The 72,089-nt window shown below is 36.2% G+C and overlaps 1 long non-coding RNA gene across 1 annotated transcript; it reads right to left on the reverse strand.

The window, feature by feature from the left end:
* Positions 1–17,498: 17,498 nt before the first annotated feature.
* LOC133061508 (uncharacterized) lies at positions 17,499–39,618 on the reverse strand. Its single transcript, XR_009694005.1, has 3 exons — positions 39,470–39,618; positions 34,460–34,597; positions 17,499–18,947 (listed from the first exon to the last, which is right to left on the reverse strand). It is a non-coding gene; the product is annotated as an uncharacterized LOC133061508 (long non-coding RNA).
* Between the last annotated feature and the right edge of the window lie 32,471 nt (positions 39,619–72,089).

Below are 72,089 nucleotides of genomic sequence, written 5' to 3' on the forward strand. Positions count from 1 at the left end.
GATTAATCAAACTGAAATGGCACCAGCTTAAACTTAAACCTTAAATAGGTTGTTGATTAAACAAATGTGCTATTTCGCAGACAGCACTGTACATGTGCATGACAGGAACCCATATCTCTAAGATAATTCTGGAAACCAGAATCTTCCTAACTCAAAGGAGAGACATGTAGCTACAGGAGCCCTTTATTTATTCATTTATTTTTCTTTTAAGTTAATTTAGTTACTTTAACTGGAAGCTAATTCCTTTACAATATTGTGGTTTTTGTCATACATCAGCATGCATCACCCATGGGTGCACAATTGTCGCCCCCATCCTGAATCCCCCTCCCACCTCCCTCCTCACTCCATCCCTCTGGGTTGTCCCAGAGCCCTGCCTCATGCATTGAACTTGCACTGGTCATCTATTTTACATATGGTAATATACATGTTTCCCCTTTCCTCCTCCTTGAGAATTCCAGACCCCTCTCTCCTCCTGGGGGACCCCATACTTCTTATAAACCTGCCTAGAAATTGACTTCCACCCCCATGGCTCAAGGGGTAGAAGAATCCACCCTCCATGCAGAAGACACAGGAGAGGCGGGTTTGATTCCCAGGTCTGAAGGATGCCCTGTGTCCAAGGCATCCATACTTGACCCAGGATGAGCCCGAGGAATGACTGGAACTCCTGAGCCTTCCACCCTGGCCCACGGACCCCAAGGCCAGCCCTGGAGCTCCACAGCTGTACCCTGGCCTGTCGCCAGCTTTCCAGTGGATCCTTATATTTGGATCCCATCCCCAGAGCCTCTGCCCCACATGGCGGCCAGCATGCTCCAGGGCCTAAGGGCTTCAGTGCCAGCACAGACGCAGCCCAGCCTGAGGCCGCCTGCCCCCTGCCCCCTGCCCCTGACACCCTGGCCAGTCCAGAGGCCTGGGGCCACCTGCTACGACAGCCACATGCCTTGGACATCAGGCTGGGCCACCCCTGGCCTGGATCCAGGACTCCCCACCCTCCACCCCTCCAGGCTCAGGACTCAGCTGCAGCTGGGATCTGGAACCCTGGAGTCCAGGGTCCAGGGCAGGGGCAGCTGAGAGTAGGAATCAGGGGAGAATTCCTTTAGGATTTTCATAGCCCGCCAATCTGCCTGCATTGCAGGATACTCAGGTTCCGGGAAGATCCCCTGGAGAAGGGAATGGCAACCCACTCCAATCTTCTTCCCTGGAGAATCCCATGCACAGAGGAGCCTGATGGGCTACAGCCCATGAGGTTGCAAATTTTCAGACACGACTGAGTGACTAGCACCCTAGTATTCTTGCCCAGAGGATGCTGTGGACAGAGGAGCCTGGTGGGCTATAATCCAAAGGGTTGCAAAGAGGCAGACAAGACTGGGCGACTAAGAGGACCACTCTATATACACTATACTTCTATGTAGTGTGCACATAAAAGTAGAAATATAATATTATACCTAGGAAACTTTATAAGTCAAAGTAAAGTGAAGTCACTCAGTCGTGTCCAACTCTTTGTGACCCCATGGACTGTAGCCTATCAGGTTCCTCCATCCAGGGGATTCTCCAGGCAAGAATACTTAAGTGGATTGCCATTTCCTTCTCCAGGGGATCTTCCTGACCCAGGGATTGAACCTGGGTCTCCAGCAATGCAGACAGACTCTTTACCATCTGAGCTACCAGGGAATCCCTATTATAAGTCAATGTTACCTCAATGAATAATATATTGTTTTTAAAGAGAGCACTATATAATTCTAACAGGCACAGAAATGGATCTAGAGCATGTTTTGGTTCTTAATTTTTATGAATGGACTGCTTTATATTCTAGAGTAGTTGTTCCTGGTATATGTCTCCCCCACACTAGAAAGTGACTCTCAGATGACAGCAGCAAGGTCTTGCTAGTTCCACTGCCAAGCCCAGCTGTTTGTAAGTGGAGAGACCGCAAGAACATGCCCAGAAATCTTTAAACGCAAGGGCTCGTGGGAGAGAGAATGCTGATTTTTCTTTTAATGGGAAACTACAAGACAAACGGATGAGAGAGAAATAGCTGGGGTGGACAGTAATACCTGGAGCAAATAAGATTCTAGTATGATGGGGAAAAGAATAGTAAATACAAAATTAGTAGAATAGTGGGAAGATATAACTGTCAGGAGAAGTTTTACAACTAAGCTATTTCCAGTGAATAAGCCAAGTTTAAAAAGATAAAGCAATCCATTGGGTGAAAGGCCTGAAAAATAATAGTAAAATAAATCTAAAATTAATAAAATGCAGGAAATAGATGCATTTATGAACTGCTGCATCAAAAAACAAGAGTGTCTACAAATGAATATGGACAAATGTATTTGTAAAATGACTAAACAGAGGTTCACCATGACTCCCCGAGGTTCAGACTTTTAAATACCAGTCTCTCAGGGCACGGGATCCTCTCTCACCTCTCACGGAGGAAGAATGTTCTGAACTATCAGCTTCAGACTCTTGGGGAAAATATAACCTGATCCAAGAACATTCCTGAGGTCACCTCTGTAAAACCAGAACAGCAATTAGCTTCTGACATATCTCCAGGAGAATGCCAACAAGTCCACCAGAGAGCTATAGGGCTTATCCCACAAAATATATAGTTTGTGTATCAAATAAATAAATAAATAAAACATGTTTCACAAGAATAAGGAATAGGAAAACATATATCCAAAAATACAAACTGTGTAAATTTATTTTATAAATTTTATTACAAAAGAAACAGTTTTTATTCAAGCTCTGTTTAAAAATTATAGAAGTCATACTTAATAAAATCATAAATCAAAGCAAAGATATCTAGAACAAAAAAAAACAATGCATAAATGCATCTTTACCCATCCTGTATCTACATCCCTACTTCAAATTTAGGAATTTATTCCAAAGAATATGTGGAAAAAAATTTAAAAAGTGATAGTGCCATGCATATATAAACAACAAGACATAGGATACATTTTTGCTAAATACACACACACACAGATACATGCTTCTCAGGTGGCACAGTGATAAAGAACCCACCTGCCAATGCAGGAGATGCAAAGGATCCCTGAGTTAGGAAGATCCCCTGGAGCAGGAAATGCAACCCACTCCATTTATTCTTGCCTGGAAAATTCCATGGACCAAGGAACTTGTTTTGCTACAGTCTATGGGTTCCCAAAGAGTTGGACATGACTGAGTGAGCACAGACACACACACACACACACACACACACACCTCTCTGTGTGTGTATAAATATACAAGTATATATGCATATAAGTATAACTGCATGAAGATGGTTGTACAAAGCAAGAAACTCCAGGACATTGTCCTGCACAGCTGGAAGAAAGCCTTTTTTTTTTTCTCTTTTATGCACATACTCAGTGTCCAGTACCTAGGGCTTTGTCATAAATGATGAAGAATTTGTACAATGACACACCGCAGATATAAATGATACATTACAAAGTAATCTATAAATCAAACAAATTGCCAAATACAGAATTCTAGTTCCAATAGAGTTTGAGAATCAAGTCACCTCCTCTAATTCTTGCAGAAATAACTTCTCATTCACTGTTTTTTAACCTTTACCTATCATGGCTAGTTCCAGCTACCATCCAAAGGTGACACTCAACTATGCTAAGAATTTATTAATTGATTCCAGATTTGTTAATTCAGTCAGATTTTGGATTATTGGTTACTTTTATTCATATCATTTTACTTTTCACTTTATTTCTGAAAAGCATGATAAAATTAAATGGTAGCCTTTGTGATTCAATTTATACAATAATATTTTTCTCATATTAATAAAGAATATGCATTTTGCCAAAAATGAATTACACTTTTTGGTACTTTACACTTAATATAAATACTTTCATTTGCATGACCAGACAGATTTTTTAGTAAAAATTTCTGTAATTTAAATGTTTCTACAAATACTTTATCCACTAATTAAAACTCCTCTAAATTTTGTGAGTTCTATGAAGAACATTTCTTAAATATGTAAATTGAAATGAAACAATGTTTTTTAATATAATTTGCAATGTATCATTAACCTATTTACCTAATACAAACTTACATTAAGTGCCTACTAAGTTTAAGATACTGTATTACACGTTATGAGATATACATTGTGATCTTTATCCTCAAAGAGCTTAGATTCTTATAGAATTCAGGAAAGGTATAAACACATATCTGAGACATCCTGGTAGCTCAGAAGGTAAAGAATCTGCCTACAATGCAGGAGACCTGGGTTCCAATCCCTGGGTTAGGAGGATCCCCTGGAGAAGGGTAATAGCTACCCTCTCCGGTATTCTTGCCTAAAGAATTCCATGGACAGAAGAACCTGGTAGTCTACAGTCCATGGCGTCGCAAAGAGTCAGACACAACTAAGTAACTATCACTTTCACTTTTTTACTTTCATAAACATATCTATATTTTTATGCACACAAGCAGAATGTGCTAACTATTTTGATAGCTTTACAGATTGCTATTAGAACATTGGTGGTGGCGTTTGCCTATTACTTCCATCTGGCAGGATTAGAGACCCTTTAAAGAAAAATAAGCACTAAAAGTTGAAAGATGTGTATGCTTTGGGTGAGTGGAAATAAGGCAAAGGAACTCTACTCTTGGGCAGAGGAAGGCACCAAGTCGAGAAAGTTTAAATTTGGTTCAGGAGCAGACATTACTTATATTTGATTAAATTGTAGAGGATAGAATTTCTTCTGAGACATGATTAAAAAGAAGCTCTCTTGCACTTCGTCTTGCAAAATTGATTCAGAAAACAATTTTTTTTATCTCATTGTTTGGTTACCTGCATTTAGTGGGGACATTTTCAGGAATAGTTTCAGTGACATCTTTACAATTGCATTGTCTTAGTCATGTACTTAGGGATAACATTCCAGCTAAGGAATACTAAATAAAACAGGATTCTTTGCAGAGTGAATATTTCTTATTAGATTAGTAACACCTAGCAAGTCATTTTAAAATTTCTTTTTATTTGCCCCCTTTATTTAGACTAGTTCTGATAAATTTTTTCTTTGTGCTGACTTCTGAAGTTGAGGTCACCCACCCACTCTTTTATTGACTAATTCTTTTTCTGAAAACAAATCTGCAGAACTTGACTACTAATTTAGTCAGTGTAGCTTAATCATCACCTGAGGTGCTCCACATTTTTAATATGGCAGAACACCAGGCTGCTTCCAGGCTTTCAGAGTTGTAGAGACCAACATTTTCAACTTAGCAACTCCTCTGCAGTTCTTGTGATCCAACAGAATTTTATTCTATTTTTCCCTGAGAAGTATTGGAAAAGTTTCAGATCTCATTACCTCATCAACTGTGCTTCTAGCCCTATAAAATAATGAAAAGCAAAACAGCCTTCATAAGCCTTCATCATAATTGATTCTCCAGGGTATCTTTGCACTGCCCCGTTAAGATGGAGGCATTGCCATGATATTTTGCAGCAAGAATGTTCTAAATAATAGATTCATATGGCAGTAAACATGTAACTTTTGCTGTTAAATTGGCCAATGCATGGAATCTCGAAGCTGTTGAAACAAAACAAAATAAAATGTTCAAGCTATTCTTTCTGACAGAGTGTCATCTAAGATGCCAACAAACCAGGTAACGAATATGCATTCACAGCATTGTGCGGTATAATCTATCAATACATTTATTACTTTCAAGTTCCTTGAATCACTTTTAATTTTGCAGTACCACAAAAGTATTCAGAATTTAGGGCAAACTCCAAAATGTTGTGTTACTTATTCTTTACATTGAAGGTTAAAAACATATCTGTGATAAATCTTATTGAATGCTTTTATTTATAGACTCCTTTTTAAAATCTTGCTTGACCTATTAAACATTATTACAGTCTGCATTCAGATTTCTTCCTAAGGTCTTATTTATACTTTTAAAAGAAAAAAAAAAAAGAAAGCAAAATAGAAACCAGATGGTTTTGTTGGTCCTGCCTTCAAAACCAAGTCACATCAAACTATTGAGACAAACAGAATTAAAGAAAATGTGCATGGTATCCACCTTCCCAACCCACATGTTCTCCATACCCGAGTTTTGCCAGAGGTTTTGAACAATGTAGCAGGCCCTGAGTAAGTGCTTTCAGGAAGAAAGCCAGTCAGATTCTCTCCCTCTCCCCCAATGGCCCAGGGACACACAAGCAGGCCCTTTTGTGAATTCTTCACATACGCTTTCCGGTTCGCTTAGTGGCACCGAGTCACTGGAGATTTTATGCCCATTGGTTCTCACCAGGCAGATTCTAATCTGGCAAGGGGCCTGGGGTCCTCCTGGTGAGAATGCTGCTCCTGGCAGAAGCTCCCTCCCTGATGGAGGGAGGTGTTTCCGCCCATGGCTCTGCTCTCTTTAGACCAGGCTTGAGATCACATCTGTTCCTAGGGCTCCAAGCCCAAGGGACCTCTGAGTGAAGCATTGCCACAGAGAACCCTGCGTATTCTGGTTAAATACAATCTTCTCCCCCTTGTCACAGTGAATGTCCCTCATTGCCTAATGACCCTGACAGTTTTGTTTTTTTATTCCAAGCATGAAATTTTACCTGAGCTGTATCAAGTGACATTATGTGTAGGATACAGTCATATAAATTGAACTGCGACATTTCATGCCATATAGAAAAATTCATAGACATACTTTTCCTAATGTGACTGCAAAATCATCAACAAGATGATGTGCTTCAGCAGGAAAGACATCATCAACAAATTAAGTATTAAAAAATGGGTGTTCTGCCTATGAAAATTGTTTCTTGTATGAATTATTTTAATCATGAAAATGATTTTGAGTAAACTATGAAACTTGAAATATATGGAATCATTCATGAGTATTGCCAATTCCTCCAGTTCTAATGCACCAAATTGTTCTCTATTTATATCTGTATATATTGAATACTCAACAGAAAAGTCTGGTGTCCTTTGAACAAAAATATTTAGAAAGTAAAATTTTTGTTATAAGTTATTACTCTGTAATTTTTAGGAATACTCTAAAGGAAAATAAAATAATAATAATAATAAAAAAAAAGCACAGAACAGGAGCAGTTCATTTCATTGCAAACTAAAGGATAGATAGCTCTCTCTAACAGCTCAGTACCACATAGTATTCCTAATCAAATCATTGCAAATATTTCCAATTCCCCATTCATAGCTGTGTGAGAGATAAGTAAATAGTCCTTCCATTTCGCTCCATTAAAGATACTTTGAATTTCCACAATGCCAGGTACTGAACTCAGCCTTTCCTTTGAGACCTCTTCATGAATTACTAACCACTTGAAATGTACTCTTTTCAAAGACAGAGACAATAGCATGTCATCTCTTTGTATGCTTCATTTAAATAGTTTTGTATGTGTGTGAAAGAAAGATAGAAATATTTCTGGGAGCAATGGCAGACAAAGAATGGGCTGTGTAGTATGTGTGTGCTGCCTATGGCTATTTTACAAGGAAATCTACTAGCTCTCAATAATGTGAAAATCTTCTTGAGAGGCACCGTGGCGCAGCAAGCCACTGAACCAGAGAAATTCAATTTGCCTACTGTAAAGTATGTTTTGTCTGTCTCAGAAAGCTCTAATTCAATCCAAAATTACTTTTCTAGAAGCAGTCACTCTGGCCAAGGAAGGGTGTCCGGGGTCCGGAATAGGACAGAATACACCGGGCTAAAACTGTCAAAAAGCTTCCAACGCTGCTTCTTGCTGTTGGGACGGGAACCACAGGCCCACCTGGAAGGCCACTGCTCACTGCAAGTTTTAGATCTATGGATATTTGTGACCAAATAACTTTTAGGCTACTTTTATCTTTGATCTACATTGACTCTAATAGTGCCAAGGGGGAAATAGAAACAGAAATGGCAGATTAATAACATGTGGATGAGAAAGAAAATACATGTATGTTTCCTTGAATTCTATATGAATCGTAATTATTTGTGGGTAATTTTGAACACACCTAATGAGTTTTAAAGCAGTACTCTAACAATATCTTTGTGGTTTTGTCACTGGGCAAATAAACTAATAGTTCATATAAACTAACTCAAAACTTAATTTTTCCGTAAATTACACAGCTAAATTTGTTATCAAAACTTGCAGATTTTGTCAAATATTATGCCTTACCTCTGCTTTGTCTAGAAATCATGATGCTAGCTCTCTTACGGTAATATTAATTTAATCAGTTTATAGAATAGGAATTATGGGATTTTCATAATTTTTAAACAATTAATATTAAGTAAATACTGGCTTCAACACTTGAAAAAGTAAGTTTAATGTGATTGTTGGATGCTATATTCAAATATATAAGTGATAAAGAGTCTCGAAATTCTCTAAAATCTATAACAGAATATAAAGATAAGGGCTTGGCAAATATATTTAGTAATTTGGTAAAGTTTTTTTTAAACTAAGATTGCCATCACATTTCATTATCTGTAGCCAAATGCAAGAAATAGTTAAATTGTTATTTTTAAGCATTAACTAATAAAATGCAAGAAGATTATCCTTTTAATGGTGGTTCATAAACTTCAATGTGCAAAATTATTCCCTGAATGCCTTGTTTAAAAAAATGTAGATATGAGACCCACCCTCAGAGATTCTAGTTCACTGGGTTGGAAGCAGATTTTGGCACCACTAGTATAACAAAGGAATCCAGCAATTATAACACAGGTCATTATTTGAATACATTTGGTGGAAAAAAAATGTTCTGACATATAAACATCTAAAAACTCTCTGGGAACTACTTTTAATACCAAAAATGTATCCGTCTATGTGATGATATTTTAGTTCTACTTATACCACTTAAAACAATGTGCAATATTTTATAATTTACTTTCAGGGAGGTGAGAAAAATCAGCAACAAAACAACAAAGACTATGCCTTAAAAAACATCTCTCCATCCTTAAAACAGAGGATTTATTTTTTCAATGTAGTTAATCCTTTTGCATTTTCAATAGGGAAATTTTGGATTTGTAGTGGTACAGGCAACTTTTATAATAGCGAGACCTGGTTGCACAATCTCTCTCTACAACTAAAATTTCAAAGTAAATAGCTATTATAATTCATAATTTGGAAATAATATATTTCAGTACTCAGAGGAAAATTCTTGTTGATACTTTTCAGATTTGCACAGCATGAAAATTTCAAGTATTCCAGATTCTTTTAAAATGAAAGCAGACAAGCTTTGCTATGCTCAGCCAGCAACTGTGAAATAAACCTACATATCTAAGAAGAAAATTAAGTTTCAAATTCCTACTTATTCTAAAAGTGAAGAGGGAATATATGTTAAAAAATTATTAGCACAATTGTGTACACTTTCTTGTAAAAAATCTGACAAGTACAGCAGATTAAAAAAAAAAATTTGTTCAAATTAATTGCTACCTTAAGTATTTTCTACAATGGAAAATGTATAGAAGTTAATAAATCTATTAATATTTACATTCGCTGACATCTCACAGAGCAGTATAAAATGAATAATTTTAAGGACACTAAGACTTTTAAGATTTTAAAAGTACACTTCCATATTAAGGGGTTATAAACCAAGAAACAATATGATAAAACACACTCACTATACATTGTTTTTTGCAAGGGAAAAAATCAACTAAATAGAGATACATTTACCAGGAAGCTCATGAAAATTTAATTTTCTGGCTTCTTCCTTTCATAAGCTCCTTCTAAGGCTCACCTTTTCCCAGTCTAAATAAATATTCAGTTTCCTAGGCAATTACATACTCACAGTATCTGTCTTTTTTCCTAAAAGAAGGTGGCCAAATTGTATGACTTTTAGGACCCAAAACTTGGATCTGTGCTTGCATAGAAAGATATATTTTTATAGCTGAAAGTAAAGTACAAAATATAAACCTCTCTTATCTGCATTTTGAGAGCTTTACTATACAGAATATATTAAAACTTTTATTTTTCAAAATGGAAAACAGTAAAATGTATATGCATAGAAGTGAACTAGAAGAAATGGATGCAAGTTCTTTAAGAAAGAGAAGACACTTTGTTACTATGTTAAACCCACACCGTCTTTTCAGCAGGCACAGCTGAAGCTATAATGTCTGATACTAGTGAGATTTAAACAGGTTTAAACAGATTTAAACAGGCTAGGTATCACCTGGGCTGAGGTCACGTTCGCCAACCTGCCATGAGATGCTCATCTCTGTAGGAATCCTGCCCGTGTATTTCCTCAAGTTCCGCTAGAGCCATTCTGAGACAACATGTCATATGCATTTTTCAACCTATTTCTAAAGGCTGGATTAGCAACTATGAAAAGATATTATTTGCCTTTATGGTCTCCATGAAACCAATAAGGTTTGGAAATGGATAGGGTTTCAGTTATATCGTTAGTAAGTCATACTTCTGAAGCTCATTCTGGCAAATTTCTTTTATAGACTCATCTGATTATTTACCTTATTTTCAATCTTAAAAACCAGCCAAATTGAAGTTTAGTTAAAAAGAAAAAAAAGCACACCATATAAAAAAAGAGAGATGCAAGGAAACTACCCCTTGGACATCATCTTTAATAAAAAGAGTTAACTTTTAGAGGTGAACTCTGAAGCACTGGGATTCATTTTGTAATTGAAAAAAATTACATATTTTGAGCTTTTCTTTTCTTATGTATGGAAAGAAGGACTACTTTCTAACACTCAATCTGGCTTTTAAAATATTACAAGGGCTTTGTGAAATATCAGTGAAAATATATTTCATCTCTAGTCAACCTAGAAAAGCAGTTATTTAGTATTCGGGATTCCCTGGTGGCTCAGATGATAAAGAATCTGCCTGTTCATATCAATGTATGACAAAACCCACTGGAAAAAAATAATAATAATAATAAAAAAAATAAAAAAATAATTAAAAAAAAAAAAAAAAGAATCTGCCTGTAATGCAGGAGACAGGTTCAATTCCAGGGTTGCAGAGATTCCCTGGAGGAGGACATGGCAACCTTCTCCAGTATTCTTGCCTGGAGAATACTAATACTCAAACCAGCTTTTAAAATATTTCAGTGGTTTTGTGAAATATCAGTGAAAATTTATTTCATTTCTAGTCAACATAGAAAAGGAGCTATTTAGTATTTAGAAGGAAATGGTCTTTATAGCACAGTTTTAGATTGTCTACATTTTCCTAGTGAATTAATTTTCCAATTTTTAAAAAATCACTTTGTCTGTCTCTTTTGTATATATTTTGCCCCTCTGAGGGGAAAATAAAAAGATGAAGAATAATAAGAAAGAGAAGTGTAAGGAGAAGGAGAAGGAAAATAAATAAAGAGTGTGGTAAAGCCTGCTGGATTATCAAAAAAGCAAGAGAGTTCCAGAAAAAAAAAAAATCTACTTGCTTTATTGACTATGCTAAAGCCTTTGACTGTGTGGATCACAACCAATTGTGGAAAATTCTTCAAGGGATGGGAATATCAGACCACCTGACCTGCCTCCTGAGAAATCTGTATGCAGGTCAAGAAGCAACAGTTAGAACTGGACATGGAACAACAGACTGGTTCCAAATCAGGAAAGGAGTACACCAAGGCTGTATATTGTCACCCTGCTTATGTAACTTATATGCAGAGTACATCATGAGAAATGCTGGGCTGGAGGAAGCACAAGCTGGAATCAAGATTGCCAGGAGAAATATCAATAACCTCAGATATGCAGATGACACCACCCTTATGGAAGAAAGTGAAGAAGAACTATAGAGCCTATTGATGAAAGTGAAAAAGTTGGCTTAAAACTCAACATTCAGAAAGCTAAGATCATGGCATCTGATCCCATCACTTCAGGTCAAATATATGGGGAAACAATGGAAACAGTAATAGACTTTATTTTTTAGGCTCCAAAATCACTGCAGAGGTGACTGCAGCCATGAAATTAAAAGACACTTTCTCCTTCGAAGAAATGACAACCCACTCCAGTATTCTTGCCTGGGAAATCCCTGACAGAGGAGTCTGGCAGGCCACAGTTCATGGGGTCACATGAGTTGGACATGACTTAGCTACTAAACCACCACCACCTTGGAAGAAAAGCTATGACCAACCTAGACAGCATATTAAAAAGCAGAGATATTACCAACAAAGGTCCGTCTAGTCAAAGCTATGGTTTCTCCAGTAGTCATGTAGGGATGTGAGGGTTGGACCATAAAGAAGGCTGAGCGCCAAAGAATTGATGTTTTTTGAACTGTGGTGTTGGAGAAGACTCTTGAGAGTCCCTTGGACTGCAAGGAGATCCAACCAGTCCATCCTAAAGGAAGTCAGTCCTGAATATTCATTGGAAGGACTGATGCTGAAGCTGAAACTCCAATATTTTGACCACCAGATGCGAAGAACCGGCTCATTGGAAAAGACCCTGATGCTGGGAATATTTGAAGGTGGGAGGAGAAGGGGACGGCAGAGGATGAGATGATTGGATGGCATCACCGACTCAATGGACATGAGTTTGAGTAGGCACTGGGAACTGGTGATGGACAGGGAAGCCTGGCGTGCTGCAGTCCATGGGGTCTCAAAGAGTCAGACACAACTGAGCAACTGAACTGAACTGAATGGATAGAGTAAGTGGAGGGGGAAAAGGAGGAGAAATTCTTGCCATTTTTAGTATGTTTCAAATAATTTCTTGCTTGAAATAATTATAACATTATTATCTGATGCAACCCATGTATAAGTCCAGCATTAGAAATAAGACTATTGACAATATATAAAAATTATTCAATTGCAGTGAAGTTTTAGTTTCTGGAGAAATAGTTTCTATAATTGATTTTAATAATAAATGGCCTCATTTGTATTTTTCTGTCCCTTTCCTACCTCAAACTCCAGTTTAGATGAGAAAATTAGCAATCAGTAAAACTTTCAAAAGCAGAACAACAAACACCTCAGGTTGTTTTAAAGTGTTTATTTTTATATATTTCTTCTTTCTTAATGAATACACGACTATAATTAGTGATTGTCAAACTGAATCACAGTTTTATGTCTTTTCTGTTAGATGATAAGTTTTTGAAAGTAAGAGACCATATTTTATCCAGCACCCAGGCTAAAAATTTGTTTTTAATGATTATTGTATAAATGAATTTATAGTTTAATAGTATTGTTGAGTTACAATATTATATTAGTTTCAAGTGTACAGCATAGTGATTCAATATTTTTATAAATCTAATTAAAGTTCTTATAAAATAATAGCTATATCTCCCTATGCTGTTCAATATATCTTTTTACTTATTTATTTTGTCCATAATAGTTTGCATCTCTTAATCCTATACTGTTATCTTATCCCTCTCCACTTTCTTCTTCTCATTGGTATCCACTAGTTTGCTTTTTTATTTATAAGCCTATTTCAGTTGTATCATAGACATTTTTTGTTATTACTCTTTTAGGTTCAAACGTAAGTAAGACAGTATTTGTCTTTCTCTGTCTGACCTGTGTTACTAAGTATAGCATTCTTTATTTCTAACCATATTGTTGCAAATGATGAATTTCATTCTTTTTCATTACTGAGTAATATTTCATTATATATATTATAGAATTATTAGTACAAAATTTACATATATTATAATCACAATTGTATTTATTGTATATTTATACATAATAAAATTATATAATAATTAACATATGGTATAATTGTATATAGAGTATTATGTATAGTATATGTATATGCTACATTTTCTTTATCCATTCATGTATTAGTAGAAATGTGGGTTGGTTCATCTTAGCTATTGTAAGTAATGCTGCTATGAATGTCAGAGTGCATCTATCTTTTAAAAATTAGTGGGTTTTTTAAAGATATGTACTCAGGAATGGGAGTACTACATCCTCATTTGTCAATAGACATCCTAAATATAAGCGGATTGGATTCAATAATCAAAAGATACAGAATGGCTGGATGGATTAAAAAACAAGACCCCGTTTTTACTGCCTTGAGGAGAATCATATCATCACTAAAAACAAACATAAGCTCAAAGGGAAGGGAGGAAAGATGGTACTCCAAGCAAATGGCAGCCAGAAGAAAGTGGGTGTAATCAGATTCATATCGGACAAGACAGATCTTAAGCCAAAAAAAGTAATAAGAGACCAAGATGAGCATTATATAATGACAAAGGGGACAATTCATCAAAGAAGACACAATACCTATTTATTGGTTATATATTCACCTAAATAGGAGCACTAAAATATATAAAGCAAATATTAAAAAACCTAAAAGGAGATTTAGCATCCTACTTACAACAAGAGACATATGGTCTGGACAGAAAATGAACAAAGAAACACTAGCTTTATTTGACACCTTAGACAAGATAAACTTAACAGATGTATACAGAATGTTCTATCCAAATGCATCTGTGTATACAGTTTTCTCAAGTCTGCATTAAACATTCTCAACAATAGACAATATTTTGGGAACACAAAATAAATGTCAATAAATTTAAGAAAATTGAAATCATGACACATATCTGATTACAGTGGTATGAAACTAGAAATAAACTATAAGGAAAAAAGCAGGAAAAAAATCACCAACAGGTGGAGACTAAGCAAAATGCTACTGAACAACTCTTGGGTCAGTGAAGAAATCAAAAGAGAAATTTAAAAAACACCTGATGACAAACAAAAATAAAAGTGTAACATACCAAAATCTATGGGATACAGCCAAAGGAGTATAAGAAGGATGTTTACAGAAATACAGTCTTGCCTCAAACCCAAGAAAAATCTCAAATATCAATTTAATATTACATCTAAATGAAATAGGCGAAGAAGAATAAATATTCTCAAAGTTGGTAAAAGGAAGGATATAATAAAAATCAGAGCAGAAATCATTATAATGGAGATTAAAATGATAATAGAAAACAATCATTAAACCTAAGAGCTATTTTTTTAAAGACAAAATTGGCAAACCTTAGCTAGAATAACTAAGAAAAAAAGACAAGACATATAAGACATATAAATAAAATCAGAAACAAAACAGGAGAAATTACATCAGATATCACAGAAATACAAAGGTTCATAGGTGAGTATTATAAATAGTTATGTACCAACAAACGTCCAACCTTGTGTCTCAGACAGTATAGAATCTGCCTGCAATTCAGAAGCCAGGTTCTATCCTTGGATTAGGAAGATCTCCTGGAGAAGGAAATGACAATCCACTCCAGTATTCTTGCCTTGAAAATTCCATGGACAGAGGTACCTGGCAGGCTACAGTCCATGAGATCGCAAAGAGTCTGACACGACTGAGCAACTAATACACATACACACACACAGCAACTACCACACACACACACACGCACACACACACACACACAGCAATTTGAACGACCTAAAAGAAACTGATAAATTCTTTACATCATACAACATCCCAAGACTGAATTTTGAAGAAATAGACAATCTGGATAGACCAATCCCTAGTAAGGAGATTGAAATGGTAATTAAAAATCCACCCTCCCCCCCCCAAAAAAAAAGTTCAGTATCAGACAGTTTCACTGCTGAATTAAATTAAACATTCAAAGATGATTTAATATCTATCTTTCTTATACCCTCCCCAAAAAACTGAAGAAGGTGGAAATGCACTATAACTCATTTTATAAGGTCAACATTATCATAACAAAGCCAAATAAAGACACGTAAGAAATGAAAATTACTGGCTAATATCTCTGATGAATCTAGATGCAAGAAATCCTCAACAAAATATTCGCAATTCAAATGCAACAGTAAAATAAAAGGATCATATACCATAATCAAATGGGATTTATTCCAGGGATGAAAGAATAGTTCAACACATGCACAACTTATGTGAGTAAAGTCACTCAGTTGTGTCCAACTCTTTGTGACCCCATGGACTGTAGCCTACAAGGCTCCTCCGTCCATGGGGTTTTCCAGTAAGAATACTGGAGTGGGTTGCCACTGATACAACACATTAACAAGATAAAGGATCAAAAAATCATATGATCACCTAAGTAGATGCAAAAGAAAAGCATTTGAAAAGATTCAACACATATTTATTATAAAAAGCTCTCAATAATATGGGCATAGAAGAAATATATCTCAACATAATAAAGGTCTTATAGGGCAGATTGGAAGGACTGATGCTGAAACTGAAACTCCAGTACTTTGGCCACCTCATGCGAAGAGTTGACTCATTGGAAAAGACCCTGATGCTGGGAGGGATTGGGGGCAGGAGGAGAAGGGGACGACAGAGGATGAGATGGCTGGATGACATCACTGACTCAGTGGACATGAGTTTGAGTAAACTCCGGGAGCTGGTGATGGACAGGGAGGCCTGGCGTGCTATGATTCATGGGGTCACAGAGTCAGATGCGACTGAGTGACTGAACTGAACTGAGGACAGACCTGCAGCAAACATCATACTCAAGGATGAAAAACTGAAAGTTGCCCCTTTAAGATCAGGAAAAGACAAGATGCCCACTCTCACCACTTCTGCACAACATAATATTGAAACTTCTAGCCAGAGCAAACAGACAAGAAAAAGATAAAAATCATCCAAATTGGAAAGGAAGAAGTAAAAGTGTCACAATTTGTGGATAGCATTTTTATTTATGAAAAGCCCAAAAGACTCTTACAAAACTATTAGAAATAGTAAAATAATACAATAAAGAGAAAATATACAAAACAACTACATAGAAAAGTATTGTTTCTCTACACTAACAACAAACTTGCAGAAATAAAATTTATGGAAATGAACCAATTTAAAACCACAATAAAAAGAGTAAAATAGTTAGGAATAAATTTAACCAAGGAAGTAAAAGACCTATACATTGAACATTATAAAATATCAATGAAAGAAATTGAAGAAAGTCACAAATAAATGGTAAGAAAGTTCATGCCCATGTATTGGAAGAGTTAGCATTATTTAAAAGTTCATAATATGTAACACAATCTACATATTCAATGAAATACTATCAAAATTCCAATGACATTTTTCACAGAAATAAAATTAAAAAATCCTAAAATTTGTATGGAGCCACAATAACTCTGAACATCCAAAGCAATCCTAACTAAAAAAAACAAACTATGGGAAGTGAGTATCACATTTTCTGGTTTCAATTATACTACAAATCAATAGTAATCATAATAGCATGGCACTGGCAAAAAAACAGACAGGTTGATGGAACAGAATTTAAAGCTCAGAAATAAACCCATGCAAATGTGTACAATTAATTGTAAACAAAAGACCAAAGAACACACAATGAATAAAAGGAAAGTCTCTTTAATAAATGGTGTTGGGAAAACTGGATAGCTATATACAAATGAATGAATCTAGACCTCATATACACAAATTACCCAGAATGGATTAAAGATTTGATTGTAAAGCCTAAAACAATAAAATGGTTAGAAGAAAAAGAGGCAAGGGAAACAAAAGTAAAAATACATAAATGGGGTTACATCAAAATAAAATGCTTCTTCACAACAAAAAGAAAGCCATCAGCTAAATGAAAATACAACATAGTAAATGAGAAAAGATATTTGCAAATCATATATCCCACGATTATTTATATAATATATATATATATATACTTTTTTTTTGAAAGAAGACTTGTAAATGGTCAACTGGTACATGAAAAATGATTAACATCACTAATTATTAGGGACATGCAAATCAAAACCACAATGAGATATAGCCTCACTCCTGTTAGAATGGCTATGATCAGAAAGACAAACTATAATAAGTGTTGAAATGGACACAGGAGAAAAGGGAACCCTAAAACATACATTGTTGATGGGAATGTGAATTGGCACAAGTACCACGGAAAACAGTATGGAGACGTCTCAAAAATTAATAAGAGAATTACTATATGAGCCAGTGATTCCAGTTCTGGGTATTTATCTGAAGAACAGGGAAATTCTAATTAGAAAATATATGTGCACCCTTCTGTTCATCAGGGCAGGTATTATTTATAGTAGCCAAGATACGGAAACAACATGAGTGCTCGTTTATGGATGAATGGATAAAGATGCAGTACACACATACAGTGGCTGCTGCTAAGCCATTTCAGTCGTGTCCGACTCTGTGCGACCCCACAGACGGCAGCCCACCAGGCTCCCCCGTCCCTGGGATTCTCCAGGCAAGAACACTGGAGTGGGTTGCCATTTCCTTCTCCAATGCATGAGAGTGAAAAGTGAAAGTGAAGTCACTCAGTCGTGTCCGACTCTTAGTGACCCCGTGGACCGCAGCCCACCAGGCTCCTCCGTCCATGTGATTCTCCAGGCAAGAGCACTGGAGTGGGATGCCATTGCCTTCTCCTACTCAAACATAAAAAGATGAATTCTTGGCACTTGTGGCTACATGGATGATTGTGGGGACATTATTTTAAGTGAAATGAGTCAGAGAAAGACAAACACGATATGATGTCATTCTTATGTGAAATACTTTTAAAAAACAAAGTAAACAGAACAAAACAAACACATAAATATAGACAAAAATTTGGTAGTTACCAGAGGGGAAAGGGTGGGGCCTGGGCAAAATGGGTAACGGGAGCCTACTGTATAATGACAAATGGAAATTAGACCTCTGTAGCTCCATACTGTAGTGCATTCAGAGGATAAATTATAATATACACAGGAAACAAAAGTTTTAACCAATATTACCTCAATAATAATAAAAAAAAATTACCCCAACTCTATAGAGAACAGTAAAAATCTAAAGAAAATGCATATAATTTGTACATGATATGTTTTCTTTATAATGTTGTTCAGTTCAGTCGCTCAGTCGTGTCCGACTCTTTGCGATCCCATGGACTGCAGCACGCCAGGCCTCCCTGTCCATCACCAACTCCCGGAGTTAACTCGAACTCATGTCCATTGAGTCCGTGATGCCATCCAACCATTTTATCCTCTGTCGTACCCTTCTTCTCCCGCCTTCAATCTTTCCTAGAATCAGGGTCTTTTCCAATGAGTCAGTTCTTCGCATCAGGTGGCCAAAGTATTGGAGTTTCAGCTTCAGCATCAGTCCTTCCAATGAATATTCAGGACTGACTTCCTTTAGGATAAACTGGTTGTACTCAATTCCTAAATGAAAAAGTATAGAAAATCTTTTTTTTAGAAAGACTTTTCCCCCAAAGAATAAGAAATAAAAGGCACAGTTTACAATGTGTATACAACTTTAAGATTTTATAAAATGATAACTTTCAGGTGTTACCACACAAGATCCTTTCTCCTGTGTTCATTTATATTATTTAATTTATTGTATGCATGCATACTCTTTTGCTAAGTCATGTCTGACTCTTTGCAACCCCATGGGCTATAGCCGTCTGAGCTCCTCCGTCCATGGAATTTTCCAGGCAAGAATGCTGGACTGGATTCCCATTTCCTTCTCCAGGGGATCCTAGTGATCCAGGGATTGCACCCATGTCTTCAGCATTGGCATGCAGATTCTTTGTCACTGAGCCCCCTGGGACATCCCTTTTTTATTAACATAGCACTTTTACATACATGGCAGAATGTAAGAGATATTGAGAAAATAGTAAACCTAAAGGCTCAAATAAAGGAAAATACAGAATGGGAAAGATTAGACATGTCTTCAAGAAAATTAGAGATACTGAGGGACTATTTCATGCAAAGATGGGCACAATAAAGGACAGAAATATCAAGGACCTAACAGAGGCAGGAGGACTGGAAAATGTCTGTTTTCATTCCAATCCCAAAGAAGGGCAGTGCCAAAAGGATGTTCAAAATACCAGATAGTTTCACTCATTTCACGTGGTGGCAAGGAAATGCTCAAAATCATTCAAGCTAGGTTTCAATAGTACATGATCCGAAAGCTTCCAGATGCACAAGCTGAGTTTAGAAAAGACAGAGGAAGCAGAGATCAAATTGCCAACATCCATTGAATCACAGAGAAAGCAAGGAAGTTCCAGAAAAACATCTACTTCTGCTTTATTGATGACGCTGATGCTTTTGACTGTGTGGGTCACAACCAAATTTGGAAGATTCTTAAAGAGATGGTACTCCCAGATGATCTACCTGCCTCCTGAGAAAACAACATGCATGTCAGAAAGGTACAGTTAGAACAGGACATCGAATAACTGACTGGTTCAGAGTTAGGAAAGGAGTACATCAAGGCCGTCTACTGTCACTCTGCTTATTTAACTTTTACGCAGAATATATCAGGCAAAATGCCAGGCTGGATGAATCACAAGCTGGAATCAAGATTGTCAGGAGAAATATTAACAACTAAAGATATGCTGATGATACCACTCTAATAACACAAACTGAAGAGGAACTAAAGAACCTCTTGATGAAGTTGAAAGAGGAGAGTGAAAAAGCTGGTTTAAAACTCAGCATTCAAGAAACTAAGTTCATGGCATCCTGTCCCATCCCTTCATGGCAAATAGATGGGGAAAAAGTAGAAACAGTAACAGATTTTCTCTTCTTGGACTCCAAAATCACTAGAGGGTGACTGCAGCCATAAAGTTAAAAGACACTTGCTCCTTGGAAGAAAAGCTATGACAAACCTAGACAGCGTGTTAGGAAGCAGAGCCATTGCCTGCTGTAACGTCTCCTTTTTCATTTCTGACTTTGTTGATTTGATTCTTCTCTTTTTTTTTTTTTTGATGAGTCTGGTTAAAGGTTTGTCAATTTTGTTTATCTTCTCAAAGAACCAGCTTTTGTTTTTTATTAATCTTTACTATTTTTTAATTTCTTTTTCATTTATTTTTGCTCTGATCTTTATGATTTCTTTCCTTCTGCTAATTTTGGGGGTTTTTGTTCTTCTTTTTCTGGTTGTTTTAAGTGTAAAGTTAGGTTGTCCATTTGATGGTTTTTCTTGTTGAGGTAGGATTGTATTGCTATAAGCTTCCCTCTTAGAACTGCCTTTACTGCATCCCATTGGTTTTGGGTGGACTTCCTGGTGATTCAGACAGTAAATCTGCCTGCAATGCAGAATACATGGATTAAATTCCTGGGTTGGGAAGAACCCCTGGAGAAGTTAATGGTAACCCACTCCCTTATTCTTGCCTGGAGAATTCCATAGACAGAGGAACCTGGTGGCCTATAGTCACAAAGAATCAGACACAACTGAGTGACTAACACTACTTATGCTAGTATAGGTTTTGGGTGCGAAAGTAAATTGATACAGTCACTATGGAAGGCGGTATGGAGATTCCTTAAAAAACTAGGAATAAAACCACAGATGACTCAGCAATCCCACTCCTAGGCATATACCCCGAGGAAACCAAAACTGAAAAAGACACATGTACCCCAATGTTCATTGCAGCACTATTTGCAATAGTGAGAACACGGAGGCAACCTAGATGTCCATCGACAGATGAATGGATAAAGAAGTAGTGATACACATACACAATGGAATACTTCTCAGCCATACAAAGGAATTAATTTGAGTCAGTTCTAATGAGATGGATGAACTTAGAGCCTGTTATACAGAATGAATTCAGAAAAAGAAAGAGAAATATCATAGTCTAACACATATATCTGGAATCTAGAAAGATGGTATTGATGAATTTATCTTCAAGGCAGCAACGTTGAAACAGACATAGAGAACAGACTTACGGATGTGGGGGAGAGGGGAGGAGAGGGTGAGATGTATGGAGAAAGTAACATGGAAATTTACACCACCATTTGTAAAATAGATAGCCAGCGGGAATTTGCTATCTGGCTCAGGAAAGTCAAACAGGGGCTTTGTATCAACCTGGGGGCGGGGGCGGATGGGGAGGGAGATGGGAGGAAGTTTCATGAGTGAGGAGATCCATGTATACCTATGGGTGATTCATGTTGATGTTTCACAGAAAACAACAAAATCCTGTAAAGCAATTATCCTTCAATTAAAAACTAAATGAATTTTTAAAAAGACACAAAAGAAAAAAGAAAGGTAATGTAAACCGAAAAAAAAAAAAAAACAACAGGATAAGAAACTGAGGCATCACTTTGCCTACAAAGGTCTCCTTCTTTCAAGAGAACATATTCAATGATTCTGGCAAAGAAATGCTTTTCAGTCTATGATATAGAGTGCTATCTATGGATTCAATACTGACTTAGAATTTCAGAGTCTACGGTTTTGGGAGAGACTAAGGGAAATATTTTCCCCAGTTAGATTCATGCTATTTTCTTTTATCTCTCATCACTCCTTTGCCTTTTTGCATTCTGTGCATGGAAAGAAAATCTCTGCCTATAGTTTCTTTTGGAACAAAATTATGACCTCAGAATCCAAATGTGTATATTCCTGATAACTTTTATTACGCCTTCAATAGAATCTGTGCTAGGTTCCTAAGAAGAAATCTGGCCACGCATTTGCATTAACTGAAATTAGATTCCAAAAGGCAGATTTTCTTTTTGAATCATTCATTATAAGAAAGTAAACTAGTAATAGTAATATTATTATAGCTTTCAATTTCAGTAAATTTCACTCTAGTACTCTCTTTGACTGCCTATCTTCCTTGCATTAATAATAATAATAATAACATCATCTCACCTTCAAATCAAAAGTGAAAATGCAGTATTAATGATCTGAAGCCTGCATTTAAAGCTTTCACTCACAGTATGCTACTTTTCTTTCAGTGGATAGCAGAGGCCTACTGAAATACAAAACTCCATAGCTGCCCTTTATTTTCTCAGAAAGCAAATCACTGCTGAACTTTGTCCATTTGAGTTTATTATCCAACTTCCGGCACAGTGCTAGGCACTAAGATAAGAAACATTGTGAATTCATAATGGAAGCATGAAATAAACACCCAGGATGCTTATCTTCCATACAAGGTTAACTTTTAAAAGTTGTCAATACTCTATACTACAAAGCCACAGTCATCAAGAGAGTGTGGTACTGGCACAAAGACAGAAATATAGATCAATGGAACAGAATAGAAAGCCCAGAGATAAATCCACGAACCTATGGACACCTTATCTTTGACAAAGGAGGCAAGGATATACAATGGAAAAAAGATAACCTCTTTAACAAGTGGTGCTGGGAAAACTGGTCAACCACTTGTAAAAGAATGAAACTAGAACACTTTCTAACACATACACAAAAATAAACTCAAAATGGATTAAAGATCTAAATGTAAGACCAGAAACTATAAAACTCCTAGAGGAGAACATAGGCAAAACACTCTCCGACATAAATCACAGCAGGATCCTCTGTGACCCACCTCCCAGAATATTGGAAATAAAAGCAAAAATAAACAAATGGGACCTAATGAAACTTAAAAACTTTTGCACAACAAAGGAAACTATAAGCAAGGTGAAAAGACAGCCCTCAGATTGGGAGAAAATAATAGCAAACAAAGCAACAGACAAAGGAATAATCTCAAAAATATACAAGCAACTCCTGCAGCTCAATTCCAGAAAAATAAATGACCCAATCAAAAAATGGGCCAAAGAACTAAACAGACATTTCTCCAAAGAAGACATACAGATGGCTAACAAACACATGAAAAGATGCTCAACATCACTCATTATTAGAGAAATGCAAATCAAAACCACAGTGAGGTACCATTACACGCCAGTCAGGATGGCTGCCATCCAAAAGTCTACAAGCAATAAATGCTGGAGAGGGTGTGGAGAAAAGGGAACCCTCTTACACTGTTGGTGGGAATACAAACTAGTACAGCCGCTATGGAGAACAGTGTGGAGATTCCTTAAAAAACTGGAAATAGAACTGCCATATGACCCAGCAATCCCACTTCTGGGCATACACACTGAGGAAACCAGATCTGAAAGAGACACGTGCACCCCAATGTTCATCACAGCACTGTTTATAATAGCCAGGACGTGGAAGCAACCTAGATGCCCATCAGCAGATGAATGGAGAAGGAAGCTGTGGTACATATATACCATGGAATATTACTCAGCCATTAAAAAGAATTCATTTGAATCAGTTCTAATGAGATGGATGAAACTGGAGCCCATTATACAGAGTGAAGTAAGCCAGAAAGATAAAGAACATTACAGCATACTAACACATATATATGGAATTTAGAAAGATGGTAATGAGAACCCTATATGCAAAACAGAAAAAGAGACACAGATGTACAGAACAGACTTTTGGACTCTGTGGGAGAAGGCGAAGGTGGGATGTTTTGAGAGAACAGCATCGAAACATGTATATGATCTATGGTGAAACAGATCACCAGCCCAGGTGGGATGTATGAGACAAGTGCTCAGGCCTGGTGCACTGGGAAGACCCAGAGGGATCGGGTGGGGAGGGAGGTGGGAGGGGGGATCGGGATGGGGAATACATGTAACTCCATGGCTGATTCATGTCAATGTATGACAAAACCCACTACAATATAGTAAAGTAAATAGCCTCCAACTAATAAAAATAAATGGAAAAAAAAAAGTTGTCAATATTTCCTTTTTAAAACATTATACAATGTAAAGTTCTCAAAGAATACTCATTTAAAAATATTCCTTTCACTATTGTTGTGACTGTTAGCTTAAACCTATTGCCTTTTCAAAGAATATATTCTAAGTTTGGAACTCTCTTAACAAGTTGTGTGATTTGTCTGTTAGTAAAATGCCATTACGAACAAATGGATGGCATCACGGATGCAATGGACATGAACTTGGGCAAACCTTGGGAGATGGTGAGGGACAGGGAGCCCTGTGTGTCGCAGTCCATTGGGTTGCAGAGAGTTGGACATGATTGGGCAAGGTGCCATACGTTACTCCTGTTTGGCTTCTTTAATTACGATTGTGAAAAGGAGCCATGAAGGGGGATGGAAAAACCCATTAATACCCTGTCTGTATCTACTATGACTAATCTTATCTCTCTACAGGTAAGACTCTAGAGGAAAGTTTTCTGGTTATCAGTCAGGTTGCTAGAGCATGCATGCAATTTTTATCATCAAATTGAAAGACAATGATGTTTCATGGCAAGTATAATGCACTCTTACTTTACAAGTATTCACTCAGTGGGAAAGGAGGGATTTGAAGGATATTAAATAGGGACACTTTGTGTTTTGAGATATTGAGGTACTCAGTCTTCACTAAAGATGGAGTTCCATTTATTAGTATCACTGACTTCAACTTTGGTGGTTTGTTCCATAAATCTTTATACTGACCTGGATGAGAACAGAGTCATCCTCTCTGAGAGGATCACGTCACTGCTTCACACATTCTCAGGAGGATTTCTGCTACCCTTGTCTTGTGTAAGGACAAAGTGGTTTAATGACAGGGAGTGCTTTGTACTTCTTAGGGCATGGTTTGCTGATTAATTTAAAAAAAAAAGATTAGGCCCCCAAGAACCTCTAGTAATTTGAATAAAGACTTAAGGCAAGAGAGACATTAAGAAAAAGATCAGATGAAATAAAGACATCCTAAAAACTATAATTAATAAGCTTTATTTTTAGAGCAGTTTTAGATTTACAGCAAAACTGAACAGAAAGTAGAGAGTTTCCATACATCTCCTGTTGGTACACATACACAACCTCACTTACCATTACTGTTCTGTACCAGAGTGTTACATTTGTTACATGGATGTGCATGTTCATTTTTTAAAGTAAAGTTGTAAAATATTAGAAGCTTGGTATGGGTAGTGTATATTGACTGGTAGGATTGACATGAAATAATTCACTGAACAGCTGGGTTTTTCATTTAAAGTGAAAGTGTTAGTCTCTGAGTTGTATCTGACTCTATGACCCTGTGGACTAGCCCACCAGGCTCCCCTGTCCATGAAATTCTCCAGACAAGAATACTGGAGTGGGTAACCATTCCCTTCTCCAAGGGATCTTCCCAACCCAAGGATCGAACCCAGGTCTCCTCCATTGCAAGCAGAATCTTTATCACCTGAACCACCAGGGGTTTTTCACTGGGCACACTAAAATGTTATTTCTATATATTCTTTCTCTAGTTCAGCTTCTCTTGAAAAGTGTCCTCCATGAGTACAAACAGAAGTGATAGTTTTGCAATTGTGCTGGGAAGGAGAACTGGCCTTGAAGTTTTTACCACTTGTTATATAGATAGAGCACACCTAAAGGCAATAAATCCAGTGTCTGCCTAACCCGGGTGAACCCAGAAGAAATGACTGGTTCATATAGCTGAGGATTTGGTTCTGTTTGTTTTGCAGCATTTTCATTGCAATAGCTGAAAAAAAATAGCTTTTGCAGTAGGTAGAATGATGCATCCCAAATATATCAGATCTTAATTCCTGGAATTTGTGAATGTCACCTTATATGGAAAAAGGGTCTTATTGTTCAGTCACTCAGTCGTGTCCAACTCTTTGCAACCCCAGGGACTGCAGCGTACCAGGCTTCCCTGTCCTTCACCAACTCTACACGGATATGATTAGATGAAGAATCTTGACATGGGCAGATTATCCTAAACAGGTGGGTCCTAAATACCATTACCCTATGAGATAGGAGCAGAGGAAGATTACACACAAAAGGGAAGATTACATACAAAAGGGAAGGTAAGGTTATTTAATGTAGAGTCAGAGATGCTAATGGTAAGGCCACAAAATAAATAATGCAGCAGTTTCTGGACTCTTTACGAAGCAAGAAATGGAATCTCTTCTAGAGCCTGTGGAGACATGCGGGTCCTGCCAAGCCTTGATTTTAGCCTATTGATACTGGTTTTGGATATCTGGCCTCTAGAATTAGAATACATTTATCTTTTTTTTAAGCCATCAATTCTGTGATAATTTGTTAGAGCAAGCATAGCTGAGTGAAATCTGATTAACTTATTTTGAATTTCTGCATTGTACTTGACTTGATTTTCCTTTCCTCCCATTTCCATTGTACTATGGAATTACTTGTGATATGATAATGTAATATTCTATTTTGAATATACCTTGGGTTCTGAATAATTTTTAAACCTTTTTAGCTCCATCTTCCCATCTAAAGTTAACCTTTTTTTGAATATGTTCTTTTAGGTTCTTGGTGTCAATTGTTAAGATCTCTGTGGTAGTATTTCACTTATTGCTGTAGTCTAAAAACCAGCCCCAAACTTAATGATTTAAAGCAATACTTTATTTGATTTTATTACCTCTTTCAGTATCTGTGGGTCTGAAATTTGGAAGCATTTTTTGGGAGACAATTTTCCATGTCTATTGCATTTCTGCACACCTTCTATGAAAGAGGCATTGACAATTTTGTTACATACTATTTATTTAGTTTTTCATTTTTATTTTTTTTGAGGCTGTTTGGATAGCAATGAATTTTGGAAGACAGATGTAGTGTATCTTCACAGTTCTTAACAGGACTCATTTGTGTAGTTCTGGTTCATGTATCTCAGATGTTTGCAGTCAAACTGTTTTATGCATCAGAGGGGGCTGGAGATCTCTATCTTCACTATTATTCTAGGATATCTCCATGAGGATCTCAACATATGATAGTTGGAGCTTTCAATGCATCACAGTATCAGGGTGGTAATACTGCACAAGATGTAAGAATGAAGATTCTGGTGATCAAGGCAGAAGATGCTTCATTTATGACTGCATATACAAAGTCATGCAGTATCATTTCAGAAGCATCCTGTTAGTTACAAGCAAATCAGATGTCCACTTAAATTCAGATAATCCCCTCTTTACGATTAGCAGCAATATTTGTGAAAAGCATCTGATACTAGAGCAATCATAAAGCCCATCTTTGGAAAATACAATCTACCATAGTGGGACCAGTAAGGATTGAACCCAGAAACATCACATGTAGAAGCTATATCATTTTTGCACAAGTTACAAGCTCTAAGTCTTAGTTTAATATATATTATCACACAGCCCACAATATGATATTTAATGTTTATTTTACTCTGTATGTTTAGAAATAAGAGTAATACTTTCTAACTTAGTATTATTGCTGTATTTAAATAAGTCATTTCACATACAAAAATTCAACAATTTTTTAAACTACTTTTTAGATCTTAAAATCTTTTTTTAAAGGAAAAAATACAACAGAAGTTTGAACTAATACAACTTACAATAAGGGTTCATTTTTTTTAAAAAGGTAGTACAGAAATTCTTTTCTAACATCTGAAGAGCCCACAGAAACTACTGTGATTTCATGAGGAATGATGGTATGATTAACATTATGTGTCAGTTTGGCTAGGCTATCACACCAGTTATTGACCAAACACCAATCTAGGTGTTTGCTGTGAAGGCATTTTGTGTGTCTGCTTAACAACTATAATCACTTGAACTTAAGTAAATGGGATTACCCTAGACAATGTGAGTAGGCCTCATTCAATTAGTTGAATCCAATCAATTTGTGTTTAAGAGCAAAAACGGAGGTTTCTTGAAGATGAAGAAATTCTTTCTCAAGACTGCGTCATAGAGTCCTATCCCAGTTTCCATCCTGCCAACACTACATACAGATTTAAGATTTTATAGTCTATCCCCTGCAATTAAGTAAAACAATTCTTCACAATAAATTTCTCTCTCCCTCTCTACAAAGATATACATATGTATCTACATAAACACATATGCAAAGAAATAGAGGAAAACAATAGAATGGGAAAGACTAGAGATCTCTTCAAGAAAATTATAGATATAAAGGAACATTTCATGCAAAGATGGGCTCAATAAAGGACAGAAATGGTATGGAACTAACAGAAGCAGAAGATATTAACAAGAGGTGGCAAGAATACACTGAAGAACTGTACAAAAAAGATCTTCACGACCCAGATAATCACAATGGTGTGACTGCTCACCTAGAGCCAGATATCCTGGAATGTGAAGTCAAATGGGCATTAGGAAGCATCACTCTGAACAAAGCTAGTGGAGGTGATGGAATTCCAGTTGAGCTATTTCAAATCCAGAAAGATGACACTGTGAAAATGCTGCACTCAGTATGCCAGCAAATTTGGAAAACTCAGCACTGGCCACAGGACTGGAAAAGTCAGTTTTCATTCCAATACCAAAGAAAGGCAATGCCAAAGAATGCTCAAACCACCACACAATTGCACTCATCTCACATGCTAGTAAAGTAATGCTCAAAATTCTCCAAGCCAGGCTTCAGCAATACATGAACTGTGAACTTCCAGATGTTCAAGCTGGCTTTAGAAAAGGCAGAGGAACCAGAGATCAAATTGCCAACATCCGCTGGATCATCGAAAAGAGAAAGCCAGAAAAACATCTATTTCTGCTTTATTGACTATACCAAAGCCTTTGACTGTGTGGATCACAATAAACTGTAGAAAATTCTGAAAGAGATGGGCATACCAGACCACCTGACCTGCCTCTTGAGAAACCTGTATGCAGGTCAGGAAGCAATAGTTAGAACTGGACATGGAAAAACAGACTGGTTCCAAATAGGAAAAGGAGTACATCAGGCTGTGTATTGTCACCCTGATTATTTAACTTGTATGCAGAGTACATCATGAGAAATGCTGGGCTGAAGGAAGCACAAGCTGGAATCAAGATTGTTGGGAGAAATATTAATAGCCTCAGATATGCATATGACACCACCCTTATGGCAGAGAGTGAAGAGGAACTAAAAAGCCTCTTGATGAAAGTGAAGAGGAGAGTGAAAAAGTTGGCTTAAAGCTTAACATTCAGAAAACTAAGATCATGCCTTCTGGTCCCATCACTTCATGGGAAATAGATGGGGAAACAGTGGAAACAGTGTTAACTTTATTTTTGGGGGCTCCAAAATCATTGCAGATGGTGATTGTAGCCATGATATTAAAAGATGCTTACTCCTTGGAATGGAAAGTTATGACCAACCTAGACAGCATATTGAAAAGCAGAGACATTACTTTACCAACAAGGGTCCATCTAGTCAAGGCTATGGATTTTCCAGTGGTTATGTATGGATGTGAGAGTTGGACTATAAGGAAAGCTGAACACCGAAGAATTGATGCATTTGAACTGTGATGTTGGAGAAGACTCTTGACAGTCCCTTGAACTGCAAGGTGATCCAACCAGTCCATCCTAAAAGAGATCAGTCCTGGGTGTTCATTGGAAGGACTGATGTTGAAGCTGAAACTCCAATACTTTGGTCACCTGATGCATAGAGCTGACTCATTTGAAAAGACCCTGATGCTGGGAGGGACTGGAGGCAGGAGGAGAAGGGGATGAGAGAGGATGAGATGGTTGGATGGCATCAGTGACTCGATGGACCTGGGTTTGGGTGGACTCCGGGAGTTGGTGATGGATAGGGAGCCTTGGCATGCTGAAGTCCATGGGATCACAAAGAGTTGGACACAACTGAGTGACTAAACAACTGAACTGACAAATTGATTAGAAATGCAAAAACCTAATAAAACTGAGATAGCTAGTGGGAAGCTGCTATGTAATACAGCCAACCCAGCCTGCTGCTCTGTGGTGACCTAGAGGAGTGGGATGGGAAGGGAGAGGGAGGCTTATGAGGGTGGATAGATGGATAGATAGATAGATGGATGGATGGATGAATGGATAGATAGATGGATAGAGGGATGGATGGATGGATAGATAGGTAGATAGATAGATAGATGATAGATAGATAGATGATAGATAGATGAAAGTCACTCACTTTTGTCTGACTCTTTGAGACCACATGGACTGTAGGCCATGGAATTCTCCAGGCCAGAATACTAGATTGGGTAGCCTTTCCCTTCTCCAGGGGAATCTTCCCAACCTAGGCATCAAACCCAGGTCTCCCACATTGTGGATGGATTCTTTACCAGCTGATCCACCAGGAAGCCCATATATATATATAATTCATATATATATGTATATGTATATATATATATATATATATATATACACACACATATATATAATTGTGATACAACAAATTTAGATATATATATAAATATATATATTATATACATACATATATATAATATGTACATATATATATATAATTGTGATATAACAAATTTAGAAAAATTCTTTGAAAGACAATGTTAAATGAGTGAAAAGCCATGTCACAAGCTGTGGGGGAAAAAGAAATTTGTGAGGCATACATCTGATAATGTATTTATGTTTATAATAAAGTTGAAACCTATAAGAACAATCTCAACCTAATAAGAAATAACAAAACATTAAAACAGACCATAGAAGACAAAGAGAAAAACATACACACGATAAGATGTTCTACTTCATTAGACCCTAGGGAAATATACATTAATATCTCATTGAAATATGCTAGAAAGACTAGAGTTAAACAGGTTACCATACAAGTGTTGACAAAGATGTGGAGAAACTGCAACTCTTGGACTTTTCTGGTGATAATGTAAAATATTATAACCACTTCAGGGATCATTTTAGCAGCTCCTAAAAAAAGTTAAGCATACACTTAGCTTGTATTCTACCCACTTTAAATCCTATATATTGAATAAACTGTTTTAAAAAAAAATGTATATTGGCTTTGGATCAAAATAGTGAAGAAGGAAGACATGGATTTCAATTCTACACATGGGACAGTTTTCACCGGAATTTAGCTGGAGACTGGCAGAAAGACTCCTGCACGGCCAGGGCTGCAAGAAAGGTCCACAAGGAATCAGGTAGGTAGGAAGAGAAGTGATTAAATCGGGAGCTGTTCTGATGGGAGGGAATTCAATGGAAAAAGGAAGAAGCATGGGTGGAGATACGCCCTAAGGAGCAGGTGGTTTGAGCCACATATTGGGCACCCCAGTTCTGGGGACGGACACAGAGAAGACAAGCTCCCTTGGCTGGTGGGAGGGATGGTGGGACTGAGAGAAGAGCCGGGGGAAGCTGAACCCCACTCCTGAGGAGGACGCAGTGCTGGCTTGCTCTCAAGACGGGAGGAGGGCGGCAGACTGAGGGCTGCTGAGGTGGCTGCCTGACTTCCTGAGACTGTGTGCTGTGGCCTCAGCTGGAGCCAAATATGGCATGACAGTCCATTTGGAAAACCCCTCAATTTCCACCAGAAAGCAACGAGAAGTAACAATGAACCCACTGAAGTTCAAGACAGAAGACTAAGATACATCAGTCTGTTGCTTTTCTATACACTAACAATGAAATATCAGAAAGAGAAAGCCAAAAGCAAACCTCACTTAAAATTGCATCAGAGAGAATATACTTCCAGAGAAAAAGTTAACCAGAAAAGTGACAGACTTATCTCTGAAAACTCTAGGACACTGATGAGAGAAACTGAAGATGCTACAAAGAAAGGGAAAGATATCCTTTGTTCTTGGAAGAATGAATACTGTTAAAGTGTACATACAACCCAAAGCAATCTACAGATTTAATGCAACCCCTATCAAAATACCCAAAACATTTTTCACAGAACTTAAACAAAATAGCTTAAAATTTATATAGAGCCACAAAAGACCCCAGATTGTCAAAGCAATCTTGAAAAAGAAGAACTAAAGTGAAGGATCATGTTCTCTCATTTCAGACTACAAGTCTACAGTAATTAAAACAGCATGGTATTGGCACAGAAACAAACACATAGAATAGAATAGAAATCCAAGAAATAAACCCATTTGCCTATGGTCAACTGACCTATAATACAGAAGGAAGAATATATAATGGAGAAAAGATTGTCTTTTTAGTAAATGGTGTGAAGAAAAAAGACAGCTTTATGTTAAAAAAAAAAAAGTTTAGAACATTTTCTCACACCATATATAAAAATAAGTTCAAAGGGGGTTTAAACCTCAATGTAAGGCCTGAAACTGTAAATCATCTAGAAAGAAAACATAGGCAGGATACTCATTTACATAAATCATAGCAATATTTATGTGTATCTGTTTCCTAAGGCAAGAGAAATAAAAGCAAAAATAAACAAATGGGACCTAATTAAACTTAAAAGCTTTAGCACAGCCAAGGAAACTGTCAACAAACAAAAAAAAATAACTTATAGAATGGAAGAAAATATTTGCAAATTGCATGACTGATAAGGAGTAAAATATCCAAAATACATAAATAGCTCATACAAATCAGTATCAAAGGAACAAATAACCCGATTGAAAAAGGGACCAAGTCCAGTAGATATTTTTGAAGAGAAGAAATACAGATATCCAATAGACACTTTAAAAAATATTCAGCATCACTAATCAACAGGGAAATACAAAATTCAAAACCAAAATGAGCTATCACCTCAGACTTCTCAGAATAGCTCTCATCAAATTTCTAAAAATGACAGATGTAGGCGAGGATGTGGAGAAAAGGGAACTTTCACACACTGTTAGTGTCAATGTAAATTGGTGCAGCCACTATAGAAAACAGTATGAAGGTTCCTCAAAAGTCTACAAATAGAACTATGATATGATCCAGCAATTCCCCTCCTGGACAGACATCCAAACCACCTCAAAAACATCAACTTGAAAAAAATGCATATGCCCCAGTGTTCACAGCAGCATTATTTATAATAGCCATGATACAGAAGCAACTCAAGTGTCCATCAATAGATGAATGGATAAAGATGTGGTATATGTATAACATAGAATATGTTCAGCTATAAAAAGGGAGATTCTGTCATTTTCAACGATGTGGATGGACCTACGAAATCTGCTTAGTGAAATAAGTCAGACAGAGGAATACAGATACGCATGTTACTCACTTATAAGTGGAATCTAAAAAATAACAGAAATGAATGTAACAAAACAGACTCATAGAGAACAAACCAATGGATACCCTGTTGAGAGGGCATGGGAGGATGAGGGTAAGTTTACAGGATTAAGAAAAGCAAACTACTATGGATAAAACAGATAGGCAACAAGATGTATTTGGCAACAACACAGGGATACATATATACACACATAGCTATTATTTTATAATATCTTTAAGTGGAATATAAGCTATAAAAATTGCATCATCATGCTATATACCAGAAACTAATGTAACATTGTAAATAAACTATGTTTCTTTAAAAAAAAAAAATCTATGTTGTTGAGCAGTCTTGTCCAGGAATATTCATATTAGCTTCATTTGTAAAACTGTTAATACTTGAAACAACCCAATGCTTGTTAACAGGTGAAAAAAACCTATTGTGTGGCACCCATGCAATGGAATCCTATTCAAAAATAAAGATACAATCTACATACAGCATGAATAATTCTTGAAATAATTATGTTTAGAAGCCAGTGTCCTACCATGAAATATATAAAACAGACTCACAGATACAGAGAACAAACTCATGGATACTCTGTTGTAGATATGTATATATCTTTTGAATATCTTCTGTAATGTTGTACACTTTCATTTTTATAAAATTTCAGAAAATATAAACTAACCTATCACACAGTAACAGAAAGCACAGCAGTGGTTTCTTGGGATAAGCAGATAAAGGCAGAGTGGAAGGTAACATGGAACACAAACCAAGAAAAAGAAACTGTGGTTTGTGATGAGTTTGTTCACTCTCTTGCTTGTGGTAGATTCGCAGGTGGCTATACACACCACAGCTTGAGAAACTGCTCACTTTAAAGATGCGCAGTCACCTTATTTCAATTGCACACCGATGCAGACATAAAATTAGAGCTAAAGAGATGCCCCTCTCCAAAGGATAAGCAAGAATAAAGAAAATATCTTACAGTTTTGCATTCTAACTCTAGATCTTAACTTTGTAACCACTGAACTGTATCACTACACTCCCCTACACTCATGGAAAAAAGCAATAATGAGCACTTTTTGCTACCCTTTAAGCCTTGGGTTCCTAGCAGATCACTCTTGAAAGATAGAAACCTCAGACCTAAAGTGAACACTTGCTTCTTACAGCCTTCTTCATTTATCACTGTCCACTCACGCCCAGCAGTGCCAGGGATGGGTGTAGCATTATGTTGACGGCTACAAGGCTTTCTTCTCAAAATACATCCTCATGGTCCTGTGACTGGAACAAAAATGAAAAGGCAATTACTGTGACACTTAGTTTTCTCTCTCAGGATATCCACACATGAAAAACCAGGTTCTGTCCCTCTTGGAGATTGTCTAGACTTACTTAGTAAGGCAGTTCACTTGAAAGGTTAAAAAAAAAAAAAAATAGAAGTTTCATGTTTGTCATTGTTTCTACTGCTTCCAAGATCACAGGAAGTCTATCAAGACAGCTTGCAGGCTTATTAGATTTATTTAAGTAAGAAGTCCTTGGCATTATCTGTTCTTTGTACCTCTAATGAGGAGATTTTAGCAGATGGGCTCTAATTTATAACAAGGACCTACACCCTGGATAAGGAAACATAGCCGATTAAGAACTTACATAAACAAGGGCTCTAGTAAAATGCCAAAACAAATAATTTTGGCATGTTTTAAAAATACAAGGGGCTTCTTCAAATATCATCAGGAATAAGTCACTTGGTATTTCACGTTCATACATCAATGCTGTCTCTGTCACAATGAAAAATTGGACTTTTTGTTTACTTAAAATTTGAAATGCCATAATTTGGTACTTGAAAAATGAGGCGGGAAAAATGAATGTCCTCCTGTTTGTGAAAAATGGGGATTTTATTAGAGCAAAGTAGGGAGGAGGAGAGTGCGTTCACCTGCCCTGATAACACAGTGTTTACACAGGAAGAAATATAACAATGGGCAGGTCGCCGGGGACATGGGGAGGCAAATCTCTTCGGGAGCTGATGACCACAGGAGCCAAGAATACAGCCCGAACCCAGAACTGAACCAGCTCTTGGTTCTTACACACACGTAGTGAATAAATGCCTCGTGAAGTAAGACTCATATTTCATAGCAGCGTGAGACTCCCCAGCTAGAATGCATCTGTTAATAATAAAAATCTCCCTTCTGGAATGAGTTTAATAGGTCTTGTTCATGCCTTAAATAGGTGATCACAGCAATAAATCAGCATTATGATTTTAGTAGGGAGTAACATATGAAATATAATATATATTTTCTGGCATATATTTTGGTCAAAATTAAGCTAAAATATTCACCCAAAGCAGTAGATTGATAAAATAATAATTATTAGCATACAGTCCTAAGAAATTTTACACTTTATGCATTCTGAAAGTAATAAATTTAACATACATATTATCTTTGTTGTCATATGGAAAAATATTGAACTAGTTTATGCCACTTCAGAAGCCAACTGTTTCAAATAAAATTTGTCAAAATAAAGTTTACACACTTACTATATTTTATAGCATGTATTCATATAGTCCCTCAGTGAATTCATTAGTTATAAACATATGAGAATATTTGGTAAATTTTAAAGATACATGTTTACAGTTTTGGCTTTAGATGGGTCATTTTAATACTAGATTTGTATGTCAATTCAGTTAAATTTTTCCCATTGACCCCATCTATTATACACACACATACAAAGACACACGCATACTTATGACTGAATATCAAAATCATCAAGACAAATCACCTGATAAAAATGCATATAAATGCAGGTAGTGTACACGTTAATATGTCTGTATAAAACACAAATATATAGGTAAAATAATTGCAAGAGCTATTAGACAGCAAGTTATATATCTGACTTGTCTTTTATAAAGTACCCATACTTTATGTAATATATTGCAAACTCAGTTGTTTAAAAAGTATTCATGGAGTTAATGAGAATAAATTAGTGGGTGAACTAGGTATTAAAGATAATGTTGGCAGACAGGTTGATGGTCTAGACTCATAACCCTCATTGATTCTTCTAGGTAAGTGTATATAAAGCATACTCTTTTCAGAGAGGAATATACAATTTATACTACAGTCACAGATAATAGATGGGGAAACAGTGGCTGAGTTTATTTTTTGGGGCTCCAAAATCACTGCAGATGGTGACTGCAGCCATGAAATTAAAAGATGCTTACTCCTTGGAAGGAAAGTTATGACCAACCTAGACAGCATATTAAAAAGCTGAGACATTATTTTGTCATCAAAGTCCGTCTAGTCAAGGCTACGGTTTTTCCAATAGTCATGTATGGATGTGAGAGTTGGACTATAAAGAAAGCTGAGCACCAAAGATTGGATGCTTTTGAACTGTGGTGTTGGAGAAGACTCTTGAGAATCCCTTGGACTGCAAGGAGATCCAACCAGTCCATCTTGAAGGGGATGAGTCCTGGGTGTTCATTGGAAGGACTGATGTTGAAGCTGAAGCTCCAACACTTTGGCCACCTGATACAAAGAGCTGACTCATTGGAAAAGACCTGATGCTGGGAAAGATTGAGGGCAGGAGGAGAAGGGGACGACAGAGGATGAGATGGTTGGATGGCATCAATAAACATAGGTTTGGATAAACTCCGGGAGTTGGTGATGGACAGGGAGGCCTGGCGTGCTGAGGTTCATGGGGTCGCAAAGAGTCGGACATGACTGAGTGACTGAACTGAACTGACAGATAATACACACCAAATTTCATGCATCCTTGCTGATTTTACGTTTCTGTAAAGTAATCTTTACTGAACTGATTGATTATATTTACATTCTGATATTACTGGTTTTTTTTAAAGCATTATTATCTATGGGATTTTACACTGATGCACCATGGCATTTTCCACTAATCAACTTGGGAATTACAGTAACAGTTTATTTGCTAAGTAACTGTTACTCTCCCTGATGTATACTTCTTGCCCACGGTATATTATCTGTTTACTATATGTTTATTATATTATTTTTCATATTTTGATTTATAGTTGTTTAATTTTCAAAAGAGAATATCTGATGAAATCAAACACATGTAGTTTTATAAAACTGTCCCAAGGTGAATATTTAAAATAGTTAAAATATACCACTAAACTGTTTTCTCATTTGCCAAAATGAAATCACATAAACTTTTAAGAAAAAGTAAGTCCTATCATACTTTTAATGTTTTGTGCCAGTGAAATATACATACTATTATGCTTGGAATATTAACATATTCCATTTGTTTATGTAACCTCCTATAAAGTATTATGAATATATAAAATATTACTTTTATTTAAAACAATAAATTAGGTAATTGACATACTGCTCTAATTACTATAGTTTTATTATATGTCTTACTGTACAGTGACATAAATCTTCCAACTTTTTCCTTAAAAATTCTCTTGACTATTTTGGAGTATTTCCATGGCTATATAAAGTTACTAATCTAATAAACAGTTACTGCAAAAAGAAAAATTAAAAAGAAAGAGATTAAAAAAAAATAAAGATTACAGATCTTCCTGAACTTACAATGGGTTAGGTCTCCACACTCATGGTAAACTGAAAGTATTATAAATCAAACTGAACTTAATACACCTAACCTGCTGATAGCATAGCTTAGTTTATCCTAGCTTAAATGTGCTTAGAACACTTATGTTAAGCTACACTTGGGGAAATCATCGAACACAAAGCCTATTTTATAATAGTGTTGAATATCTCCTGTAATTTATTGAATTCTGTACTGATACTGAAAGACAGAATGGCTGTGTGGGAAGAGGTTGGTTTGAAGTGAATGGGGATTTTACCCCCATGATGGTGTCAGTGTCTTGGAGATGTGACTGCTGGCACCGCCCAGCATCACAAGAGAATATCACACCTGATAATGTTAGCCAGGAAAAAGACCAAAATTTGAAGTTCAGTTCCTACTAAATATGCATCACATTCTTATCATGGTAAAGCAATATATATATATATATATATATATATATATATATAATAAGATGAACTATCTTAAGTCAGGAATCATCTGTAATTTGAAATTACATATTACAAATATGTATTAATGTGAAGAGAACTGTCATCTTTATAATATGGATTCTGACATTCCATGAATGCACCTCATTTCATGAATATTCCTCCACTTATTTCTGTCTTCTTCCATTTCACTGAGTGATACTTTATAGTTTTCTTGTGGAAGTCTTATAAATTTTGTGTTAGACTTATTCCAAGATATTTGATGTTTGCTAGTTCAGTTTTAAATGATGTTATCTACAAAGCAAACACTAAATGAAGAAGAGCTAGATATACTTAGTATGTCTAGCTCTTTCTTCTATATATACAGGAGTAGATATACTAAGGTCAGACAAAGCAGACTTTAAGAGTAAAAACGCTATTAAAATGAGAGATGTGTGATAGTGTCACAAGGGTAAGACCAGTGTATCAAACAATAACCCTAAGATTGTCAAAAATTAGCATATGGAAAAATAAATGAGAAAGAGAGGAGAGAAATAAAGAGAAACTCTACTGAACCTCAGCAGTTATCCAAAGAGCTAAAACTGGTTTGAACTTTTCTTTTCCTTTTTCCTTTCTTCTTTTTTTTCCCCCTTCCATCTCTCCCCTCCCACTTCTTTCTATCTCTCTGAACTTTTCAACTACTAGAGACTTTTGGCTTTTGAATTCTTCTTATTTTCTTGTCTAGTCAACAATTCATTTTAAATTTGTGCTTTTAATATTTTTATTCAACATTTTAGATAGTTGTAAAGCGTTTTCTCAGTGTATCTAATTATCTATAATAACCAAAGACAAAAGTGGATCTTTCTTTTCCACTTCAGTAAGATACGAATCTAAGATGGAGGAGTTAAAGTCATATGTTTACATGATAACTACAAGGGAAGCTTGGAAAGTCAGTTTCTGGATTTTCCTCATGAATTTTCCACTTACAAGGTGAAAAATTTCTGAACAACAGAAACAGTAAACAAATACTGATCCCTCTAAGCCAGATGTTTAAGATGGATTACACATTGAGATGTTATCAGAAAAATACAGTTTAAAATTAACATAAAAGTTCATTAGTTCAGCTTTTAATGTATTCATATTATGGATAAACTGGATGCGCCTTGTCATAAAAAAGCATTACCTTGCTTTTAAGAAGTCTGTCTCTTGGCCCAAATCCATCTTTCGGGCTGCACTGCGGGCAATTTCAGGTTTTCCTGGCAGGCCTCACGAGTAAAAGCTGCCCTCAGCTCATCAGGCTTGGTATAAAGTCAGGCTCCACAGTTTTCAAGAGGCAGCTACAGTCAAATGCTCAGTAACCTAGGCTAGCGACGCTCAGGAGCAAGTATCAGTTCCTCCCCCAGGCACCGCCTACTGGAGATCTCATGGGTTTTTTGTTTTTTTTTTTTTGTCTATAACTCTGCAACGACCTCTGTATTAGGTGGCATTGACTGAGGCCTCTTTCCCCCATCTGTAATCTATGCTACAGGTCATCTGATCATTGCCATGTACCCTTCTGTAGGAGGGGCTTCCTCGGTGGCTCAGACTGTAAAGAATCTACCTGAAATATGGGAGACCTGGGTTCCATCCTGGGGTTGGGAAGTTCCCCTGGAGGAGGACATGGCAACCCACGGCAGTGTTCTTGCCTGGAGAATCCCCATGGACAGGGATATCCTGGCGGGCTACAGTGCATGGGGTCACAAAGAGGTCAGACATAACTGAGCGACTAAGCGTGCATGCACGCACGTGCGCGCACACCCACACACACACTTCTGTGAGAGAAAGTAGAGTGCTGGGAAGCTGGCAGATTTCTCTCTTGCCTCTTGCCTGCTGCATCACAACGAATAAATAAAGGTTTGATTGTCACTTTCAGTCGGACTCATTATGCTAAACTGACCACCTGTACAACAGACAGCTTGAAAGTTTTGCTAACATATATTTTTATTATGTATTACATTTTCTTAAGCACATTAATAGTATATTACATATACTTTAATTGTGTATTTCTTCAGTTCAGTTCAGTTCAGTCACTCAGTCATGTCCGACTCTTTGCGACCCCATGTACTGCAGCACGTCAAGCCTCCCTGTCGATCACCAACTCCGGAGACCACCCAAACCCATGTCCATCCAGTCGGTGATGCCATCCGACCATCTCATAATATACCTTAAGAGTGGCTAATTTAGGTTTACATGCAATCAATGCAATCAGTAGTGTAAGATAAACTCTTCAGTGGAATATATGCTACCCAAGGGTTGTTAAATATTTTATTAAAAAAAAAAAAAAAAACCTAAAGAATGTTGTACTCAAATCCCACTGACCTTCAAAGTCAAATTCCCTGGGATTTCTCAGTCCCTTTGCCAGATGCACAAGTTGGGAAATATGTTGGGGCCCTAGAGATATTGCAACAGTGTGAAAAAATCTTTTATATAATTGTTCTCCAGCCTGTGGGTCATCTGCTCGGTGCATCTATGATGGGGCTAATGGTGACCTCCCAAGCCTCTTATAGCCAAGTTAGTACAGTCATTCAGTTGTGTCTAACTCTTAGTGACACCATGGACTGCAGTGTGCCAGGTCTCCCTGTCATCACCAACTCTGAGAGCTTGATCAAACTCATGTCCATCAAGTCAGTGATGCCATCCAACCATCTCATCATCTGTTATCCCCTTCACTTCCTTCTCCATTTACACTTAAATTGAAGAAATTGGGAAATAACTTGGCCATTCAAATATGACCTGAATCAAAACCCTTATGATCAAACAATGGAAGTGACAAATAGACTCAAGGGATTAGATCTGATAGAGTGCCTGAAAAACTGTGGACAGAGGTTTGTAACATTGTACAGGCGGCAGTGATCAAAATGATCCCCAAGAGAAAGAAATGCGAAAAGGCAAAATGGCTGTCTGCAGAGGCCTTACAAATGGTTAAGGAAAGAAGAGAAGTGAAAGGCAAAGGAGAAAAGGAAAGATGGACCCATCCGAATGCAGAGTTCCAAAGAATAGCAAGGAGAGAGAAGAAAGCCTTCCTCAGTGATCAGTGCAAAGAAATAGAGGAAAACAACAGAATGGGAGAGACTAGAGATCTCGTCAAGAAAACTAGAGAAACCAAGGGAACATTTCATGCAAAGATGGGCTCAATAAAGGACAGAAATGGTATGGACCTAACAGAAGCAGAAAATATTAAGAAGAGATTCCAAGAATACACAAAAGAACTATATAAAACAGATCTTAATGACCCAGATAACCATGATGGTGTGATTTCTCACTATCTCTGGAGTGCAGAGACAAGTGGGCCTTAGGAAGAATCACTACAAACAAAGCTAGTGGAGGTGATGGAATTCTAGCTGAGCTATTTCAAATCCTAAAAGATGATGCTGTGAAAGTGATGCACTCGATATGCCAGCAAATTTGGAAAACTCAGCAGTGGCCACAGGACTGGAAAAGGTCAGTTTTCATTCCAATCTCAAAGAAAGGCAATGCCAAAGATTGTTCAAACAATGGCACGATTGCACTCATCTCACACGCTAGAAAAGTAATTCTCAAAATTCTGCAAGCCAGGCTTCAACTGTATGTGAACCGTGAAATTCCAGATGTTCAAGCTGTATTTAGAAAAGGCAGAGGAACCAGACATCAAATTACTGACATCCAAAGAATCATCAAGAAAGCAAGAGAGTTCCAGAAAAACATCTATTCTGCTTTATTGACTACACCAAACAAAGCCTTTGAGTGTGTGGATCACAACACACTGTGGAAAATTCTTTAAAAGATGGGAATACCAGACTCCCTATCTGCCTCTTGAGAAACCTGTTTGCAGGTCAAGAAGAAACACTTAGAAGGAGACATGGAATGAAGGAATGGATCAAAATTGGGTAAGGCGTACATAAAGTCTGTATATTGTCACCCTGCTTATTTAACTTATATGCAGAGTACATGTGAAATTTCAGGCTGGATGAAGCACAAGCTGGAATCAAGATTGCTAGGAGAAATATCAATAACCTCAGATACCCAGATGACACCACCTTTATGGCAGAAAGTGAAGTGGAACTAAAGATCCTCTTGATGGAGGTGAAAGAAGAAAATGAAAAAGCTGACTTAAAACTCAGCAATTAAGATACATAGATCATGGCATCGGATCCCGTCATTTCATGGCAAATAGATTGGAAAATGATGGTAACAATGACAGACTTTATTTTTGGGGGCTCCAAAATCACTGCAGATGGTAATGCAGTCATGAAATTAAAAGACACTTGCTCATTGGAAGAAAAGCTATGACAAACATAGACAGTATATTAAAAAGCAGACACATTACTTTGCCAACAAAGGTTCATACAGTCAAAGCTACGATTTTTCCAGTATTCATGTAGGAAGGTGAGAGTTGGACCATAAAGAAGGCTGAGCAACAAAAAATTGATGCTTTTGAATTGTGGTGTTGGAGAAGACTCTTGAGAGTCCCTTGGACTGCAAGATCCAACCAGTCCATCCTAAAGGAGATCAGTCCTGGGTGTTCATTGGAAGGACTGATGTTGAAGCTGAAATTCCAGTATTGTGACCCCCTGATGTGAAGAACTGACTCATTGGAAAAGACCCTAATGCTGGGGAAGATTGAAGGCAGGAGGAGAAGTGGTAGACAGAGGATAAGATGGTGTGATGGCATCACCGACTCAATGGACATGAATTTATGTATGCTCCAGGAGTTGGTGATGGACAGGGAAGCTTGGTGTGCTGCAGTCCATGGAGTCACAAAGAGATAGACATGACTGAGCAACTGAATAGCAACAATGAATTTGGATACATAATATATTATTTTCTGCCATTATTGCCATGTAAAATGATGCAGAAAGAATGAGTTTGATCATAGGCATGTATAAAAAGAATATAATCAAAATATAAGATACAAACAAGATTTTTTAATGAATAATATGTTACTGCATTACTCTTGATACTGATAAAAAAGGTCATTGAGCAATCACTCAGGAAAAAAAGAATGAATAATTATTAATTTCTCTCCAGCTGTTGAGGAACGGAAGGGACACAATAGACATCAATTATACAGAGCTTTATTTGTTTGCATCATTTACTAATCTAGTACTGTATCCTTCAGAACACAGTAAAGTCTTTAATCAACCAAACATACTCTTTAGCAATATAGGAAGTGCAAAATAGTTTACGATAGAGCTCGTGAAAACATAAATGCGAGCATATATTTAAGAAGAATATAATGCTTTGAAGATAAACTCAAAATGCCAGATTTCTAGCAAGGATTAAATATCATTGACTATAATACTGATTTGATCAGATTCATTTCCCAACTAATGAAAATGTGATTGGAGTTAGAGCTGATAATTAAGAACAAATACCCAACGGTTATACTTTTGGTATGAGCAATCATGGAGCTGGTAGAAAATTCTCAAGTTCTTTTGTATTCAAAATGAAGAGAGTTAAATCATTCACATGGAGAACATCTTTGCTTTTCTTATACTGTTATGACACATGAAATGTGCCAAGTATCATTATTGGCATAGTTTGCTTTATCGTGCTTTACTTTATTGATCTTAGTAAATTTTTTTTTTAATTGAAGGATATTTTTGTTTGTTTGTTTGTTTTAATTTTTATTGGAGTATAGTTGACTTACAATATTGCGTTACTTTCTGCTATACAGCCCAGTGAGTCAGCTATCCATATACATATATCTATACTTTCTTAGATTCCTTTCCCATATATGTCAATACATCCCATATACACCACAGAGAATTGAGTAGGGCTCCCAGTATTATAGCAGTAGTCCTTATTAGTTATCTATTGAGTATATAGTAGTGTGTATATGTTGATCCCAATCTCCCAATTTATCCCTTCCTCCCTTTCTCCTGCTTAACCATAATAATTTTTTCTACATGTGTATTTCTATTTTTGTTTTGTAAACAAGTCCAATGAACTGAAGATCTGTGGCAACTCAGCATCAAGCAAGTGTGTTAGAATCATTTTCCCAACAGGTCGCTTCATATTTCTGCCACATCTTGGTAATTATGGCACTATTTCAAACTTTTAAATCATTATTATATTGGTGATCTGTGATCGATGATCTTGGATGTTACTATTGTGATTGTTCTTGTGTGTTTTGCACTTTTAAATTAAGGTATGCACATTGTGTTTTAGGTATGTATACGCATTAGCATCACTTCACTGACTTGAACTTAAGCAGACTCAGGGAGATAGTGGAGGACAGGGTTGCCTGGAGTGCTACAGTCCGGGAGGTCACAGAGTTGGACAGGACTTAGTGACTGAACAACAGGATTTTGATTTAGACATAATGCTATTACATCCTCAGTAGACCACGGTATAGTATAAGCATAACTTCTTTATTTACTGGAACAAAAAATTTTGTGTGACCCGCTTTATTGCGGTGGTCTGGAACTGAACCTGCAATATCGTAAGGGTATACCAACAGATTTTGAGTGAAGTGACCTACATATTTAAATGTTCTTTCTGTGAAACTGCAAAGTCCTTCTCTGGAATTATTATCATGTGATATTCTTTTGTTCCAGGAAGCAGCATTTCCAGAGGGCTTATGTCACTGATTTGCTCGTTAACTTATTTTGTATTGCAAATTTCATGTAGGCTGTGAGCCCAGGTATGTGTTTTCCCCTTAAGCACTATGAGTTTAGAAAAATGAGTTATAATTCAGGTAACTGAACATATTTTGAAAGCTTTCAATTTTAGACTTTCAACAGTCTCAGAAATATATTTGTTTATACATTTTATAGAAAGAAATAAGCCCAGAGCTTTTAAGTACCATTCTCAAATTTGACAGTCTGTCAGAGATTTGTATTATTACTGCCAGTGCAGTAGGCTTATGCTATTAAAAAAAAATAACTTTCTCAATTTTCAAATAATGTCCAAACTAAAGTATCTCTCTCACTCTAGTTCTAAATAGCTGTACTGCCATGTTAAACAAACAGTGTGATTCATTTCAGCTGTATCAGTGATTCTGGTTTCTTCTTTTAGCATGCTGGTAACTAAGCATTTGGAACCTGCATAATACAGCAGCGTGTATCTGATTGAATTTGTTGTTGCTTTGTTTGTGTTTTGAAGCAATGTCACTTTGAAACCCTCATTTTGAAATAAAACATTAACCAAATCGGAGAGGAGAAGAATCAAATAAATAATAAAGTTTCCTTTAATCATTGTTCTCTTTGAGGAGCCTAGTTTGATATCTTTAGTTCTATAACATGAACACACAGCCATTTTGGTGTTAATTACCTTTGAGGAGCATTAATCTGTTTCATATAATGTTTAGTCAATAAGATACTTCAAGACAGGTTGGAAAAGTGCATTAAAATGTGTCTCAATTGAAGGGCAATTTAATTACTTTAAATCAAAAGCAATGTACTAAAGACAATTCAGTCAGTTTTAATGAATTATTTTATTTTATTGATACTAAATGTTTTTCAGATGATGTGAATGAGTTAGAATTTGGAAGATTCTTACAGAAGAAATAGACAGCTGGTGTTCAAGTAATCTAAAATAATATTTGAAATGCATTGTATGCCTTCCTTGGGAGCAGGAATTCTCTAGACTTTCAGAAGAGTCTCCTGAGAGCACACCATCCCTTGCATTTGGTCCCAACAAGGAGCAGCTTAGTACCACAGCCTCTTATTGACTTCCTTCCTCCATGCATCATGTTACTCTTCTTTCTGCTTCCCTGGTATTGCACTTTCTCATAAAGTAACAGAACCTAGTATTATGTCTTGGTTTTAATTTCTAGAAGAGCCAAAGAGTTTGTTTTCGAAGTCTCTTTTCTATTCTAACATTCTCTGTTTAGGAACAATATTTCTAAGGTAGAAAATTGTAAGTTCAAAGTCTTTCAATGATGTTGCATCTTCTAAGCAAAAACAATGCTACATAACCAATGTAATCAGTATCTCAGAATCAATTATTGTTGAAAATTCAGACTTCAATTACAAAGCTTCTTTCTATTTCGAATTCTGAGGGTATTTGCTCTGGCATACCTTAATGCTGTTCTTGTTTAGCCGCTAAGCTGTTGCCAACCCATCTGTGAGCCCATGGACTGTAGCCCATCAGGTTCCTCTGTCCATGGATTCTCCAGATAAGAATATGGAGTGGGTTGCCATTCCACCCCCCACCCCTCCCCGCTCAGAGGATCTTCCCGACCCAGGTATTGAACTTATGTCTCCTGCATTGGTAGGCGGGGATTCTTTACCACTGGGCCACGGGGGAAGCCCTACAATTATACATTTAGAACAAAAATTTGTCTTGTTCTGTCTCATTAGGCAGAAGGATTACATATTTTCAAGCAGTGATTACATGAAATCTTCTACAGAAAGGAAAATTATTTGAAAATGACAGTGATATGGAATAAGTTTAAGGAGGCTCTTCTGGATTAAATTAGTAAGCACACTCAGCTTTATAACACATATCAACATTTAATCTTTAAAACTACTGATATTTGGGCAAATACACTTTGAAAAATAGTGTTCACCATCATTGGTAAATTTTGTAATAAATCACTTACATATAAAATATTCAGCATATGTTGGGTTGTGCAAAAATGGCAACTGTTCAAAGTAAAATCTGCCAAATACTTTAGGGTTATTTCCTTTAATTAATATCAAAATTGGAATTTGATGTTTGTGTATGTCTAAAAACCTGCAGAAATAAGTGTGAATTCATTTCCTTTCAAAGAAGTGTTCTATTGTCTCCGTAGGTTTCTGGAATTTAAATGCAAACCTCTGAGGTTAAACAACTACATTTCCGATTATGGAGCTTTACCGTGTCATGTGAGCACATATTTTAAAAAAATAATCAATATAAAACTCTTTCTTTGTTGTCAAATAAGAAACTAAATTAATTTTGCCTTTGAATTATGTGGAATTGAATTATACAACAAAACGTTGGCAATGTTCCTTCTTTTAATTAATGTTTTGTCAGATCATCAATCTTACTTTCTCCCTGTGTGTTAATACTCAATTTGTTTAGTATTTATTTAAGCCCACATCTCTTTCCTAAAGAGGAATTCTTATCTAGTTAGTTAAGATGTCTCTGAGCAGCATAACAAAAGCAGTGGGGATAAGTTCCACCATATTTAACAACAAAATGAAGTGCCCAGCTCTCCACACTGAAATCCAGAGTGCTTTTTTTAATAAATTAGGTTAGAAATATACACACAAGTTTTATGGGTGAATATAGAGTGGTGGGTGGGTGAATATAGAGTGTGGGTGAATAATAGAGCCAGATTTTTTGAAAAGTAATAATCTTAACATGAAAAGACTGTGCTTAATAGTATCTTTACACATCTGAGGCAATATTATTTTTCCTTCAGAAATATGGACTGAGATGACTATTTTCTCAATTTGATCACAAAATTGAAAAAAAAAAACAAAAAAGTGTTATCCTCTAGTCATTGGCTTTGCCCATTTCAGAGGCTTTATGCTGAAGATATTAGAAGGTGCAATTACCTCATGGATCAGTGACCACTAAGCTGATATGCCATTGATTTTCTAAATCATGAGGTGAGGCAGAGCAGAGCTGAAGTCTTTTTCCCCATGTTTTTGCTAGCTCTATGCAGGGAAGAATCAATCAGGTAGAAAAGATTTTAGTAATATTTAGTCTACAGCAAGCAGAGAAAAAAAATTATTTAAGTGTGAATTATGATATAAAATTATAATTGTTCCTACTGAATTGCCTAAGTCATTAGAAAATGATATAGACAAACATTTAGGCATGAACTTGGCTACCAGTAAGAATGAATGAACTCTGCAGAAAATATATTGTTAGTCTCTTAATTAAAAATTGAGAACTCAATGATTAAACATGATAAATCACATACTGACTTAGTATTTGGATAGTCATGTAGTTTATACTAATCCTTCCAGGAGCCAACTTTAAGTGCTAACACACACAGACACACACACAAAGAACAACAAAATTCAGAAAATCCAAAAGGGATATAAAATGAAATTTATATTTAAAGAGATCAGGATAAAGGTAGGAATTATGACCAATATTGTGGAACAAATCAACTAAATGGGCTCAATCTTGAACTCAGCAAACTCTTCAAGTTTAATCTCTGAAACAAACTGAAGTAGTTTTCAAATATCTGCTATTCTGACTTCTAGAGTTTATTGGTAAATCAATCAGAATTTTAAATCTGTCACACATACACAAACATTTTTTGAACTGTCTAGCCATGATAAGTTTAATGAATGACTATCACTGACACCTTTTAATTTCTGTAAGTTAATATTATTTGCAGAATATTGCAAAGATAATTAAAACCAAAATCATTTTGCCTGAAGAAGAAAGCAGAAGAAAAAAAAAAAGTAAGAAATGAAGGAGAAGGAGAGGGAAGGAGGGAGGGAAGAAGGAATAAAAGAAAGACTCATAAATGAAAAAGTCCATATTTTTCTCTTCAAACAGTGTTTTAGGAGACCTCTCCTAACAACGATTGCAGCTATTGAACAAATCCTTCACAATGTCAGTGCTAAAACTAACCATTTCAGCACTTTTGATAGGGGGAATAGCATTCGGTTAAGTCCATCATTCTTGTGATTTTATTTATTTATTTATTTTTTACTTTTTTTTTTTTTTTTTAATTAGTTGGAGGCTAATTACTTCACAACATTTCAGTGGGTTTTGTCATACATTGATATGAATCAGCCACAGAGTTACACGTATTCCCCATCCCGATCCCCCCTCCCACCTCCCTCTCCACCCGATTCCCCCAGGTCCTCCCAGTGCACCAGGCCCGAGCACTTGTCTCATGCATCCCACCTGGGCTGGTGATCTGTTTCACCATAGACAGTATACATGCTGTTCTTTTGAAATATCCCACCCTCACATTCTCCCACAGAGTTCAAAAGTCTGTTCTGTATTTCTGTGTCTCTTTTTCTGTTTTGCATATAGGGTTATCGTTACCATCTTTCTAAATTCCATATATATGTGTTAGTATGCTATAATGTTCTTTATCTTTCTGGCTTATTTCACTCTGTATAATGGGCTCCAGTTTCATCCATCTCATTAGAACTGATTCAAATAAATTCTTTTTAACGGCTGAGTAATATTCCATGGTGTATATGTACCACAGCTTCCTTATCCATTCATCTGCTGATGGGCATCTAGGTTGCTTCCGTGTCCTGGCTATTATAAACAGTGCTGCGATGAACATTGGGGTGCACGTGTCCATCATTCTCTAAGAGGAGCACAGACTAGTGGGTTCTGCTCAGTCATGTCCACCTGAGTGAGACCCCACGGACTGCAGCCCATCAGCCTCCTCTGTCCATAGGGATTCTCAAGGCAAAAATACTGGAGTGGGTTGCCATGCCATCCTCCAGGGGATCTTCCTAACTTAGGAATTGAATCTGCATCTCTTGCATCTCCTACATTGGTGATCAGATTCTTTACCACTGAGTAGTTTGAAATGGGCTTTCCTGGTAGCTCAGACAGTAAAGAAATTGCCTACAATGTAGGAGATCCGGATTCGATGCCAGGGTTGGGAAGACCCCTTGGAGAAGGGAAATGCTACCCACCCCAGTATTCTTGCCTGGGGAATTCCATGGATAGAGGAGCCTGGCAGCCTACAGTCCATGGGGCGGCAAAGAGTTGGACAGGACTGAGAACCTAACACTCGGGAAGTCCAAGAAAAGTTTAATATTTGATTAGGTACTTGAGAAGAAGTGTGATACAGGGAGGAGGAGAGACCACACGGGTATGAATCATGTGAACTTCGCAAGCCACTCAATTCTTTCACGTATCTTTTCCCCAAAAAAGATAGGGATCCTGCTATTAATTATCTAGAGAATTTCCATGAGTGTGAGTTACAGGGCTCTTGGAAGAGGGTCTGGTATGGAACAGACACTATATAAAAGCTATAAAATATAGGCCTTATTTTCTTGGACTCCAAAGTAACTGTGGATGGTGACTGCAGGCACAAAATTAAAAGACAGCTGCTCCTTGGAAGAAAAGCCATGACAAATATAGACAGCTATTAAAAATCAGAGATATTACTTTGCAGACAAAGTTACCTATGGTCAAAGATTTCCTTGTTTTCTTCCCAGTAGTCATGTATGGATGTGAGAGTTGGACCATAAAGAAGGCTGAGCGCCGAAGAATTGATGCTTTTGAACTGTGGTGTTGGAGAAGACTCTTGAGAGTCCCTTGGCCTGCAAGGAGATCCAACCAGTCCATCCTAAAGGAAATCAACCCTGAAAATTCATTGAAAGGGCTGATTCTGAAGTTGAAATTCCAGTATTGTGACCCCCTAATGTGAAGAGCTGACTCATTGGAAAAGCCCCTGATGCTGGGAAAGATTGAGGGCAGGAGGAGACGGGAACAACAAAGGATGAGATGGTTGGATGGCATCACCAACTCGATCGACATGAATTTATGTAAACTCCATGAGATAATGAAGGAAAGGGGAGCCTGTCATGCTGCAGTCCATGGGGTCACAAAGAGCTGGATACAACTTACTGACTGAACAACTACAGAAACAATATTATTATTTTAAATGAAATATCAAGAATACAAAATATAAACTCTGTAAACTACATACTGCCTGTTTGAAAACATTATTTTTTCCTCAGATTCTGAGCACAAGCAAATCTTTCTTCCTACCATCCTACAATTGTCTTCAGTCTCATTTGCACTATTTCTGACTTTCACAGACATCCCCTAAACGTACATGAAATCCTCTTCTTGTTTTTGGCTAACTCTGAGTTTGCCTTCCCTCTCAGTGAACCTTATGTCACGAGTGATGTCTGTATAGTTTTGTCCACCGCCCCCTCCGGCATTATCTGCTTAAGTCAGCAGGCTTGACTGCGGTGACCTTTGCTAACAGAGTTTCCTGCTTGCTGAATATGCCAGCAAAGTCATTATCTCTAACTGCCCAAGCTTTCTGGTAGACTGGTGTTGCTTAGAACTGCCTTAGAGCCTGTATCTGGATTCCACACTTCAAACTGAGAAACCCCTAGTTGACTCCCTCCACCTATCTTGAATGTTTTCCAAAATAAGTACCACAGTATACTTACTCAAACAATCATTAAATGAATCAGAAGGGATACGTAGACATTACACTTTATATTCTTTCTCTGCAATTGTAAGATATTTGGGTAAGAAGGTTTTAGGAGGATTTCAATTTGAAATTATAAGAATAACAGTTTAAGTAACAAATATATATATTTATTTTTTCGGATAATGGATACACGCATATATTTTCTGGAAAAAATGGTTGTCCAATAATTTATTCAAAGACTTTAAATAGCCAATATACTAGGTTAATATTACCTCTTATGTTATTATTTTTCCAGTCTATAAAATAATGACTGCTGTATTTCTCCACACATGATTGAAACTGAAACTTAACTGGCAAATTGAATTTCTTAATATTTTCATTTCAGTTTTTGAAACTCTCAAAAACTATTTTTTTGTGAGTCAGAGTTAAATTATTAGTTAATTATCTTCTGTTGTTTTATCAGCTTTAAGAGATTTAATTGGTAATGGTGCTTAAAGCATATTGGAGTACAAAATAATAAAGCAAAATATTATGAGGAAATAAAGTTTTATTTCTCCATATAATTGGTCACTAATTACTGCAATCTCAGTTTAACTATGCCTGAGAGTCTATGTCTTTCTCCTACTATATCCACTTTCTTGTCTATGAGAGAACCGAAATTATAGCCAAATACAAATTTGGCTGAAAACTAGATTTTTAAGCTAGTTAAAGGAAAAAGGTAAAAATAATGTGTTATAAAGACATTGTTAGAATGGGTAATTTCCACCAATCTATGTTTTGCCTAGGAAGTGCCAATAACTATTCTCTTTAGAAGCTGATTTAAAATTGATCTTTATAAGCAAAATGAGTAAAAAATCAATAAAACTTGTCAGTTTCTATCTGAATATTAGTGTATAATAAAATATATGCCTCCACTGCCTTTTTAATTTAATATTGCTATTTCTTCCAGTTTCATTTATTCTGTGAAAATGTAATATATTATTCACACACTTTCTAAGATAGCTTTTATAATGTCATGCTAATTCACTGAAGCCATTCAGTATGGCATAGTAGTGCAATTATAATAATGGTGATAATTTGTACATCTATACGCCATTGTGCTGGAGAGTCTAAAGATGTACTCATTTGTCCCAACGTGGTAGCTTAGCCAGCGTGTGCAGAGGAGTCATGCGGCGACATACTTGGGACACATCTCCCTTTCTCTGCTGGAGAAATCTATAGGAAAGAGATTGCCCTTAAAATATATAACGCATAGGAATACAATAAGCTTTACATGGAAGTCTAGCCCTAAAAGTAGAATGCATTATTTTAAAGCCCCCCCTCCCCACCAAAAAAAAAAAAGAATGATAAAACTTTGACTTTTCTATACATTTAATGAGTGCTTTCCCATTGTTTGGAAGTCATAATTCCAAAAGCAAATTAACTAACCTAATAGAGTGGTTTAAGGGTGAATATTTTCTTTTCTCATTGGAGTAAAGGATTAGAATTCTGAAACTGTTAAACATATAATATATTTGAGCAACTAAGTAAATATATCTTAGATTATGAGTCAATCTTTTCATTGTAAGAGAAAGAAGTGATGAATAAGGAAGGAGCAAGGCTAGAATGAATGTTGTAGTTTCATTGTAGTATCATTGCGAAATTATGGTTTTAAAATAGAGATGGATGGATAGATTCAGAAATAAATATAAATATGTGTGCATACATGGGCTACGGTATACATGCTGCTGCTGTTTGATCGCTCAGCTGAGGACGACTCTTGGCAACCCCCTGGCCAGTAGCCTGTCAGGCTTCCTGCCCATGGGACTCTCCAGGCAAGAATACTGGAGTGGGTTGCCATTTCCTTCTCTGGGGGATCTTGCAGACCCAGGCACTGAAGCTAGGTCTCCTGCTAGGCGGGATTCTTGACTGAGCCACCATGGAAGCCCCACAGTATACATACAATTATTATATTGAATTGTATAAATGCTAATTTCTTAGTTTCTATAATAACTGTACCATGGTTTTGCCACATGCTAGCATAAAGACGAATAAGCTGAAATGAATATGGGACTCTGCGGTTTCTACGAAATTTTTCCTTAAGTGTGAAATTAAGAAATACAAAGAGATAAAATAGTGCATATTTATTCAAGCCTAATAAGTTTTATTTCAATATTTATTTTCTTCTTAAAATCAAAGTTGCTTATAATAAGTAAAAGAGCAGTCTGAGATGTAGGATTAATTTTCATTTAGGCAAGAACTCAATTTGAGGGAGTCACAGGTTAACTCTAAAGAACACGGGAGGAGAGATTCCAAACCGGAGGGCTTTTGTTTGCTGTTTGTTTTTACCATCTTACAACCGAAGGAAAGGGACTATAAATATATCACGCACCTGCCTGTGCTTAGGCGCTTCTGACTCTTGGTGACCCCGCGGACAGTGACCCGCCAGGCTCTTCTGTCCATGGGACTCTCCACACAAGAATACCGGAGTGAATGACCATGCCCTGCTCTAGGGGATCTTCCCAACCCAGGGATCGAACCCAGGGCTCCCACATTGCAGGTGTATTCTTTACTGACTGACCCACCAGAGAAGCCCAAGACTACTGGAGCGGGTAGCCTATCGCTTCTCCAGGGGATCTTGCAGCCCCAGGAGTTGCACCAGGGTCTCCTGTATTGCAGGCGGATTCTTTACAAAGTGAGCTCCCAGGGAAGCCCAAATATATCATACGTAAGCATCTATTATTTTTAGAGTTAGAAGTTTAAGCAGAACATAATAAATAACATCATTTTCATTGCTATAACAGTTTGAAAACTTGCTATCTCTCTTGAATACATAATTTCATACTTGAATTTTAATAAATCATTATATTTATTTATATTTATAAATATTTATATATTTATATTTAACATTAACTTGTTAGGATAGTTCTTAAAGATTTTATAGTAAATATCAATCAGCCTTGATAACCTCTTTGAAAACAAAGTAATATTACCTAACATTTGTATTTCATTCCTCATATAAGTTCTTTCTAAACATTAAATTATCTATACATACAACCCTAAAGAGCAAACATTAAAAAAAAAAAAAAACAAAAAAAACTAAGGCAGAACTTTTAAAATACCTGTGCAGAATCATAGAAGACATGGTGTTCTAGTTCTAAGAAAGAATCAAATTTCCCTTTGCTTTTAGCGTCTTCTACTTTCTCCCTGCTGTGTTATTTTTCAATGGAGGGTTATGTGATGACATATATTTCATCACTGTATTCTCATTATTTTGAAATATTGATAATTAATAACAATTATTACCACAAAGCAGACAATTCTTTAGTGACAGGTCTAATGCAATATGTCAATGAAAGGTGAAATTACAACCAAATTATTTTCTTCAGGTATGCATTTTCAGATATGAAGGCATGGAGATTTCATTATGGAAAATGAATGTGAAATATTTCATCTCTTAACTATAACATTGCATTACTATAGTTCTCTACTAAAAGCCTCTTATTCATAATGAAAGAAAAAGAGGGTCAATATGATATTCAAATGAGATTAACAGATAGGTGATTTTAAAGTACTTTGAAAATGTAAGTAAAGATGTTAGTTTCTCAGTCCTATCTGACTCTTCCCAACCCCATGGACTGTAGCCTGCCAGGGCTCTGGCCATGGAATTCTCCAGGTAAGAACGCTGGAATAGGTAGTACTCCCTTCCCCAGGGAATCTTCCCAACCCAGGGATTGAACCCAGGTTTCCCACTTTGCAGACAGTTTCTTTACCATTTGAGCCACCAGGGAACCCATTGGAAATATAAATTGTTCTTCAAATACAAAATATTAGAAAAAACATTATAATTTTCCCCAACTAGAATTTTATAACAGAAAAATACTAATTTTTAGGAAGACTAGCAGAAAATTAGATTAAAATTTACTGAGCATGGCCTTGCCCACCAGAACAAGACCTAGTTTTCACCAGAGCCAGTCCCTGCCATCAGGAGGCTTCCACAAACCTCTTATCCTCATCCATCAGAGGGCAAGCAGATGAAAACCACACTCACAGAAAACTAACCAAACTGATCACAGGGACCACAGCCTTGTCTAACTCAATGAAACTTCAAGCCATGCAATGTAGTTCCACCCAAAATGGATGAGTCATAGTGGAGAGTTCTGAAAAAACGTGCTCCACAGCAGAAGGGAATGGCAAACCACTTCAGCATTCTTTCCTTGAGAACCCCACGGACAGTATGAAAAGGCAAAAGCATACGACACTGAAAGTTGAACTCCCCGGGTTGGTAGATGCCCAAAATGCTACTGGAGAAGAGTAGAGAAATAACTCCAGAAGAAATGAAGAGGCTGAGCTAAAGTGAAAACAATGGCTAGTTGTGCATGTGTCTGATAGTTAAAATAAAGTCCAATTCTGTAATGAAAAATATTGCATAGGAACCTGGAATGTTAGTGCCATGAATCCAAGGTAAATTGGAAGTGGTCAAATGAGATGGCAAGAGTGAATGTCGACATTTTAGGAATCAGTGAACTAAATGGAAGGGAATGGGCGGATTTAATTCAAATAATGATTGTATCTTCTACTGTGGGCAAGGATCACTTGGAAGAAATAGAGTAATCCCCAGAGTCAAAAAAAGAGTCATAATGCAGTACTTGAGTGCAATCTCAAAAATACAGAATGATCTCTGTTTGTTTCCAAGGCAAACCACTCAATAGCACAGTAATCCAAGTCTATGCTCCAACCAGTAATGCTGAAGAAGCTGAAGACCTACAAGACCTTCTAGAACTAACATTAAAAAAAAAAAAAAAAAAAGAAAGAAACAAAGTTGTCCTTTTCATTATAGGGGACTGGAATGCAAAAGCAGGAAGTCAAGAGACATTGGAAGTAACAGGCAAGTTTGATCTTGGAGCACAGCATGAGGCAGGGCAAAGGTTGGCAGAGCTTTGGCAAAAGAACACACTAGTTATAGCAAACACCCTCTTCCAACAATGCAAGAGACAACTCTACACATGGGCATCACCAGATGATCAACACCAAAATCAAATTGATTATATTCATTGCAGCTGAAGATGGAGAGGCTCTATACAGTCAGCAAAAACAAGACTGGGAGCTGACTGTGGCTCAGATCATCAACTCATTGCAAAATTCAGACTTAAATTGAAGAAAGTAAGTAAAACCACTAGACTATTCAGGTATGACCTAAATCAAACCCCTTATGATGATACAGTAGAAGTGACAAATAGGCTCAAGGGATTAGTTCTGATAGACAGAGTGCCTGAAAAACTATGGACAGATGTTCTAACATTGTATAGAATGTGGTCATCAAAACCATTTCCAAGAAAAGGAAGTGCAAAAAGGCAAAATGGTTGTCTGAGGAGACCTTACAAATAGGTGAGAAAAGAAGAGAAGCAAAAGACAAAGGAGAAAAGGAAAGATATATCTTTCTGAATGCAGAGTTCCAAAGAATAGCAAGGAGCGATAAGAAAGCCTTCCTAAATGAACAACACAAAGACATAGAGAAAAACTATAGAATGGGAAATACTAGAGATCTCTTCAAGAAAATTAGATATACCAAGGAAATATTTCATGCAAAGATGGGCTCAATAAAAGACAGAAATGGTATGGACCTAACAGAAGAGAACACATGAAGAGGTGGCAAAAATGCACAGAATTTATTAATGATCCAGATAACCACAATGGTGTGATCACTCACCTAGAGGCAGACATCCTAAAATGCAAAGTCAAGTGGGTCTTAGGAAGCATCACTACGAACAAAACTAGTGTAGGTGATGGAATTCTGGTTGGGCTATTTTAAATCCTAAAAGATGATGAAAAATCTTTTTCATCATCCTAAAATCTGTAAAAAATGCTGCAATCAATACGCCAGCAAATTTGCAAAACTCAGCAAAGGTCACAGGACTGGAAAAAATCAGTTTTCATTCTGATTATAAAGAAGGGCAATGCCAAAGAATGTTCAATTCACCATATAATTGCACTCATTTCATTCTAGCAAGACAATGCTCAAAATCCTTCATGATAGGCTTCAACAGTATGTGAGTCTAGAACTTTCAGATGTACAAGATGGATTTAGAAAAGTCAGAGGAACTAGACATCAAATTGCCAACATCCATAGGATCATAGAAAAAGCAAGGAAATGCAAGAAAAACATCTACTTCTGTTTCATTGACTATGCGAAAGCCTTTGACTGTGTGGATCACAAGAAAATGAGGAAAATTCTTAAAGAGAAGGGAATACCAGACCACCTTACTTGTCTCCTGAGAAACCTGAATGCAGGTCAAGAAGCAACAGTTAGGACTGAACATGGAACAACAGACTGGTTCCAAATTGGGAAAGGAGTAAGTCAAATTGATAAATTGTCACCCTGCTTATTTAACTTTTATGCAGAGTACATCATGAGAAATGCTGGACTGGATGAAGTACAGGCTGGAATCAAGATTGCTGGGAGAAATATCAATAAGCTCACATACACAGATGACACCACTCTTATGGCAGGAAGTGAAGAGGTACTAAAGAGCTTCTTGATGATAGTGTTAAGAGGAGAGTGAAAAAGCTGGCTTAAAACTCAATATTCAAAAAGCTAAGATCATGTCATCCGGTCTCATCCAGTACTGGAAAACAACAAAGGAAGAAATTGTTTCAGTATCAAGAGGTCTTATATTAAAGATATTAGATGAGGCTTAGATAAACAAAATCATAATTTGCACACATAATTGTCCTAAGTTAACAGTAAATCTACCTGAAGTATCATGATGTTTAAGGAATCACAAAAATCATTTTGCCAAATTTGGGGAATCTGCCTATTTCAAGTGCAATAAAACACCTCATTTGCAGAACAGCATATAGAGGTGGCATAATGTGACACTTACTTCAGGAAAATGTACTCAATACGCCTTCAGCTCTATGTTTCAGATGCCCTCTACTGCAATAGTTGCAATAGTGTTACCACTATTTCCAAATGAGCTTTGCAGTTAGGAAAAGCCATGCAATGTAGACCATTACAAATGTGGAAATAAGCAGACCTTCTCGTCTCCTCCTCCCTCCCTCCTACCGGGAAAATGAGCATAATGTCTGGATTAGTCAGCATCTGTCTTGTGAACATGAGGACATAGACCTTCTATAAAGGGAATGCAATGGATAAAGGAAGAGTTTGAGTCCTTAAAAGCATAGGTAACCTGTCACAAATGCTATACTATGGTATTATTGATATATGAGAGAAAAAACCTTCTTGGTTATTTATGTCAGGGGACTATGTTTCTCCATCCCTTGCACCTGACTGTAATTCTCCCTGACACGCATGGCCTTAGGGGAGAGAAAGCCCATGTCTGATCAATCTTTGCTTAAGAGCCCCTGGCACAGAGAAGATGTGCAGACATTGCTAAGTGATGTCAATGCAGGGTGTTGGCAATGTAGGCACCAGGGCTTTTCCAGAGGGGACAGATTCCTTGGCAGTTTACCCAGGTATGATTCAAGCAGAGGAATAAATCAGGGACCCATTCATTCCTTCCCTCACTCAACATTTATATGGCTCTTTATTGATACCATGCTACAGCAAGGGTCAGCAATCTAAGGCCAATAACCTTGTTTTAGTGAGTAAAATTTTATTGGCTGTAACCTGGCTAGTTTATCCACGTGTTGCCTATGGCGGCTATGATGCTACAATGGCATAAATGAGTCACTGTGATCGAGATCCTGTGGCCGCAAAGGATAAAATGCTGTGTACTGTTTATCCTTTTAAAGACATGGTTTGCCCACCACTAAGCTACAGCACACAAAAATGAAGAAGAAATGATTCTATCCTTCTAAGAGCTTAAGTATAGAGCAGTAGGTAGAAACACCAATGGACAATTTCTATATATATATAACAATGCTAAGATAGACAGAAAGATATACTAGTGAGGGGAAAGCATGTGCAAAAAATACTGTCTGAATCTGAGATTTAGCAAAGGATGCCTGCGGGAGAAGTCTCCTGTACTACAGAGAGAATAGTAATACTGAAAACAGGTGGAAAGTGACTTTCTTGGGGAGAGAGAATAGGAAACTGCACCCATTTTGTATTTTAACATGGAATTTGTGAAGTGTGAAATGAGAGGGGATGAAGATGGAGAGAAAAGCAAAGGCTATGCCCTCAAGAGCCCTATAAAATTATATCTGGAAACCTGTAATTTATCCTGAAAGTAATTTGGACTAGTCAAAATTTTGACTTATCATTAATTTTTTTTTTGAAGGTGCAGAGTTAAGATAAGAGAAAGGCAAAGGAATGGCAGACGCAGGATAGCTTATAGCTGAATTTTGTTTCTAATTTATCTTCTTGTTCATCTTCTTATTCCTTTCCATATACCAAACATCCAACACTATACTGCATACGTTAGGGATGTAATACTTTTTGTTTAATTTCATTGATAAACAAAGCTAGTGTTAGTCTCTCAGTTGTGTCCGACTCTTTGCGACCCCCTGGACTATAGCCCATTAGACTCTTCTGGCCATGGAATTCTCCATGCAAGAATACTGGAGTTGGTAGCCATTCCCTTCTCCATGAGATCTTCCTGAACCAGGGATTGAACCTGGGCCTCCTGCATTTCAGGCAGATTCTTTACTGTCTGAGCAAAACAAGAAGAAGTAAAAATAGTTTGAAGAAGCCTTGTTAGGAGAAAGTAATGTGAGTTAAAGGGGTAACATGAAATTATGAGTGTCAGAAAGTTCAACTTCTAAGCATCATTCTTGGTAACAGTGGTTATCTGATTATTCACAGAGGGTACTTTTCTACTGGAGTCTGAAAATGCAATAATTGTTGGGATGCTCAGGTTGCTTGGTAGTGTCTGACTCTGACCCTATGGACTGCAGCCTGCCAGGCTTCTGTGTCCATGGAATTTTCCTGGCAAGAACACTGGTGTGTTACCATTATCTACAGAGGATCTTCCTGACTCAGGGACTGAACCCACGTCTCCTTCACTGAAGACAGATTCTTTATCACTGCACCACCAATTAAAATATTTATTATTCTCAAAATCTTTAATATGAAATATTGATCAAGGATGATAAGTGGTTTTTTCCTCCAAATCACACATTTAGATTTGCTACTCTAAATTGAATCATCCTTACTAATTAGTGGAGCACTTTGGACTGTAAGGAAGAATCAGCTAAAATAGTATCATATCTATGGGGACTTTACATTTGACAAAATAGATGTAATAAAAAGTGAACAAAAAAAAGCAATTTTCCCAATATCATTCATTGAGGGGACTGTCTTTTCCCCATTGTGTGTTCTTTGCATCTTTGTTGAAGAAAAATGAGGTCCTATCTCACAGTGGCTTTGACTTGCATTTCCCTGATGATCAGTGATGCTGAGCATCTTTTCATGAGTCCACTGGCCATCTGTATGTCTTCTTGGAAAATGATCTATTTAGGTCCTCTCCCCATTTATTAAAATCAGATTATTTGTTTTCCTGATGTTATGTGAGTTCTTTGTATATTTTGGATATTAACTCTATCAGATGTATCATATCTACTATCTTCTCCCCCAATGAAATATGATTCTGCCATGAGAAAGCAGGAGGTTCTGCCATTTGTGACAACATAGATGAAACAAGAGGACATTATTCTAAATGAAACAAGCCAGAGCAAGGAAAACAAATGCCGTATGATCTCAGTTACATTTTGAAGCTGATTTCATAAAAGCAAATGGTAGAACAGTAGTTACCAGGGACTAAGAGCATGGGGGAAATGTGGGTCTGTCACTCAGTTGGTGCAAATTTGCAGTTATGAGGATGAATAAATCTAGAGACCTAAAGCACATGTATAATGATTATACCTAAAAATACTGTATTGAACTCTGAAAATATGCTCAGAAGTATACGTTTCAAGTGCATTTGTCACAAACATACACAAAAAGACAACTATGTGAGGAGATGATACATTAATTATCTTGACCATGGTAATCATTTGAATGCATGCATATATATACATTTATGTCAAATCAACATGGTGTATAATTTATATATACAATATTTATTTAAAAAGAGAAATGAAAAACAAAGAACTCTTATCACTGAAATGAATGCCTAGTACTTAAAAATTTTAAATGCATTTGCTCAGAGTCCTGATTCTACCCAGTGAAAATGCCGCATGGACAAATGATATGCCTGAACTTGAAGACTTGTTATAATCTAGCAAAACTGCTTCAGATACTGAAGTTTTTCTACACCAATGATTTTCAAATACATGCAGACTTTAAAGGAATCAAATACTGGAGTGATGAAAGAGGAGGTTCTTAGAAGAAAGAGTGTTTTGTATTCTCAGACAGCTTAGTATTACCTGTAATATGTAGGAGGAAAAAAGTTAAAGAATGAAAGAGTGTGAAAGCAAATATTAAAAATGCAAATACATTTGTCAAGGTCTCAGAAAAATGACACAATACAATTACTATTCAACATGTAAACTAGAAGAAAGATTACTTATTTGTATTTCCAAATATCATTTCCCTAGGCAGAAAGGGACATTGACAACTTGTCTGGTCTTCTGCCTCTTCATATGTTTTTAGATCAAAATGGAATATTCATTTTGGTTACCTGGATTGATACGTTAATACAATAGCCAAAGAAACAGAAAATCATGTTGGGCTAGACAAAGAATTGGGAATGTTTGTACACAACATTTTTCAACACTCTGTTAAAAGAATTGTGTAAAATTACTCAAATACAAGGATTAATTATTGGTGGAGTGTGAAAGTGATAGAGATAACAGATCAAAAAAGCAAAATATATCCAGAGTGTGAAATTTCTAAATAAGGATCCCTTCGAGACTCTGATGAATTGTTACACTTGATACAAATTACTGGAGCTTGGGGATTAGAAGAAACACTTTCACAAATGTTACTTTGCATTCTACTCTTATAATAGAATTCAATGGAGTTAATATATACTGCAGTATTAAAGACACAAAATCTAGGTAATGGAAGGTTTATACCAGTATTGGTGACTATTGAGTGAAAGTATAATTATTCTTATGATCTGGTAAGATACTTTTCCAAATTCATTTTCTTTTGTCAGACTTAATGGTTAAATGTTCTAATAAGTTTCCTAAGTCCCACTGTTTCCAAAGATTCTTTTTTTTAAAACAACAACAATAACAACAATATAATTTGAACCAATTTAATATTCTAACTACATATGAGAAAATAAAATTATGAAGTGCCATAGCACATTTAGAACTCTATAGCCTTTTGAATTGACTGGATTTTTTTCATCATCACCATGATTACTCTTTCCTATTTTTGTAGTTTTTTCATATTGCATTTCTTATGAAGCTGTTCCTACACTCATCTTAAAAGTTTTAAAGTCTGAATCTAAATGAAGAGAAAAAAATGGGAGGGGGAAATGCAGGCAGGGAAACAGGGGACAGCAACCAAGAAAAAATGCATCCCTAGTTGTGACTCACTCCAATTTCAGTTTATATTCCTAACTCTAGACCCTTGCTTCCTTCAATGTTTCCTATCTGTCACAGTCATTCTACCATTGCTTAAAAGGTGCCCTGTCTGATAAGAATTTTGCATAAGTAAGTAAGTGTTAGTCACTCAGTCGTGCCCGACCCTTTGCAACCCCAAGGACCTCAGCCCACCAGGCCCCTCCGTCCATGAGATTTCCCAGGCAACGATACTGGAGTGGGTTGCCATTTCCTTCTCCAGGGGATCTTCCTAACCCAGGGATCAAACCCAGGTCTCCTGCACTGCAGGCAGAGTCTTAACTGACTGAGCTACAAAGGGAAGAATTTTGCATAGACTGTCCAAATAAATGGAAAAAAATAAATCAGAAATATTCTTTTTAACATTATATATAATAGCTGCAAGGAAGGAAGAAAGAAGGGAGACAGGGAAGGAGAAAGGAAGGAAGAATAGAAGGAAAGAAGTGAATAAGAGGATCTGGCAACAAACTATAACTCTTCTTTTATATAGTTCCTCGTTTCTTCTCAAATTTTACCTGCTTAGTTTTTCCATCCCTCAATGTGATGACTTCATTGACCACTAAAGCCTTTCATCTTTTTCTATCCTCTGCTATCTGTCAACATTAATGTTAGATACCATTAATATTCTTTCCAATTGCTTTAAACCAGAAAAGAGATGGAAGCTTTTATTTCAGTTTCCCTCTAATGCTAGAAAATGTGTGAACACATAGTGGTCACTTAAGTATCACATTAATTTTCTATTTCATCCCCCTCTTTTTTTTCCCCCTTGAGAAATGAATCATAGAGATCCCATTACTTCCAATGATTTAATTACCAATACTCAACAATCTACTAGCTTAGGGTTATGATTATTAGCAAAACTGTCACACTGCATTTTCTTCAATCTTCATGCTCCCTCTTGTGAAAGTAATTTGCTCTTACAACCAGGTACAAGCAATAATTCAAGATGAGGATCCTTAATGGATCATCATTTCAGTTATATAACACCTTAGACAAATTTGTCCTTTGGAATATTAAAAAATAAGTAAACTTTATGTTTATAGATCTCAATGAGGTCTTTATTTTTAGACCACTTGCTATTGATAGGCTTTTCAGGTGATTTTGTGAAAACTTTAAAGACTACAATGCTGTTTAAATATTACTGTGGTAAGTCTTAAATATTCAAAGATAAATCATCCAGTCTAACTGCTTCATATTTACCTCTGTGTTCATGATAGATTCACAGAAGTATCTGAAATTATTTAGTTCATCTATATGCAAATATACATGGACAATCTTTCTAGTGTATTACAACAGAAAAAGCAATTGAAATGATACAGAGTGATTTTACTCATTCAGAGCTTTGGTTTAAAGAAATAGGTGTTGATTTTTTATGTAAAAATATTAACACTTTTTGAATCTGAGTAGAATGATTTATAAGCATGCAGTTTATATAAAATTAATAATGTGTCACTCACTAAATACATTATGTTTTGTCAAGATCCATTGCATATAATATAAATTAAAATATGCATTATATCGTTAATAATTTTGTGCTTGCTCTGGCACTGAAAACCTCACAAAATATCATCAATATCATCAACCACAATAGCTTGTGGTTATAAATATTATATTCTAGTACTGCTGTGTTTGGTTCTTTTTAAAAGTGAGACTAAGTTAGGAATGAGTGATCCTAAATTAAGTAATTTCAATAATTTTAGGTGGTCAGTCTTGTAGAATTGACAGTTTTTCATGTTTAGTCCAGTCACTCAGTCATGTCAGACTCTTTGTGACCCCATGGACTGCAGCACACCAGGCCTGCCTGTCCATCACCAACTCCCGGAACTTACTCAAACTCATGTCCATCAAGTCGGTGATGCCATCCAACCATCTCATCCTCTGTCGTCCCCTTCTTCTCCCGCCTTCAGTCTTTCCCAGCATCAGGCTCTTTTCCAAGGAGTCAGTTCTTTGCATCAGATGGCCAAAGTATTGGAGTTTCAGCTTCAGCCTCAGTCCATCCAACGAATCTTCAGTTATTCATGTTACAACATCTATTAATATATAGCTGCTGCTAAAAAGATGCTGTCCATTCATGGAGTGTGTTTTCCAGGCCTATCTCATTCCTATGTCCTTTGACGTAGGTAAAAGTATACAACTAGTTCCCTGAAAGAAACATGGGCTTGGAAATGATGAATAGCACTGAAGCGCATCTTCAGGACACTGAATTGCACTTTCACTAAAGCTACCACCTTTAGGAGGTCCTAATAAATGCCACACAGTGCAAGGATTCTGGATCCCTGATTTAATATACAGAGAAAAACTTCATGCTGAACAAAGGAAACCATATTTAATTACTGTGAGAGTGAAATATAAACCTCTATTGTATAAATCAACTGAAATGTTGAGGTTTGTTTTATGCAGCAGGAAACATATTTTTTTAAATCACATACATATTTCTACCACTGCAATATCCTTAAAGTTCAATAAAGCACAAAATTAATTTAGAATGTTATGAATAGTTATTGAATAAACTCTTGCATGGGGTACTGATAAACTGAGAAAATAAGTATGTCCCTCTCAAATTAATAACTAAATAGTGAAACATTAGAGGCATCCACATAATCACCAAGCATTATAATTCATATTATCTCAATAGTACATAAAATTACTCTGGAAACATAGACAATTTAGTAATAGGAAGATAGAATTATAGCATTCAGTCATTACAAGAATACAGATGTATCATTCTGTCTTGGTGATATGAATTAATAACAATAAAAAAATGAAATGATCAAATTACTGCCATCATAGGATATATTGAATGCTCAGTATATTGAACAGAAATAGCAAATATTAAAAAGAAAAGAGTATTAATAGACAAGAAACAATAAATAAAAAGCATGAAGTAAAAATAATTGTTTTATGGAACATTAATAACATGTAGACAGGCTATATAAATATAATCATAAAATTATCCTTAATTTTTTGAAAAATGTACCAAAAGTCACAAGTTCACTTTGGAGATACAAGATTTGAAACAAATGAAACTGTTTGTTGTATGTATAGGATGATATACATTTTTTGCTGTATTGTATTTAATTTATGATTGAATTAATTAATCTAATTTATGACAATAATATTCCTTATATGACTATAAAATTCCTTATGTAAATTATACTGTGATATACTTTTGCATTACATTTTCTTATATCTATTGGTAAGTAAGATTTTCTTATAGAACTGTTTTCTATGACAGAAAACTGCTAGGCTTTATTATTAGCATTAAATATCCTTCATAAAATAAAAAATATACCTCATTATATACTGTTTAAAATAACAATAAAATGTCACTTAAAGTTTTTAATGATTCACTAGTTTATGTGTGTTCAGATGGTGTTTAAGATCATTTGTTTTCTTTATTTTTGTCCTTCATTAATTGCTTATTGATAAGTGAGAACTGGGTAAAATGTTTTATTTACATTTTAAATATATTTCACAATCTCTTTGACTTGCATGAGTTTAATATTCTTGTATAATGTACTAAACTGTATACTTATGGTTATTTTCCTTTATAACTAGTGATTGATTTTGATAATAGGTCATTTAAGGCTTGAGTTCAAGACTGTGATGACTGTTGTATACTTCTTGATTATTTTAATTATTCAGTTCCCCCAATTCTATTTCGTCTGCTCTTAACATTACCAATACCATATACTGCTGCATTTGATTTTACATTAAATATTTACATTTTTATGTATAACTTGTTCTGACTTATTTAATTATTTTATTTTCACTAGTAATTTTTTCTAAATATAGACATTGCTTTGGAAGTTCTAGCCATGGCAATCAGAGAAGAAAAAAAAATAGGGAATCCAAATTGGAAAAGAAGTAAAGTTGCCACTGTTTGCAGATGACATGATACTATGCATAAAACATCCTAAAGATGCTACTAGAAAACTACTAGAGCTAATCAATGAATTTGGTAAAGTCGCAGGATATAAAATACTTTAAGCACACAGAAATCTGTTGCATTTCTACACACTAATGATGAAAGGTCAGAAAGAGAAAGTAAGGAAACAATCTTATTTACCATCACTTCCAAAGGAACAAAATGCATATAAATAAATATACTTAAGGAAGCATAAGATCTGTACTCTGAAAACTCTAAGAAATTGATGAAAGAAATCAAAGATGATACAAATAGATAGAAAGAAAAATCATGTTCTTTGACTGAAAGAATCAATATTGTTGAAATGACTATACTACCCAAGGCAATCTAATGATGTGATGCAATCCCATATAACTAACGGTATTTCTCACAGACCTAGAACAAAAAGTCTTGAAATTTGTAATGAGACACAAAATATCCTGAGTAGCCAATGCAATCTTGAGAAAGAAAAGTGGAGCCAGAGGAATCAGGCTAACTCCAGACTACATTACAAAGCTATAGTCATCCAAAAAGTATGGTATTGACATAAAGACTTATAAATCAATGAAAGAGGCTAGAAAGCCCAGACATAAGCCCATGTGCAATTGGTCAATTAAACTACAACAAAGGAGGAAAGACTACACAATAGAGAGAAAACTGTCTCTTTAACAAATGGTGCTGGGAAAAATGGACAGCTATATGTAAAACAAAATGAAATTAGAACATTATAAACACCATACAGAAAAATGAACTCAAAATGAATAAAGACTTAAATTCAAGATCAAGTACAATAAAACTCTTAAAGGAGAATGTAGCCAAACACTCTTCAACATAAATCTTGGATAGAAATGGGATTAAATACAAAAATGTTTGCATTTAATGGAATAAAATTTCTAATGGAAATAAAAGTAAAAATTAAAAATTGTGATCTAATTAAACTGAAAATATTTTGCAAAGCATAGGAAATCATAAACAAAGTAAAAAGATAATCTACAGAGTGGGAGAAAATATTTGCAAATGAGGCAACTGGCAAGAGATTAATCTCCAAAATTTACAAACAGCTCACACAGCTCAATTAAAAAAGAAAGAAAGAATGGTGAAACAGATCACCAGCCCAGGTGGGATGCACGAGACAAGTGCTCCGGCCTGGTGCACTGGGAAGACCCAGAGGAATCGGGTGGAGAGGGAGGTCGGAGGGGGGATCGGGATTGGGAATACATGTAAATCCATGGCTGATTCATATCAATGTATGACAAAACCCACTGGAAAAAAAAATAATAATAAAAAAAAAATACAATTCAATATCACTAATGAACACGGATGCACAAATCCTCAAAAAATATTAGAAAATTAATCATATGTTAAAATAATGATATACATTTATTGAGGGGGATTTATCTTATGGATAGGAGGATGGTTCATATCCACAAATCAGTCAATATGATAAATCATATTGACAAATTGAAGACAAGATTATATGACCATCAAAATTCATAAAATGCTTAAAAATTCAGCATCCCATTTATAATAAAAAAATGTTACAAAGTGGATTTGGAGAGAACATTTATTCAAATAGTTAAAGGATATATATGACAGGCCCATAAGCTAATATTATATTCAATGGTGAAAAGTTGAAAGCATTTCCTCTAAGATCAGCAACAAGACAAGGATGCCATAGTCCTCAAGGCAATCTACAGATTTAGTGAAATCACTATCAAGATATTTAATAGCGTTTTTCACAGAACTATAATAAATAATTATAAAATTTGTATGGAAACTTGAAACACCCCACATAGCCGAAACAGTCTTGAGAAAGAAGAACAAACGTGGTGGTGCCATGCTCCCTGACTATACTGCAGAGCCATGGTAATCAAAACTACACACCAAAAGCATGATAATGGCAAAAAGCAGGCATAGAAATCAATGTAACAGAGTAGAGAGCTTAGAGATAAACCCTCACTTATATGTTCAATCAGTCTACAACAAAGGAGTCAAGAATGTACAACAGAGAAAAGACAGTCTTTTCAGTAAATAGTCTTGGGAAAACTGGACACCTACATTCAAAAGAATTAAACTGGACCACTTTCTCACACTATGCACAGAAGTCAAAATGGATTAAAATATCATATGTAAGACCTCAAATCACAAAACTTCTATAAGAAAACATAGGATGTATACTTTTAGACATTAGTCTTAGCGATGATCTGTCCTCTCAAGCAAGGGAAACAAAAGCAAAAATAAACAAACCCCTTCCCTCTGGCAGTCATCTGTCTGTTCTCTGTATCTATGATTGAAATAGGTGAGGCAGATTAAGAGGAACAAATTTTTAGTTACAGAATAGATGAGTTACAGGATGATGTACAGCCTGGAGAGTATAGTCAATAATATTTTAATAACTTTGTATGGTGATAGATTGTATCTAGACTTATTGTAATAATCATTTTGTAGTATATAGAAATATTGAATATGCTATGCACCTGGAAATGATATAGTGTTGTAGTTGTTATACTTCAATAAAAATATTTGTTTACAAAAAATAATAAATTTAAACAAATTAATGAAAGAAAAAAAAAAAAGAAAGAAAGAAAGAAAACAACCCAATCAAAAATGGGTAAAAGACCTAAATAGACATTTCTCTAAAGAAGATGTACAGATGGCCAAGAGGCAGATGAAAAGTGTTTATCATCACTAGTTATTAGAGAAATGAAAACCAAAATTATAATGAGATATCTCTTCACACCTGTCAGAATGTCAATCATCAAAAATTCTACAAACAAAAGTGCTGGAGAGAGTAGGGAGAAAGGTGACACTCCTTCTGTTAGGTGGGGACCTGACAGAAGCAGAAGATGTTAAGAGGAGGCGACAAGAATACACAGAAGAACTATCCAAAAACATCTTCATGACCCAGATAATCATGATGGTATGATCACTCACCTAGAGTCCGACATCCTGGAATGCAAAGCCAAGTGGGCCTTAGGAAGCATCGCTATGAACAAAGCTAGTAGAGGTGATGGAATTCCAGTTGAGCTATTTCAAATCCTAAAAGATGATGCTGTGAAAGTGCTGCACTCAATATGCCAGCAAATTTTGAACACTCAACAGGGGCCACAGCAATGGAAGAGGTCAGTTTTCATTCCAGTCCCAAAGAAAGGCAATGCCAAAGGATGCTCAAACTACCACACAATTGCACTCATCTCACACACTAGTAAAGTAATGCTCAAAATTCTCCAAGCCAGGCTTCAGCAGTCTGTGAACTGTAAACTTCCATAGGTTCAAGCTGGATTTAGAAAAGGCACAGGAACTAGTGATCAAATTGCCAACGCCCGTTGGATCATTAAAAAGGCAAGAGCATTCGAGAAAAAAAAAAATCTACTGCTACTTTATTGACTAGGCCAAAGCCTTTGACTGTGTGGATCACAATAAACTGTGGAAAATTCTGAAAGAGATGGGAATACTACACACCACCTGACCTGCCTCTTGAGAAACCTATATGCAGCTCAGGAAGCAACAGTTAGAACTGGACATGGAACAACAGACTGGTTCCATTTAGGAAAATTAGTACACCAAGGTTGTATATTGTCACCCTGCTTATTTAACTTATATGCAGAGTACATCATGAGAAATACCAGGCTGGATGAAGCACAAGCTGGAATCAAGATTGCTGGGAGAAATATCAATAACATCAGATATGCAGATGACACACCCTTATGGCAGAAAGTGAAGAGGAACTAAAGAGCCTTTTGATGAAAGAGAAAGAGGAGAGTGAAGAAGTTGGCTTAAAGCTCAACATTCAGAAAACTAAGATCATGGCATCCTGTCCCATCACTTCATGGCAAATACATGGGGAAACAGTGGAAACAGTGGCTGATTTTATTTTGGGGGGCTCCAAAATCACTGCAGATGGTGATTGCAGCCATGAAATTAAAAGATGCTTACTCCTTGGAAGGAAAGTTATGACCAATCTAGATAGCATATTAAAAATTTCCTTCTCCATATGTGTATATATGTATTATTATATCTGAATCACTCTGCTGCACACTTGAAACTGACACAGCATTATAAATTGACTATGTTCCAATATAAAACTAATATATATATATATATATATATGTACATGTATATATATATATATATATAAAACACAGCTAACCATTTCAAATTATACAATTCAGTGGAATCCAGTATATTCACATTGTCTATTCTAAAACTTTTCATCACCTCAGAAAAACACCCTCTACCTATTAAGTAATCATTTCTCATTTCTCTTTCCACCCATCTCTTGGTGATCTCTAATCTGCTTTCAGTCTTTATGCTTTGTCTGTTCTGAATATATTACATAAAGGAATAATACAGCATGTGACATTTACATCTGATTCTTTCACTTAATGAAATGTTTTTGTGTTTCACCCTTGCAGAATGTATCAGTAGTTTGATCCTTGTGACGGCTGCATAATATTCCATCATCGGAATACCACAGATGTATACCACAGTGTATTTTCCAGCCATGAACTGATTAATATTATTTCCACTTTTTGGTCATCATCAATAAAGTTTCTGTAAACATTTTATTACAAGTTTCAGTGTATTTATAGACATATATTTTCACTTCCCTTGGGTATATATCTTGGAATGGAATTGCCGTCTTATGCTATTTCTATGCTTAACTGTTTGAGATGCCACCAAGTGGATGCTCCATTTTTACAATCCCCACAGCAAAGTACCGGGATTGCTTACATCCATGCTAATACTTGTAATTTTAACTTTTTCATTAAAGTCATCCCAGAGGGTGTAAAGTGATACATAATTATAAAGTCATCATGATTTTAACTTGCACTTTCATAGTGTCCAATTAGCCATCAAGTAGGGATTGAGAGTTTGACTGTGAATTAATTGTATGCATAAAAGACCAATCCAAATTGGTTTGACTATGTAGCATCTTAAAAAGAAAAAAAAATAAGATCTCAAATTTAGAGATCTATTGTCATTTTGTCATTTTTGCTATATGGGTAGGGGGACTTATTAATTTTATATTTTATTTTGTCATTGGAAGATTGATTTAAAAATGAGTCTTATTGATGAGAAATAAATATGTTTACATGCCAAGAGAATGTAAACATATTTATTCTTGACAAAACAATAGATGGAGAAACAATTGAAACAATGACAGACTATTTTCTTGGGCTCCAAAATAACTGTAGATGGTGACTGCAGCCATGAAAATAAAAGACACTTGCTCCTTGGAAGAAAAGCTATGACAAGCCTCAGTTCAGTTCAGTTCAGTTGCTGAGTCGTATCTGACTCTTTCCTACCCCATGGACAGCAGCACACCAGGCTTCCCTGTCCATCATCACTCCCGAAGCTTGCTCAAACTCATGTCCATTG

This window comes from Dama dama, chromosome 9 (assembly GCF_033118175.1).
Source record: "Dama dama isolate Ldn47 chromosome 9, ASM3311817v1, whole genome shotgun sequence".
Taxonomy (NCBI): domain Eukaryota; kingdom Metazoa; phylum Chordata; class Mammalia; order Artiodactyla; family Cervidae; genus Dama; species Dama dama.